A 70,090-nucleotide genomic window follows, 5' to 3' on the forward strand; every position below is an offset into this window, starting at 1 on the left:
CGTGTGCTCCAAATGTTTCCGTCACTCTGGGGCTTTAACCAGGCACTTCCGTATCCACACCGGAGAGAAGCCTTACATCTGCGGACAGTGTGGGAAGTCTTTCAGAAACTGTGGGGGACTCAAATTCCACCAGCGTTCACATAGCAAGTTGCTCCAGTAGAGTAGGACACAACAGTGTTGAGGTCTTCAGGACCGACATTTTTCAACACAAAATGTAAATGGCTGATTTTATGCAATGCTCAGTGTGTTTTAATTTGATGTTTTTTAATGTGAACTAGACATTTTTACAGGATTTTACAGGTTTAAAGCCGTTGAAAGAAACTGATGTCTGACAAATCCATTATGTACACCTGATAGACTGACAAGTATTGTGCATGTCAGTGATATAAATAGAAAAAAAACAGTAGCATTGTAATGTCTTTTGAATTATAGTTGCAGACATCTGAATTACAGTAAAGTATGGTACAAACAACAGTCTCCCCTTTTTCTGATTAGCACAGTGAAGTACTATCAACATTTCAGGGGTAGATCCTACTCACAGGCTATATATTAATCTAACCGTATATGGTGGCTCAGTATTAATTATTTATATGAAATATGTGCAACCTTTCAGTGTTCTAAGTGCCATTTTGTCTTGTTTTATGATGAGATTAGTAAAGAAAGTCATTGAGCCAGTTTATGTTTGTCATTCATGGCAATCTAAATACAAAGCAGTATAATTTTGGGCCAGCTGACTTTATAAAATATATTTCTTAGGTTTTTTAATTTAATTGTGGTTATTTATCCAAACATGCAGTTTTGGTGTGATATGTCAGGGAGTTATTGGAAAATATAGAAAACCATAGAAATTGCTCAGAACCCCATCATTTCACATGATGTCTGTTTTTAATATTTAGTTTGGTCAAAGGTGGAAAGTAACATTTACTCCAGCACTGTAACTAATACCAGAAGATGCTACCAAGTCCAGGTCCAGAGCAGCCAGGCCTCTGCAGAGTCCCAGTCCATCTCAAGAAGACTGTAGTTTCATGTCAACTGTAATCTAAGAGATGTCATCTTCTGAGACTGTTGAGGTAGGGTGAATGGAAGACAGATTGATGGTCTGACAAGCACTTGCAGAGGTAGCTTCCATCCTTGGCTAACTGATAAACACCTGAAACAAGAAACAAGAGAGTACTTTCCTAGAGAGCATTGGCTCTAACCTCCAATAGTCGACTACCAACACAAATACTTGTATTGTGCTAGAGGCACTTTGTGCTGGCTGCCATTAGAGGGCATCAGAGGTCACATGAAGTGAAAACGAAATGTCAGTTCTGGCTGATCATTAGAGTTCATCACATCAGACCAGATAAATGATTAGGTATTTATGTTTTTTTATGTGGGTGGTATCATTTTTTTATTTAAAATGTGATGTTGTGTAAGTGGATGTCTGGATTTCATTGTTCAGTTTTATTTGAATGTCTTGTGCTTGTTTATGTTTCTTTTGAAATAAGTCTATAACATGTTAAAGTGAAAACACATGGATGGATTTTGTGTGTGTGTGTGTGTGTGTGTGTGTGTGTGTATGTGTATGTATATGTGTTTGTGTTTAATCCATAAATAAACCATATCATATACATGTATTACTGTATTCCCAAGAAGTCATATTAAACATCAACCACAATCTTGACTTAAAAAAGAAAGAAATTAGGCTCTTAGAGAGGGTAATGTGAGCGTAATGTTATTTAAATATAGTTGGAGGGACTTGGTGCTCAAACAGTGAATTCAAACACAAAACATGTTCAATACCAAACTAGAAATATTCTGGTGTGAAATTATACCTCCCAGCATGTCACAGGCAACCCTAACCCTAACCTTAACCCTAACCCATATTGACTGAGTTGTGATCCAGCTGTAGTTACATGATATTACTGTTGGTCATAAAGTTGCACAATCAGTAGTTGTAGTTGACTTATTTTTTCTGCTACTACCAGCCCTTCTCCACGTAGTGTAATTTCTGTATGTTTCATTCCTAACCATAAGCCAGCTCTCATTCGCACAATAACCACTAAAATATTCTGTATAGACTCAAGGGAGCAAAACAGATAAGTTACTTTTAGCCATATGAGCAGTAGATTTACTATAGTTTGTTTCACAGGTAATTGTCCATTCCCTCCATCTTCACTCCTTCTTGCGCTCTTTCTTATTGGCATCTCGTCTTCTCATATATCCTCATGGAGCTTGATGCTGCTGCTGCTGTGTAGTGGAGTTATACATGATTTGGTACTTATGAACTTGCTGCAGCTGCTAAACTGTTTCATTAAGGATTAATTGAATCATTCCAGTGTCCCAGGAGATAGTCACATCCCATCACACCCTGCCCGTCTGTTGACTCAGTAGTTTGACTGTACGCGTTAATAAAGAAACAGAAGGGTGGTTTATATGTGTGTGTGTGTGTGTGTGTGTGTGTGTGTGTGTGTGTGTGTGTGTGTGTGTGTGTGTGTGTGTGTGTGTGTGTGTGTTTATATGGCTGAATTTCCCACTGAAGTGAATGTGTGTTTCAGGACCAGTGAACTTCCCAGTGCAACACAGAACACTAAAGGTTGTTGCATTGGTGTGAATATGTGTGTATCTCAGTTTATGTAACTAACGGATAATTTCTATATGTCAGTTCTTGATAACGTCCTTGTACATTAAAATTCAATTGGTTTGGAGAAATAACTGCATTGACACAGAGATCAGATGAATAGCTTAGTTTGTTTTGCTACCCTAGTGCTTCCGATTGCTCTCCTCATCCTTCATCTTCATCTTTTTTTTTCTTTATTCCCTGTATTTGTACCTTTGTATCAGCTGTTGCCTCTGTCCCCTCTGTCGTTTTGACTCCACGCCCACAGCATCGATAGATAACAAAGCCCCTAATTGCAGTTGCTTATATAAATGTCATTAAATGTGAACACAAAATAAGACTAAATTAACCTCCTCTATTAGTTTGAAAACAGGACTGTTTGTGAAACAACCATCAAGAATGAACACATGAAATGTTGCTGTGTGGGAAATATGTGGCTCCACCTAAATCACACCCCTCCCAAAAATCATCATCCTACTCTGCGATCGACTATATCGGGCAGTGCACCCCTTTTCTGCTATCAATTATCTGACCTGGCACAAACGAGGAAGTGCTAACACAGCTAGCAGGGACCGAGCAGCCGTCCACAGTCAAAATTGCTGATTTTATCTGGCGGATTTCACAGCAGACAGCCTGACAGTTTGGTAAAATTGCTTTGTTTGGACTCGTTAAAGCTCACACAGGAGGCTGGGCTGCTGTCATGTTGACCGGGCTGTTAAATCTAGAGACTCTTCCTTCCTGCGGGCGGATGATGTCGGCTAGCTTCGCCTGAGCGTCTCTCTCTCCGCCACCGCTGCTGTCTCACTGTGGACTGTTGTTGGACACGTAGCTCGGGGTAAGTTGTCTGCTGCACTCATAGTATTAGCAGAGCTGAAGCTGTTTTTATAATATATCTACAGTGTCCTTCTGTCAGCAAGCCGAGGTAACTTTCCTGTTTGACATCCACTCTCAGGCCAAAAATACTGTGGCGCTGATTTAAGGATGTTGCTTATTGTGGCTAATCAGGTGCTCCTCGGGCCAAACAAATAGTTTAAATTCACGTTATAAAAAAAGAGAAGAGTTGTATGTTGCTAAATTATAGATTAAGATTATTTGTAAAGTAAGACAGTAGTTTACAGTAAGTAATCAGTTAGTAGTGTCACTTTGTGGCTCCTTGTTTTGACAACAACATTTCATATAAATTATCTCCTAAAAATGTTCACTTTTAAGTTGTATTAGTAGGTATAGTTTACTATTCCTACAATTCCTATTCCTACTATTCCTGTAATTTTAATTCCCAGGGAACTCACTCAAATAATCTGACCTGAACTGATGCCAAAGTGTGTGAAGGAGCGATATCGCAGGTTATTGTTCTTTATTCTTTTGTTATTGCTGCTCTTATATTCTATTTTGCTGTCCACTTCTGCTGTAACAATGCAAATTTCCCCATTGTGGGACTAATAAAGAAATATCTTATCTTATCTTATGCCTCTATGTGCCACATCAACAAATCCCCCCCTGTATCACCAGCTTCATAAATAATACAGACTTAGCACATTAATAAGACACACGTAATAAACATACATTTCTCTCAGTTTGTCCTGCCTGAATCCAGATGAAAAATGTGTCACACAGTGTCTGCTGAGACATAAACATTGGAAAAATTGGAAATTAAAGTTTACCGCAGCATCTCCACCACCTGCTGCTGTTTGATTATCAGCTGATCATCATACTTGCAGCCTTGTTTGCTGCTTGCACTCCATGTAAGCAGGTTTTACAGGCAGGGTTCAGTTTATCTTTATTTAGGGGCTGTGACATTAAGACAGGAATCTTTTTTCCTTTTCACTGTCTGTTTTCCTTACACCACAGAATTGATGATGCACAGTGCAGCAACGTCCCAGGACCCTTCGCAGGGCGCAGGGGAACGGGGGGAGCTGGTACACTCACTATCCAAAGAGACTCCAGGGTCCCCAGATGCCTCTGAGTTAGGGAGCCCACGGTCTACCCCGCACTTTGACCTCCTCAACATGGTTGTGTCCTATAAGAGAATGGCATTGTACCTAGAACCAGTTGCGGATGCTGTGGAGCTGGTCCGCTTCCTGCTCGGGTGTGTATGTGTGTTTGTTTGTGGCCTGCCTGAGAAGCGGCTGATGTAAATGCTTTTGTCCGTGATATCAGGAAACCATATTTATATTGCAGTTTTCAATGCCATGTTGATTTGTATCCCCCAGATGGAAGATGCCCCTGTGCTCTCTGCTTGTCTATATATTCCTCAATGTCTTCTTCTGCACTGTTAATGAAGGTAAGATGAGGCATTAGGCATCAATATTGATCCATCTTTAGTGTGGTGTTTAAAAAAACACTTGAATAATTTATCAACTTGCTGTTCTGTGTGCCTCTCTGGTTTCAGTGGGTTGGTTCTCAGTGGGTGTGGTGGCATTGACAGTGCCTGCTGCCCTGGGTTACCTGCAGGACAGGTGCGCGGGCAGATCTTCCGAAGCAGAGATCCAGAAGAGGCGCTATCATGCTGTGCATCGCAAAGACCTGCAGATGGTGCATCTTACCAAACAGGAAGCCATGTTGGAAGTCAAAGACCTGTAAGACAGACACTGTGGGGGAACGGGTTACGAGATGTACTGATGTGATATTTGGCAGTGAAAGGATGTGAATGCATGTGTGCAGCTGTCCTTGAGTGTTCAAATCAGATCTGGATCTAATTATTTTTTTATTTTTTTATTGTTGAGTTGATGCTGCAGTCACTTTTGTAAAGATTTGTTTAGGGCTGCAACTAATGATTATTTTCATTATCACTTAATTTGAAAATCAATTGATAATAATTGTCTGTAAAATTCAGAAAGGTGCAAAATGCCTGTTATAATTTCTTAGAGCCCAAGGTCCAGTTAAGTTTTCTCTGATCAAAAGTTCAAAATCCAAAGATTTTCAGTTTACTATCATGCATGATATACAAGTTCAAATCCTCACATTTGAGAAGCTGTCAGTCGACTAGTCGTTGCAGCTCTAAATTTATTCGTCATAGCTACACAAATGCTTAAAGATACAAAGTTTTTATATATTATATACTCTCGAAGCCTTACAAACTTGTTCAGTTCATTTGTACTTCATAAAAAATGTATTCTTTTGGACTACATTGTATATATTTGCTTTTAGTCTTACTTTTATTGCGGCATTGATACCTTGTATAGCACGTACAAACTTAATCATCGACCCCTAGTCAATCATCTAAACAAACAAGTACAGCTCTGCTAATGGTCACAACCTCCTTTCCTTTGTTTTATTTGTTTTATACCTTTATTACTATTGTATGTGAGTGCAAATAAATGACAATAAGAGAGGTTTTATCTTATAATGGTGATTTATAAATAAAAGATATAATAGAAAAAGTAATTCAGAGACTGATCATCAAAATATCCATTAGTTTCCATCTTTAGAAGAAGTTTACAGACTATGGATCGTACTCATGTGTTCTACATACACGTGATATTTAAACAGGACATTTGTAATTGTATGGGTCAAAGTGTGTCTTGGTTCTTGTAGTGTTTGTGTTTGTGGATGGGCTCATGTAATCTGTGTTCACCAGGCTGAAGCACCTGGATGACATGCTGTCCTCTGCCTGTCAGTCAGCCGAAAGCCTGTACAAGGTTCTGTACTGGGACAATCACACTAAGTCATCAAGGTCCGCAAGTCAATACACACAGACACACGCATGCACACACACAAAAACACACAGGAGACGGCTCTCTGTAGTTGAACAGTCTTTACTCAAGAGCTGAATCATTGATCATTTTCTTCTGTCTTTCACAGTAGATCGATTATTCTTTGTCTCTGTGCTGATGTTGTCATTAGCCATATTTACATGGACTTACTCCAGTAGTACTAACGTGTGATTACTCTAAACCAAACAATGTCAAATTCAGTATAAGCCTAAACAAGTAAAGCAAAGAGTGTTCTAGTTTCCCTGAGGAGAAACTCTGACTTTGTGATGTAGTTTGCAGGATGATTCTTGATTCATTGGGTTGTGTCTGTATGTTAACAGGAAGAGCAGCAGAATATTTCTATTAGTAAACCCATTTAAACAGTTCATTTGTAATTCTGTCTTATTCACACCAGTCACTGTAAGAATATACTGGCTGATCAGTCACTTGTGTAGTGGTGTCACCTGACATTTGTTATATCCCCTTCCAGGTTCTATGGAGGTGTTTTAATAGTGTTGAGTCTGCTCTACGTCGCTCCTGTGGGCTGGGTCCTCGCCGCACTCAACAGCGCCATTTTCCTGTGGAACAGAGAATTCCACAGAGGTGAGTTCATCCTGTCAGATATCAGCATGGACGGACACTAACAGGTTAATTTAAAGGGATGGTTTGCATTTTTTTGAAGTGGGGTTGTACTTCATACACACACAGATGATCTGTGTACACTTAACTGATATTGATTTATTGTAATCTACTGCACATAATACACTGACTATGGATAAGTGCTTCATAAAACCAGACTTTAAAAAATGTGAACTATCCCTTTTAAAGAAGTAAAGACAAATGTTGTTGGGGTTTTTTTTTGTTCCAGTTTTGTTGGACCTTAGGAAGCTGTTTCATGTGGGTCAGGCGCAGGCCTCAGAGGCAAATGAAGAACAGGAACAGAGCAACATATTGGACAGAACCCCCACACCAACTAGTCTGGAGGTAGGACGATGGAGCATAATGTGGAGAAAAGTGCATGTGGGTTTAAAACACTGAAGGATTTAGTGGTTGTGATTTACATTAAAAACAACCATGGCTGTAAGCTCCTTATCCAGTTGATCCCATGCTCTCAATGTATTCACCCAGTACGTTAATGCACATCCCTGCATGGATTTTCCCCATCAATGGAGACACTTTTTTATGTTGTGACTTTATTCTCAGCAAAGGCATTAAAGAGCACAGATTCATGTTACTTTATGCTTCTGGAGGCCTCTGGGTCACAACAAGGCAACAGTGAGCGGACAAATTCACCCATCAAAAACAATATTTATGTTCATCTGTGATCAAATTTTAAAAATCTGTTGATCATCCTGCTGTTTATTACATCCTCCAGCTGCATTTATTTATTAATGTGTGTGTGTTTTATTGCAGGATCTGTCTCCTGGCAGTGTGGAGGAAGCTGAGGAGGCAGAGCCTGATGATGAATTTAAGGATGCAATTGAGGTAAAGATTATCCTAAAACATATGCACTTTTCATATGTATATTTTTTTAATGTCACAGTTTTTCCACAAATCTTTGATCCTGTGCTTTAATTCTCAGAAATGTTGTTCTTTTCTGGCCACCTTTAATTACAGACATCCAAGCGTCAGATATTTCTTGTTAGACACATGATAAAAGACATGTCAGGATAAAAAGAAACATTACAGTTGTGGTACATACCAAAGGAATAGTACAACATACTCAGTAATATGCTTATTCGCTTAGATAAGAAGATAGATATTTCTCTCATATCTGTGCGTTAAATATGAAAAACCCCTTTCATGCTGATGACATATTTCCTGTTACTTCCTGTTTCCTCTCTGCTGTCCTCTGCAATCAGGAAAATACAATTTCCCTGCAGGTGAGTGTATCACCCCACCTCTGTTGAGAAGAGGCTATTGACGCTCTGTAATCATGCTGTTTACACATGAAATCTCTATCATACAACTGGTTCATGTGTTGGAAGCTTGTGTGAGGTTACCTTGCAGTGCAACTCCTCCTTTGCCATTTGAAGCCTTGTTTTGGGGTTTGTTCATATGCAGTCACACTGAATATCACTTGTGGGTAACATTTGTTCTCATGTGTTGTTTTGCTTCTCGATAAGGAAACGCCTTTGGTCTTAGTGGTGAGTAGATTTCCCTGTAACCCCTCATCAGTTCATCCATCTGTACGTTCACGTTTTTGTTGCCTGGGCATGAGTACGAAATAGTGATGGGCAACACTGTATAATCTGCAGGCCCATAATTGTTGGCTCCAGTCAAACCACTGCATCTAGTCAGTGTTCATGATCATAGACGTCATATTGTGTTAGCAACATCAGCTTTTCCCTCCTCAAACCATTTTAGTTAGATGGACCCAATAATCTTATGTTGTGCGTGGGAGTTTGATAGAAACCATATTTTTAACTTTTATGTATTTAATCACAGCATATGAAACACAGGCTTGACTTGGTGCATAATAACATATACATCCTGCTTTAAGTGGAGACATTTTCTTTCGTTAATTGGTGTTTCTTGCACACCAAGGAGAAACAAGTTGTCCTGTTCTCTGAAAGCCTTGTGTTGAGAGTGTTTTTCTGTTTAAAAAAAAAAATCATAATCCTTCTATTTTGCTAAGAGTGGTTCCTTTTTCTTTGTTTCCATCTTACTCTCTGGTCCTCTTAATCAACAGTTTAGATACCCCGAAATTCTCAAAATCAAATCGTAGGGTTGTCTCACGTGCCTAAATATTTTCCATTTATCGACACAGTAACATTTAATTTTATATAACACGATAACAATATATGGCAGTCAAAGCATTTATGTCATTTAGGCGCAGTTTGCTCCGCCTCTCCATATTTAAAACGTTCAATAAAAATGTGAACGTGAACAAAAAAATGGAAACTGTCTTTATATCACAGACAAACGAATAAATAGACCAATAAGGAAACGCAACTTCACTTGTTCTCGTTTGGCTGCTGGGTCTAGTGGCAGTTCTGTTCAGCACCAGGACCCCCAATTGTCGCAGTGTATTTCGCACACCGGTTATACATAACATCAGTACCCAGCCTTCCCACAAAGTGGGAACAAACTTTGAACAAGTCTTATTTGTGGAACATTTAGGTATGTATAAACATATATTGTGCTCTCAGCTCTGTGAGGGGTTTGGTGTCCGTATGTTTGGCAAATAGATCCTTTATAAGCATGCATCCATTTTTACACGTACAGGCATGTTTGTTCCATCTTGGTGTATCTTCCTAGTAGTCCTAGTACTTTCCATCATCATGCTTGATTTAATTGCCAAACATCTGTCAGTTAAACTGGCTGAAACAGTCATAATAAATGTCATCCAGTTTAGCTGTGTTGCTGAGTTAAGCTCCGTTTTCTGGCCAGGTTTTCATCCTGCGAATGACTAACAGCACTCACTGTAGCTTACAGTATATGCAAGTGTCTCATTCAGTCTGCCATTTTCTTTGTCTCTCCCTCATCCTCCCTCTTCTTCAGGAGGATGATGATGGGCCGCTTTTAGCTCCTGAGTATGACACCATCTCTGAAAATGGTCTCCTGAGTCGCAACGAACCGATACGCAGCAAGGTGTCCAAGCTGACAGAGAAACTGCGTAAACGCTACCCCACCACCAGCACAGGTCAGCCTGCTCTGACATATCCACTGTTTTTTTCCCTCACTCTTGTTCTCATTATACCTCAGTGATAAAAGAAGAGCTTTTGAATATGAATCTCATATTGATACATTTCTTTTGTCTTACAAAGGCAACTGTTCTAGCTGCAGTGCCGTCTTCTCAGTGCTGAAAAAAAGGGTGAGACTGAGAACTTGTTAAAGAAGTGGAGATATATTTAGACATTGCGTCATCATCATATTTAATTTTGTCTTACTTTTCCATTGGCACAAGCTTCAACATGATGTCTCTTCCTATTGCAGAGGAGCTGCAGTAACTGTGGCAACAGTTTCTGTTCCCGATGCTGCTCTTTCAAAGTGCTGAGATCTTGCATGGGAGCAACAGGTGAGAGGGGAAAGAGTTCAAATATTTCATGTTGACAGGTGTCTGATTGTTAAAATTGCATGACAGTTGCATTACGTTAAAGCACACTATCCTGTCTCTGTTCCTCTTTCTTATCTGCTCTTTGACGTACGATCACATTGTTTTATTTCTGTTTCTTTTTCAGCGCCAGAGGCCCAGAGAGAGACTGTGTTTGTTTGTGCTGCCTGTAATTCCTCTCTCAACAAATGACAATGAGATGGCATGTCAGTTTTCTCTCTCTCGGGATTTCATCCACCATTTGCACCTGAGCCCTTCAACAAGTTACTGAAACCCTGCCTAATGCCTTGATTTTCTACTTAGGGCACTTATATTTGTTAAGATACCTCCCATATTGAACACCAAACCCTTTCTGCCTTTTCCGGTTGCATCCCTCCTTTGCTATTTGTGTTGCTTCTGGGACTTCCACTGTAGTACGTTTAAGATATTTCACATTTCAACTCTCAATGAAGAACTGGACCTTATGGATCAAGACTTACAGAGCACAATGGCTCTGAATTGAATGGACCCTTTTTTGCCCTTTGCTGAGCAGAAGAAAGTGCAGCTGTTGGGTGTAACAAAAAAGCTAACAGGATGTCAGTGGTTTACGTGCTTCAGCTCACCACAAAGTTGATTGGACTTGAATGTTGAAATTTTAAAATGCAGCCCTGTGTAGCTGTGCAACTGTTAAGACTTTTTTGTTCGATCAAAAACTGTATAAATGTGGCATATTTTTAAATTGGTGATCAATTTTTTTGAGCCAAGGATGGCAGTGTACTCCAAACCACTCTGAATTTTGTGTGTTCGGATGAACAAATTAATTGGCGTACAACCAGAAGCTTTGAATTTGGTTTTGATTGCCATAGTGTGTGTAGGCTGGCAAGCCAAACGTTTTTCACACAGACTCGATCCCCCAATACACTTGTAGCTGGTCACCATGTGATTAGTTCTGGGTTTGTCCAAATCTTGGAGGCCAATGTTTCTGTTTTACTTCTTGTGTTATTAGTTGTTCTGCTTCCACTGCAGCCTACATGCTCCTTCTGTTGGCATGCACATTATTTGACAGACCTCAAGGCTGTAAGTATACTGGTATTTGTCCACAGAGCCATGCAGAATACTCACTGTGACCCATGAGTGAGGTTTACTAATCTTTAATGGTGTTCCCACTAGCAAGAGGAGCTTAGGTGGTACAAGGGGAGCAGACATTATAAGCTATTAGACTATCATAACTCCATGACAGTAAACTGAAATTGCATTGCCTGCAATGAATCACATTATTTCTAACAAGTTGCCAGTACAATTTTTGACAAAGCTTGCTCTTTTTGTAATGATCAAATTGGTGCTTCATTTTGGTTGCCATTTTTCCTTTAATGGACATGTAAAATTTGGGGGTTTTTTTGGAGTATAGCAGCAGCCTAAAAGTCTTCTCGAACTGTAGGACCCTGGAGTCGCTGTTTTACCTTTAACTGGAACAAAGTCGACCCAACTGGAGTGAAGTCATTTGAATGGACTGCACAACCAACTCTAACTGTCAGCAGAGCCTCACACTCTTGCAAGCGGGACTTAAAAGAATTAGTGTGAAGGCATTGATTCCCAAGAAGTGGATCCTGGATGCAACGTTTTAATCATGATTTAGACACAGATGATTGTAATTGTATCCTTTGCTTTTATTGTAATCATATATAAACTGCTACTGTAAATTGTTCTACTATATCTAATATATTTAATTTAAAACTCCAGAAAGTCCAAGTAATTATTTGACCTTATAATTCATTCTGTATATAATGCCCCTTATTTTATGGTTGGAATATGCCAATATTGAAATAAACTGATGATTTGATTAAAAGTCACAAATGGTAAGTAGTTCTTTTTTGAGTTGGAGATTTCTCAAAGACGGCTTAGGTTGTTGTCTCAGTTGTATGGAAGCCAAGAAAGGCCATAATAATTTAAATGTTATAATCATCTGAATCTTTTTGAACCCCTTATGTTCAAGTTTGAATCTCTCGTGTGATATTCTGACGTTTGACCTTCACCATTCCAACTTAAGCATCTTGAGTTGTTGACTTGAATGGAGTTTATTGATCCAAAAAGGACTAATTTAATAAGAGCAACTTGAGTGTAATTTCTGAGCATGAGATACTTCTGCTTTAAGTTTTTGAAGTTGCACAACTTGAAAAAATCAAGGCTACTGAGATCCAAACAAATTTGAGTAGATAATTTTCAGCAAGAACAAGAATCAACGCTGCAAACGTTTATCACTTTTAAGTTTTTACAAGTGATTACCTTTCTCAATTACAGTATGTATTAAGTGCTTATAAGAATATCTTTAAAGCTGCTTTTCTCAATATTTCTATACAAACAATGGACCAAATTAGACTGTGTTGTGAGTATGAGTGTGTGGTCCATGGAGCATTTTAGTGTTTCTCAACTTATTGTTAATTTATAATTGATGGTTCACTCTCGCTCTCATGCACCTTACTTTTTGGCTGCAGTTTAAAAGAAAAAAACTCTTATTAAGCCTTTGTACCCAGAAATAAGTAGACCGCACCCTGTTCAAACCTGGCATTAAAATGTGTCTTGAGTGATCCAAGCATAAGTGGACAGCTTTTAAGTACAAGTGTGAATGCTTTCAAGACTCATTGAGGATGCACTGAAATCAGATGCTCGGACAACATTCAGAGGTAGTCTGGGTGGCATGTGGCCACATTCTTCTTGCAGTGTGTATGCAAATGTGACTGTGTAGGTGGAAGTATGTACTCATTTGCAATCATATTAAAGTGCATAATAATAAGAAACCACAACAGGCCAAATGGATTATGTGGCAATATTTTTTAATATCCAGCAGACTAGGAACAGGAAGTGCATTGCTACCTCCTGCCAGTTAAAAACAGCAAAGTGTTTGTTCTTCGTAAAGGCAAACAATGCTCGTTTTATTTTGGATATAGAGTGGTGAGATGAGATCATAAGTGGTCAGTTGAGATGCAAGAGATAATTTTGAACTTGCATTTTTCAGGTGGTGAGAAGCACGACTCCAGAGGAACACTGGGCTATATGTTGGATGGGGAACTGTTGGATATTCATTTTATAGGTGAAATGTATTTACAGCTGTTTCCATTGTTATTCAATGTGACCAAACACAATGCAGACTTTAATACAGTAGGTCAAGATTTAATTGTATGTTGGTTTAATTAAGAGTCCAAACTCACATTGGTATGACCTAAACAGTGCACTCGTATAAGCTCCGCCCCATTGACCCCGCCCCCCCGTCTCACCCTCAGCTGTCGTCCTCCCCGCCCCTCCCCCCTGCACTCTTCCAATCCGTCCCTGTGTCCCACTAAAGCGATTTCAGCGCATGCAGGGACTCGTCCCTACGGCCACGGATGGCAACATGGCGACAGAGGTAAGACTGACACATTATGTGAGCTTTCGATTACCAGCATGAACCATTTTAATGATCGTCTGAGTGAAACAAGCGCGGGCGCAGTTCACATGGTCAATTTGTGGCATTGAAAAGGATCAAGCTTACACTGTGGCACACTAAATCAGGACAGGCGACTGTGTCCTACATTATCTCGCTAGGTTCATCCTCCTGTGAGCATTTTTAAAGATAAAAACCTCATTAACGGGAATTCAGAAAGTCAGCTGACCTTAGTGGAGACAGAAATGGGGCAGAATCGGCAGACCCTCACCGCGATGATGTTAAACTGTTTTTGTGAAAGCAGATTTGTTTTTGTCTGTTGAGACGCCCCGTTAATCCGGTGACAGGCCACTGTGTTGACCAGTGACCAAACACACACACACACACACACACACACACACACACACACACACACACACACACACACACACACACACACACACACACACACACACACACACACACACACATACGACCACGTTCAGCACCATGGACAGAAGCCACGCCGCTCTGAACCGTCATCGCTGCTTTCCCATTCTTTCCAGTCGTCCGTTCGATACAATGCGAAAAAATATGATTAATTAAGGGAAAAAACCTCACAAAGAGTAATCCTTATTCACATCACAAATACTTGAGATCTAAATAATAGTAAGATTTTAATCTTTATCAGTCTGCTTCATCTTGTTCCGCCTGATCGATCTGTTGTGAGCGGTAGTGAAATGTTGCCCCATCTCCTGCAAGGTTTTACCTCCCTGTAACACCAGAGACAGAGTGAGAGAGACAATGAAAGTGTGTGTGTGTGTGTGTGTGTGTGTGTGTGTGTGTGTGTGTGTGTGTGTGTGTGTGTGTGTGTGTGTGTGTAAAAGATAGTATGTCCAAATGCTGGGCTTTGCTCCAACAGCCAACAGAGCAGAAATGAGTGCAGACATGGAGCCACAAAGTGATGGATGAAAGTCTCCTCCATCATCCTGTACTTCCAAATACCAAAATATCAGCTGCTGTTTGCACACATCACAACTGAGCAGATTTAACTCTGGGGACTCATTAAAGCGACACTGTATCAAACCTGCTTCTGTTTGCCTCCTCCTCCTCCTCCTCCTCCTCAGTTCCACAACCTGCAGGAGTTGAGGCACAGTGCGTCTCTGGCCAACAAAGTCTTCATCCAGAGAGACTACAGTGAGGGAACCACCTGCAAGTTCCAGACCAAGTTCCCCTCCGAGCTAGAGAGCAGGGTGAGGAGTCAGAATGCAGTGCTACCTGTTTTGTGTTGGTGTTACCTGTTGTGTTGCCCTGTTATCCATGACAAGTTCAGACTCAACCATAGTGCATTTCGATGTATATTTGTCATACCAGGTAGTACTACTAGTCATTTTTGTAATCAGAAAACTATTTTAATGCTTTAAAATTCATGATATGATTGCCACCAGTGTGTTGATTGGGCACACCTGAATTGAGATCTCTGCCAATTGAAACATTAATATTAGATATGTCACTTAGAAAAGGTCTTTATGTTGGAAAGAATTACACATGATAAATTCAAAACACTGGTTGCTATGTGCTCACATTGATGTGTTAACCCTTCTTTTTCATAGTGTATATGTCCTACCAATGTACAGGAGAGCTATGTTTTCTTTAGACAGTGATAAACAGTGGTTCCAACATGGGCAATTTTGAAGGAGAGATGACTGAACAGTGTTGTTTAATTAATTACATCATTAACAGAAATTAAGTGATGTAGTAATGTTGTTTACAGCTGAATTTTGGGAACTAAACCTGTAAACAAAGCAATGTTGCAATATGGTTCTACTCACCAGGTTACCATGTAACTTTAAAGCTCCCCTCCAACATGTCTTAAAACGTATAACAATAATCTAACCTTATGAGGCAGCTAGATTCGCAAGATCATGAGATCACAAGATCACAAGATCACGTGATAATCCATCTTGTCAGGCTTCAGTTTATGTGTCTGATCCACTGGTGGCTTGGAAAAATCAGCAGCCTATGAAGACTCTTGTGTGATCTCTTGCCAATCATGCTGCCTTGCAAGGTAAGACAATAAAAGACAGATGGTTCATCCAATCACCTGCCACATATTTTTTGAAAGTGTCTGCCCTTGTCCAAACAGTTTCCAAGGACGACCTCTCAGATGGTTCTGTGTAACAAACCATCTGGTGCATCAGGTACACAATACTCTGCTTGCAGCATTGGGTCCAAAATAGTCGTGACAAATCGTGCTGGTAGGCTCATCCCTAAAAAAAAAGATTTTAAATGAGCAAAGAGAAACTTTCTTATTTCAGCAGATGAATGTGAAAACAAACTCATCCTTCTGCACAGTGAAGCTCAAACATTCAACTGTAGGAACAAGAAGAGAAACATATTTTGGAGTGGAGGGGGACTTTAAAGATGGAGATGAAGTTAGTTTAAATTTTGAATTTCTTGAAAGCTTTCTGTTACTACCCATGATTCTGTCCTGTGTGTGTCTCCAGATTGAGCGGACACTGTTTGAGGACACTGTGAAGACGCTCAATAACTACTACGCAGAGGCAGAAAAGATTGGAGGCCAGTCCTATTTGGAGGGCTGTCTGGCCTGTGCTACAGCATATCTTATCTTCCTCTGCATGGAGACACGCTATGAAAAGGTCAGACTGGGTCTCTACGACCTTGCACATTTTATTGATAAAGGGTTGGGATAGGTTCAAAAATGTCTCTTCTAAAATAACAGGTGCTTAAATGAACTTTGACACATTTTTCTTGCTGTAAGTATTCCTCCTATTCATACTGAAAATTAAGAGATCATAATGCTCTTTCAGTGTAAGTGATGACAAAATCCACAGCTCTCCTTCTGTGCAATATAATTATTTAAGTTTATTTGAAGCCAATATGAGGCATGAGCTGTCCAAATGAGTCAAATCAATATTTTTTTTAAGTGTCCTTTTTGTGCCAAAATACCTCTTTTTGTTCTTCCACTGCAGCTAAACTGGAAAACACTTGCTGTTGAGACACAGAATTTTTCTAATTAGACTGTAACTGCTGCCAGTTCTACTTAAATCTTGTAAGCACATTTTACAAGATCTTGTAAGAGCCAATATGAACAGGAATGATAATAGGGAGCAAAATCTGTTTCATTAATTATATGGGCACCTGACCGTTGATTTAAGACTGACTTGAAAATTTCCCGTCTCCCGTCCTTTCACATGCCTTTGTTCCATACCATTTTTCTTGATTTTTTTGTCTCTGTCTGCATGTCAGGTATTGAAGAAGATAGCCAAGTACATTCAGGAGCAGAATGAAAAGATCTATGCTCCCAGAGGCCTGCTCATCACAGATCCCATAGAAAGGGGAATGCGTGTCGTATCCTTACTCAGTGTTTGCAGTTGCAATTACACAAAAAACATTTCCATTTATCTTTTTCTGTTTTAATTTAAACTTTTTCTCCATGGATAAATCCTGGTCCTTAACTACTTTCACCAGATAGAGATTTCCATCTATGAAGACCGGGGCTCCAGTGGCTCCAGCTCAGGGAGCAGCTCTGTGTCCGGCAGTACCGCTCGATGACTGGATACTTCCTTAAAACCATGTCCCCCTGATCACTCACAACTCCAGAGTTGAACTTAGGACAGTGACACCACTCCTGTCCCAACACTTAGACCCATACATCCTGAAGCTACGCTCACACAAAGGATTCACTATCTTTATCTGAGAGAGGCATGTTGCTCCTGACCTGCCATCACATGCTTAAGTTCTTCAAGCTTTTTCTTCACAGTGACACTTAAAACTTGCACTTTAGTAGTTAGTGTGCATGTACTGATACAGTAACGTTGGGTGGAAAGTCTAAGTGAAAAGAAAGAAAAAACATGTCGCTAGTAATACTTTGTGTGATCGTGCCATTACTTCCCTTCCGTCCCCCTCTTTGAAGTTGAAGACCACAAGCCTCATACCTCAGCCACCACAGTTGCATCATGTGGTCCAGACCAGCCACAGCTGCGAACCAACCATGAAACTGGACTAAACGCATCACCACCATCCATCGACTGGCTTTTAAAAACATATATCTGTAGCTCTGGTTTTCCAGATTTTAGGAAATGTAAAAAGGTTGGCCAGTTATTTGAGCAGGGCATTACAAAGTTTCACCCACCCAGAGCGCAGATATATTGTACAAAAAACCCTTCTTCTTCCTCCACCTCTGCTGTAAATCATGCTGTCTGGTAGAAGCTGAATGTCATTTAGCCATGTACATAATGTAGCAGATCTTCCATATTTCTCACATGAAGCCTGCATTTCATTTGATAAACACAAACAGACACATGCACAAATCTAAGTACTAACCTCTTGGTTTCACTGAGCGAGACCAACTCTTCCTAAATTTTGATTATGCAAAGGCATATGGTGCATTGAATGCATCAGTAAGTAGACAAAGGATGGGTTAAACAAAGTCTTCCTGAATCATACTTGTCGTGTTTTGAGATACATCAACCCTTCCTTGATTTCTGAACGAACTTCCAAAGAACAACAACTGCCAGAAAACTGGCTCACAAATGTGAATGTGTCTTTTCCTTTAGTGACATTTTGTGCAAAAACAAACTTTCGTACTACTTGTTGTTTGATACACATGGCAACAAGGTGTTTATGACTGTTGTCAAATAAATACTGTTTCATCACAGCTGCACAGAATTGATCTTTCTTTGTTGTATTGTACATCTACAGAAAGGATGTTTCTTATGGCAGATCATTTGACCTGTCACTGCAGGAAAAGCACAGGTGCTAATGTTATTACATTAATATTGGTCACTTACCACTCTTCCACCTAAAGTCTGGTAAACCCACTGTATGCTGCCTGCTCTGCACCAAGCAGCTGACAAACAGCCAGATATTTCCCTCAGGAGTTGATCTAAAGCACATTGAATACTTACATTCAACAGGCATCCAGAAAAAACAACTCAAAAACAATGTTACTGTTGCTCTGTATGCTGTTTTAATGGTAATATAGAAGTGTTTGCTGACCTGTTGGCACATTAGCTTTATATATATATATTGAGAAGTATTGAGTAAACTTAATTGACATTTTATATAATTCTGTATCACCAGTTTCATAATCTTTGCTGAACAGTAGAATATTCGTATTAGATTATATCAGAAGATTTTAAAGAGAGAGGAGGGCCTCCCCTGGGGGGCTCCAAACAGTTTCAGGGGAGGCTCAGTGTGTGGATGTGAAAAAATGTTACATTAGTTATCAGATTAAGTATCAAAAGATCACGTAGAATAGCCTAAATGCGTGATATTGTATTTGGTGTAGTGTGAAGTTATGTCAAACAGTAATATCAGGCTATCTTGGCTTAAGTGTTGAGTGTCTTATCATGATCCCATGAGCATCCATGAATTGAGCGAAACTAAGCAAGTAAACTAAGAGAGGGTATTTTCCTTAAAAATCATGGTTTATGTAAAATAGAACATTCTTTGATTTTATTAAACCACTGACTTCATCAATATATTCTCAATTCAGCATGGTAATTTTACCACAAATTAATTACAGGAAAATGTAAAAAAGATTTTTTTGCATAATAGTAATTGAAAATAGTTTCATGCAGTAAAAACATAGGATCAGGCACCTGGATGAAAAAGCTTTGCTAATTTGATGCATGAAAAGCTTTGGTCAGGCAAATTCCCTCATGTCTGTATGCATGCTTAACTGGTTACATGACACTGACAACATGGGAAGACTACAGCATGCATCTAGTTCACCAGTGCAAACAGGAAATGTCCAGACTGTATGACGTCCAGATACTAGGAAATGATTAAGTAATGCATCCAGATAAAACAGATAGACATGCTATTCCTGCATATCAAAGGAAGTCCTTTTAGCAGATGCTTGATCCAGACAAACACTGCTAGATACATTCTGTCTGTTCTTATTGTATTACTGTTGCCCTGCATGCTACCGTCCTCTTAGATCTGTCAGTAAAGAGAGAACCAAGACAAACTGTTGTAAAACTGTCTTAAAACAGGAGGCTTCAAACGTGGAGGCAGAGGTGGAGCGGATGCCATCATAAAATGGAGCCAACGCTGCATGGGATGGAGGGAGAGAAAATAATAAATGGGTGGGGGGAAACAAAAAAGGACATGAGAGGTTAAGACAACACCGTACAATAACGGAAGACACATGGAAAAACATCTTTTATTTGAACAAACAATGGTTCAAGACACTGAAACCACTGATATCATTTTTTTAATTATGGAATGATAATCTGACACACCCAGCATATTGATTTGAAGCAGTTTATTTAGGGAGTTTGCCATGGTACATGAAATATCAACCAGACCACAGCTGCAGTAAATAGGTGACCAATGAAAGTGAAACGTTTAAAACAAAAATAGTAAAACAAAATTAAAACTACTCATAGAGTAAAGAAACCAATGCCCCTGTCCTAAAGCACAGAATAAAGAAAAATAAAATGTCTTTTCCACACAGGTTTTTACTGCATTACATGTGATTGTCCTCAAATACCTGTAGAAAAATAAACATAAAAGAAAATTAAAAAGAATACAAAATAATATTTGATTTCAAATTGCTTTTGATAAATAAAAATATAAAAAAGACAAATTGCTATTTATCTTTTGACACCTTCACAAGCCCTTTAAAAAACGTTGCCTACCTGCGCAGCGGCCGTTCTTGACAGTGAAGCCTTTACCACACTGAAAAAGAGAAGAAAGGAATTTATTGGTACCAAACCAAATATGTTAATTCATATGGGTTTTATCGAAAGATTTGAAAAATATCACTGAACAACTTGATACAGTGAAAGAAAGCGAGAAAGGTTGTTTGTTTTTTTTTGAAAAATTGCTGCAAATTGACTTGAAATTGGCAGTAAGAGAGAAAAATAAAGACTGTAGTTTATTGCATCAGCTCAAAAGGCCAGTAACACAGACTGACTGGAACATTACCCGTGTTCATAATTAATGCCGTGGATCCACAGTGCATACCTGTGTGTCATTGGCAAGCGAAGACATTTCCCTCTCTGTGGGATAGGCTACTACCACCACGGAGTTCATTTCAGCAGGCTGAAGGACGCGAGTGATGGAGCTGCCATCAGGCCAGGAGACCTCCAGTACTGTCACCACATCGTTTCCTAGGAGTCATGACCAGAAAAGTCACTGAGCATCACGAGGAAGACGAAAATAAATCTTTCAAAAAGTCACATAATTTTCAGTATGTGCGACGACAACACAATATCACATATTAATGTAAGAGTTCAGGATTTTGGGAAACAAGCTAATTTGATTTCTTGCTGAGAACTAGATGAAAGAAACTCTCATGTCTGTGTAGTATGTGTAATAAGTAGGAAGTTAGAGCCACACAGGAAATTAGTGAGCTTAGCATAAACACTGAAAGCGGGGGGAAACAGTTAGACTGGTCCTGTCCAGACTTCTTGCCAGAAAATAACATATATTTAATTTCTTTAATCCATATACAAACAGAAATGCAAAACTGACAATTGGGGATTTTACTGGGAGTTTCTTGGTGAACAACAGCTGGAAGCAGTGACTTCTTGTGTTGCCGTGTGTTACACCACGCAAGTCTCTCAAAAACCGCCAAGAGTTGTTTCTGTTTGTGTATGGATTAAAAAAATTACATACATGTTAATTAATGAGCTTTAGATGTGCTGTTAGGCTTTTAAAAAAATATTTTGGACAGAGCAACGCTAGCTGTTTCCCCCTGATTCCAGTCTTTGTGCTAGGCTAGGCTAATTGCCTCCCTGCTTTAGCTTCATGTGAATGATAGATATGAGAGTGGTATCATATCAATCTTCTCATTCAACACTTACTAATAAAACTAATAAATGTGTACTTACCAGAATGCTGAACTATTCCTTAAAATAAGCCTGTACTTATAAGATCAATGTGTATACTGAGTTTAATACACATCATCTTAAATAATGGCAACATACACTCTCTTTTACTTGAGAAATGTGGCCCATTTTCATCCAGTGTCTATAAAGTGTGTAGGCGTAACTTACCTAAACCAAAGTGGGCAACAGGCTCCATCTCACACAGGTACCCTGAGCCTCCGTCTATGATGCGTGTTTGGGCTCCACTCTGATTGGTAAAGGCTGTTACCTTGGCACCTCGAGCAAAAGAGCCAAATTTGGTGCGAGGGATGATCCGCAGCCAGTTATTGGACGAGCCCTGAAAACAAGGGTGACAGGTTACGTTGTGGATAGTCAGAAGTTGTTTATTATCAACAAACACACACGTATGTAAGCACATGCGCACACCTGTGTGACCTTGAAGACAGAGATTGGCTGCTGGGCGCTCTCTCCATGAGCCAACAGCAGGTCCAGCTGTCCGTCCCCATCCAAGTCTGTCACAGTGCCACCTGTTCAAAACAGGCAGAGAGCTTCACTGCACTGACCTACATAAGAGCTGTGTCACTGTAAATCTCATCCAAACACAGAGGCAGCTCAACATCAGAATATTTTGTTAAGATTACAACATTTTGACAATGAAATTGATGAAAATATGTACTCCAAAGTCCTCAGGTCTGAGATATCTGACCTGTTCCTCTTCCTTGTGGCTCTGCAGCATCTCCCACATTAAGCTCCTGGATCACAGGGTCTGCATCAGCTCTCCTCGACACCCTGCATCAAACACATACGATTCTTTAAAAAAAAGGTGATAATGTACTCAATAATCCAGGATTTGTACTTCTCACAGTTATTTCTTATATGTAGGATGTCTCTCATTTGAGTTTGGGTTCACATAATAATTGAAATCTCACCTGAACAGCCTGTTGGGGGCGTTGCCTCTGTAGGCAATATTGTTGAAAAACACCTCCAGCTCCTTGTCATTATCAAAGTCTGCAGCGATGACCGTGCGAATAGAGGAGGGGGTGGCAAATCCTCCAGTAGCAATATTCTGCACATGATAACATAGTGTCAGGCTTGATGAAATCTCGTCATTTTCAGACATTTACTTGTTTTCTTTACTTACCCGGAATTTAGAGTCGCTGCCCTGCAGGAAAAGTCTGTGTGGACCATTCCAGTTGCCATAGACGATGTCCGTCTTTCCATCGCCATTGAAGTCAGCTAGTGCTATTCCTCTGCCATGCTGGTATCGGTCCTCCACACCTTTACAGGTTAACACAGTATTAAAGTAATAACGCTGCTGGAGCTGGAATATAATATACTGTTTTCAGATATGATGTCTTTTCAAGTACAATTATTTCGAACAAATATAAGAATATAAATAGATAGATTTTTATATCTAAACGACATTCTGGATGTTCTGCATAATACAAAACAGCTGTACTTATGCACAGTATATATGGGCATTCAGTACAGTGGACTTTTCAAAAATCCTTTGTTTAAAGAAATGTTAGCTGTATTTCTGTACTTAAACAAAACAAAAAATAGAATTTTTGCTATAAAATATATGAGATAAAAAGGACACACTTTGACAGGCATACAGTTATCTTGTATAACAACTGCACTGAAATGCTACTGTTATTTTAAAAAACTATAACTGCTTTCAGCTTCTTTCCTTTCTAATTCTCACCTGCTTTTCTGGCCATATCAACAAAAGTCCCATCTCCATTGTTCTTAAACAAGAAGTTGGGTCCATTCTCATTGTCACAGAACACATCCGACCTTGCCTGGCTTAGGATTGGTCCAACCACCACGCCACGGCCGCCTGTGCAACAACCAAAGTCTGAATGCAGGTGCCAATTTGGCCAACTCCAAAACATCACAAGCTTTATTTTTCTCTAACTGACCAGTGTACTTGTTGACTCCAGCTTCAGCAGCTACGTCAGACAGAGCAATGATGCCCTTGGTCAAATCACTGGCAGTCTCATCCATTTCTAAGAGGGCGTGGGGACCGATGTTGCCACTGGCATAGTTGGCCACGTAGATGGAGTAGCGGCCAGTTCCCTGCAGAGAAACAACAGGCAAAAGAGTCACAGACGGAATTGACAGAATTATCAATCACGTAAGAGAAAAGGAGAAAGGGAAAATAAAGAGGATGAGATGTGAAGAACCAAGCCATCAGACAAAGTGGGTATACTGACCTTTCTGTCGACACATGCCACAGAGCGCCCTGCCATGCGATTAGCAACGCCACGACGCACATTGAGCTCGTCACTGAGCAGATCCTCAAAGCGGCCATTACGAAACTTGAAGAGCTTGTCTGAGTAAGTTGCCTGTCCTGCAAAAAAAAAAGAAAGAAGAAAAAAAAAGTCAAAAATGAGGGTGCAAAATCATTCATCTACCTGAAATTACCTGCTGGGGTCATGCAATTTGTATTTTTTCTGAGGACAGATCATAATTTACCAGAGTAGGCATTGTTTGTGTTGAGGAAGTAGATCTCCTCACGCCCGTCTCCATCCACATCACAGGCAGTAACTCCAATGGCGTTCCCTGCTCGGTCCCTCAGTGCATAGTATGGAGAGTTACTGTCATCAGTAGCAATGTTTACCAGCCTGTTCTGGGTGCGGTCATACTTCAACACCAGGTTGGGGCCGCTGTACCTGATGGAGGATAACAAACAGGTTTATTTTGCTAACACATTTTCATATAACAGCTCCTGCAAAGTGTAATGAACATGGAGATGTTACATTGATATATTTATACACTCACCCTGCCACCACCACTTCTAGGTCGCCGTCACCATCCACGTCAGTTACCGCCATCCCATAATTGAGCTGTGTTGGATTGTGTAGGCCATCAGGAGGAAGCATAGTCTGTGTTACATCCTGAAGCATGGGGTCGGAGTTCTGAGCATGGGACTGATGCCACAGTCCGACCAGCAGGAGCAACAGACCTGAACCCCACATTGCTCTAACCTGGTGGCACACAGGGCATTAAGCATTTAACTTCACAGTTCATGAGAATTTTCTTATATAGACATGACCTGTTAGAGAGCATGCAAGCAAATTACTTGAGCATTTTATCTCACAGTGCTGACTCAGCCTACACCATGAGTAATATGTAAAAGGAAGCTCCACCAATTTACTTGTCTCTCTTATGAGTCCCACAACTTAATAGAAGTGCAACATTATAGGTCAGTACATCAATACTTATGCAGAACCTTCGAAATTGACAATGATAATGGTGTTCACATATGATAAACATAAAATATATAAGAAATCATAACACTAAGCAGAAATATAGAGATAGAAGTTGAGAAAAGTCCAAAAAACAACGACAATCTGTGGAGAGTTAAGATTTTAAGTTTGATATTATATGGAAAAATAGAGAAAAGAGATGATATTTGAATACCTACCTGAAAATGTATATTTTTGCATCTACAGTACAGTATGAGCGCATAAAAAGCAGGGTATTTTCTGTATTACCGATTCCTTCTGGTTTCATTGTTAAAATGATGCATGATATAATCATTTGCTTCACGAAGTGATTCATGTACAATATAATGAATACTCTTTTACCCCTGCATAAAGCCTATTTCTCATCTCTGCCTGCTCCTAAACAGAATCGGTCAAATGCAAGGGATTTAATACCGTCTTACCTGACAGCTGTGTCAGTGTGCAGGATGCAAAGGACCTGACTTGGTTGCAGTGATGTGTGTGCCATCTGCACTCTTATTATATCATTTAAGACCTTACACAACGTTTTAAATTTTACGAAACAGCTTGTGTAACGTGAAGGCCATTTGGCCAATCAGCGACGAGCAACTTGAGTGTTTCGTTGTGTTGGCCAATGGCTGATCTGTGTTTCTGTGCACGTGTATGTAAGTCGCGGAAGTGGGTTCTGTTTTGTAGGCGCAGCTAGGTAAACACAGCACAGCAATAACACATAAATAATATTCTCAAGCGACGGCACATTAATTATTTATATCGAAATAGAAATCCTGACCCATTATGACGATGTATATTCTGCTAAAAAACAAATTGGACGTGAAAACTAACCTACACTAGTTTTGCCGCAGAGCCACTTAAGAACACCAATTCCCAGAGTGCTTTGCGTTTTTACGACTCCTGCGTCAGTAGTGCGACGAAAATCTGCTGCTAAACAAACCAAATACGGGTAAGCTGAAAGAGTAACATTTATTCTATATACGTGTGGTTAAAAACTAGTCTCAGTGAAAATAAATTAACAGAATTACATTTTAATGCAAGCTGGTGTCAACTTTATGTTTGTGTCCTCAATAAATAATGTTTACGGCTTCAGCGAGAGGAAGCTAACTGTGGTTTAGCTAACCGCTTTATATTAAATGCTTCTCCCAGAGTAATTGTCTAGTTCAAGACGTTGGAATAAAAAATGCAACGATAATGTCATTAAAATTATTCACGACTTGTTTGGAAATGTATTAATGTTTGAGAAATATTTAATACTTTATTTCAGAATCACTATCATCTTTATAGGCCAAGTATGTTTTATGTTTTTAGTGGCCCTCAACGTGCTTTCACTAAGTAACAACACAGCAGTCTTCAGAAATATACACAAATAGTACGAAATTGTGGTGTACTTATTTTTATTGCTTTGCCTTTTCTCCTGTTTCCTTTCCTTGTTGATCCAGGTGTTTTAATTACATCTCTTAATAATGGAGTCGGAACAGCCAAAGGAAGACTGCACCACTGCGCAGCCTTCATCCACACCCGCTTCTCAGTCGAAGAAACCAAGTCAGGCTATGTATGTGCCCAAACAACGACTTCCTGCCTCCAAAGACAAAGCTCAGACTCAGGGAGAAGTTAAACCAAGACCTAGGCCTCGCTACACAGACAAGGCACGAAAGAATGCCAAAAACAAGAAAGACAAGGCTGGAGCCGGGGGAAAGACAGCACCTATTGAAGGAGAAGATGGGAGTGAGGTACAGAACGGTGAGAGCAATCCTGAAGTGAAGGAAGAGTGGCTACAGGATACAGAGCTGGAGAGCAATGGGCAGCCTGACTCAACCAGTGGGGAGGCGGCGTCCTCTCCTGAGGAAAAGGCGGAAGAGGAGAGTTGGGACACCTTGTTCAATGATGATGGGGATTGTCTTGATCCACACCTGCTTGAGGAGGTGAGAAATCAGACTAGGTTTGGATGAAAGGAACAAAGAAACATAATGTAATGTAAAGTAACAGTATAGACAGCTGAGCTGAAACTGTGCTAAGCCACCAATGGTTCTTCATTGGTGGCTTATTCAACTACTGCTTGGCTACCAGCTGACCTGAGATATTTAATCATACTGTAAACTGACACAGGTGTGCAGGGCAGCCTGTAACACCTCACAGGCCTCATTATAACTCTGATATACTAATGCCTATGTTGTTTACTGCTCCACCACCCCGACCAACTCCTACGCTTTTGGTATTGTTGACTTAACTTAGATCTTATGTGTGTGTGTCAGGATGCAAGTCTTCAATATGGGGGTTGTCTCCGACTGAGCTTTGACACCTAAAAGCAGAGATATAAATCACACTCTCTTTTTCCTTTTAGTTTAAATTCTTTATTTACTCATCTGCTCACACTCCCTCCTCACTCCTCCAGCTGGCTCTGAAAGAAGGAGGAAAAAAGAAGTCCATCCAGGCAGCCAGATCTGATAACTACAACATGGACCAAGATGACGATGAGGACATCGACCTCACAGATGACGAACTCTCTCACATCGTAGAGATCTATGATTTTCCTACTGAGTTTAAGACTGAGGATCTTCTCAAACTGTTTCAGTGCTACCAGTATGTGAAATTCAAAGTACTACTTACTACTTGAACTGATGTTAAATGGCCTTTGACATATCAAAAACAGGAGTCCTGGAAATTTCCTTTAATTTGACATCTCAGTGTGGGATCCCTGGTACCAATATCTCAGATGACTTTAAGTATAAGTTTTATTTACCTTCATGCTTTCAGTAACCTTTCCTTCTTTTATATTTTCAGACAGAGAGGGTTTGACATTCAGTGGATTGATGACAAACATGCCCTGGGTCTCTTCTCAAGCCCCATACCAGGTTAGTGAAATGCTGCTCCATATAAAAGGCTGTTGAGGGGGGGCTTATAATATATTATCCTCTTTGACTCTTTCCCTCGTCATAATGTGAAGAAACCTGTTTTAGTAAGGACGATCAGAGGGCCTTTAGTTGTCTGTAACCTCTGACTGAGAATCTAAACATTATAAATCTGCACTGACTGCTGAGGTATTATATGATGTAAGTTGTTTCTTTTACTTTGTCTGAGGGAACACATTCTTCCACATAATCTTCCACAATTGCTTTTTTCATTGTATAAAAAATATCAAACAACCTGTTATTTCTTTTCCCTTTTCAGCCCGTGAGGCTCTGAGATCCAAACATTTGCTCATGAAGTTGCGACCACTATCCAAATCCTCCCCTGCCATAAAGGCCAAAGCCCGTAGCTGCTCAGGTACAAATACAGTTGGCTGTCTTTCTGGTTCTCTATTTGTTTGTCTTCTTTATTTCACACATATTTGAGGACTAATATTATCTTAATCCACCTTCCATCCCAAGACTACCTCCTGCCTGCTAAGGAGAGACCTCAGACGAGTGCAGCACTGGCTCGCCAGCTTGTGATCGGTGCCCTTGGTGTAAAGAGCAATGTGACAAAGGAGCAGCGGGAGGCAGAGAGGAAGAAGCTCCAGGAAGCAAGAGGTAGAGATGAGCTGTGGTCAATAGAACATTTTAGCCCTCATTTGACAGTCTCTTTGCCTCAGTGCTTGCGTCATAAGCTTTTCACCACAAGAGGTAGCTGTGTTCATACTTTACAAGGAAACTGCAGTTGATAGTGTAGTTGCAAGTTGATGCCAAGAGAAGTTGCTCTCCGTCCATTCCTGTGTAGATAATAACAGGTCTATAATCAGTACAGCAGCCATTTCCCCTCACAGATGGAACATAAGTATATAAGCACAGAAAACCACAAATGGCCGTCCACTGAATAGCCAGTCAGGAAGTCAGAGCCTTGAGTATAGTGAGCTAAAAAAAGCTTCTTTTGTTCTTAGCATGATGCACTGCTGTGATCGTCATTTAAGATCACAACACCAGAGTAAATGTCAGTGCAGACGTGCATCTTGTGCTGAACATTGTGTCCTTGGACTCGATGCCACGTTTGGTCATATCCACAGTCTGCCTCAGCTCCTCAGAATCCTGCATGTGGCAGACAGTGATATAAATTTAGAGCAACAAATCATAAAATGTTGTTTAGTTAAGGGCTTTTGCTGATTGATATATGATGAACTGTCTGTCTCTGTAATTTATCTTTCAGAAAATAAGCGCCTGGCAGTCAAACAGAAGGAGGATGCTTGGGAGGGGAAGTGACTGGACAGAATACTACACCCCCCCTACTGTTGTTTGGTTTTATTTTTTTTGGATTCCTTGATTCAGCAGAGGCTAAAACCTTCTATTACCTCTTCACACTCGATAAATACTGTCCTTCTCCTGCTCTGTTTTTCTTAAGCAGACACTCCTTCCTACCACCATCCAGAAATGGATTCCCACCATTTTTTTTCTTCTTTCGGACACAACAGTCCTTCACCAACTGCTACAGAACATCCAATCCTTCTCTGTCTGTTAGCCTGTAGTGTTACATCACATGAGAGCGCCCACCTCTGTTACCTAACCTTTATCTTCATATTTAATTTGTGCAGGGTGTGAAACACAATAGACTCACTTACTGTGATATCTCTAATATTGTAACGACGGCTGAGCCTAATCATGTCTAAAGGATAACTAATTCATTTATGTTATTCATTTTTGTCTTTAAATGGACATTTTATGTTTGTAAAGATGATCCAAATAAATCCACCTGTAAATGTGAGGGGTTAAATTCAGTCTTCTGAAATAGTGCATTGTTAAGAGTATGTTGGCAGTTGTATTAAAAGTTGTCATTTTAAAAAAACGCAGTGTTGCTTGCAGGCAGTTTGAGACTCGCTTCAGTAAATGGATTCCAACTGGGCGCGTCTTATTAAACTTCTTCTAAAAACCTTCGAGTCAGTTCAGTTTCCAGCTCACACCCATTGAAAGGCCTCTACTCAGCAGGTTGATTTAATTTAATGTTTGTATTTTGTGCTGATGATATGTCATCTGTTCTGAAGGACAAATCTCAAACAGAAGAGCTTTTAGTGGATAGACACAAGTTTGTCTTCATCTTTTGAGCCAGTTAAAATTTAAGCATTTCTTGGTTTAAATGTTTCGCAGAGAAAAAATGTGAACATTTGTGAGACAAAGCAAATCAGTTATGTGTCTTATATTCGGTTCATGTTCAGATTCATCTGTGGGACTACCTCCTGACTCTTTAAACCCATTTTTAAAAATCTGACATTTAAGTTTTTTATTTAAAAAACATTATGAAGAGCATTATTATTATACAGAACTAGTATGATTGGAGAATAAATCCCCAAAAACTAGCAGTATGGTGTTTTAATGTTGCCTGCACAGCCAGCAGAGATGCCTGGCTGGTAGATTGAATAAGCAGATATTGTATTTCAGTTGCATACATTATAATCTGTCACACTGGATACTGTACAAGTATTATAGCAAAATACGTTTTTCAGGCACTATTTCAACTCTAGGTTTGGTAACATGTTTCCATTCCAGTTAAAGTATATCTGTGTTGATTGAGAAAAATCAAAACAATAGTGTTCATAAAGTCTTTTCAAACTGCTGGATTTTAAAGGTTTAACTTCCACCTCAGTTTCACAGTTAAGAGCACGTTTTCATAATTAGGATGAGCTCCTTCAGACACACTCATCGAGGCTCAAGAGACTTTTTTTGACAGCTTGAGTCAGCTGCCTCTGAGACTTCACCCAAACAACCACAGGCCATATGGCACTACGTTTCATTCACCTTAAGAGCTGCAAATTGTTACTTGTTTTCAGTCAGTGAGCTTTGTGTTCAATCTGTAATGTGCTGTTAACATTTGGCTTCATTGGCTGCTATATGTTGGAGAAAATGTTGAAAAGTCAGATGATAAATTGCAGTACACTTAAATGTTTGAAAAAAGGATCAGTCATATTAAAACATGTTGCCTTTAGACACCGTCAATCATACATTATGTGCCTAATATTCAACACTATAGCTACTTAATATCTTAAATCTCTACAATCCAGTGCTGCTGGAGCAAAGAGTTTATATCTACATCATTGGCTGAGGGCAACAGAGACGCTGTGCCACGTGGCTCATCGTGGGCTAATTAAAGTGTTTCAGCTTCAAAGGAGGCACCATTGCACGCTCAGTTTCTGTGTTCACATCTTTTTAAATTAACAGCCATTTTATGCGATCCAAATACAATCTCTGCACGAACAAATCCCATTTCATAGGCCCCTCATCTCTAAAGATGATCTCTATTTACATACACCGGGATCAGTGGATTAGGAATCACAAATGAGCCCAGCACATTTAAGTTTATGAAAATGTATCTGACAGCATTTGTGTTTTTATGGACAAAACGGGAAAACTGAACAAAAATGATAAAAAAAAGATAGATAAAAAGATTTTATTTATGCCTGCTGGTACATCATAATTCATTTAAAATTGACCAGGAGTCATAAGTGATGATATTTAAAGGTATAGGCAAAGAGCGTTGTGAGTTTTAGTGTCTTAGTTCTCACTTTGACTATACTTTGATCAATTTAAACTTGTATACCCGCTGAGGGTAAGAAAAAAAGGTGGATAAAGTCTATGACAAAAAATATGATATTGTTCAGGGTTGGTAAACTGTCTTTAGTTTAGCTTTTCCTTTTACCCTCACATACGGTTCATCATCAGTCTCTACACCAATTCACATTCATTATTTCCCCCATCAGTCAGTAATGAAGAGTGTAGCAACATGTTTGAATTGTGATTTTCATACACAAAAATGTGTATCAGCTGCACAAAAATTAGATGCATTTTATCTCCATTTTTTTAATATTAACTAACCACATTAGGAAAAGTCCACCTAGACAAAATAAGTATTGGATGTTTACAGCTCTTAAATGTAAAAATTGGTCAGATTTGACCCTGAACAGTATGTAAGGGTTAATATCACGTAAATCTCTTTAAGGCTCAAAAATAAACAAAATATAACTTTTACCACAATTTTATGAGACTTTTTGTAGTGTGTGTCGAGTGACGAGATCATGCCTTAATTTGTAACTAATTAAATTATTTTCTTGTTATTGACGATTACGTTTTTTAAAACTGTTGCAGGGAGGCATTTGCTGGTCTCAATGCACACATGATCCTTCTCTTACATAATTTATCTTCCAAAAATGACTGCCAGTGTGGAATAAAAGCAAATGTTTACACATATTCAGAACAGCAGTGGACCTCCCTCTGCGCTGTTGTTCTTCCAGCTGAACTACACTCTGCCTGCAGCTGCTCATCTTTACCATCATCTTGTGAGATCCGAGCCCTGGCCATAATCTCATGCTTTACTGTGGCTTCATGAGGAGGAGATGCACCGCAGAGCAGCCCCGTGGGTGTCTCACACACAATCATTAGGTTAACTACACAAACACAAACCACTACTGAGCCACCAGTGGTCCCAAGGAGCAGAGAAACACTGTTATGTCATGGAGCAAATGAAATGTGGGGCTTGGTCCAAATTAAGGAGCAATTTAATGTCCAACCACAACAAAGCACTCTGGTGTTGTCGGGTGGCACTTTTCTTAGCACCAAACACTGTCAGCAAAGATGCCTTACATCACCCTCCTCCCCTCCACAAATTCAACGCTTTGCTACTAATGACACAGTCAGTTTGATTGCCACCTGAGAGTCTGGGCATTAGCACAACAGCATGTTTTTTTAAGATGACAGTGTGCACTTAAAATGAGATTATTAAAGTTTTGAGAGAAGAAATGACAGTGTTCCTTTTTCAAATAAAAAATTTAATTCATATGCAAAACTGCACTGTTCCTAGTCAATACACCTGCTGATACACTCACTTAACAAGTAACAGTAACAATGTGCTGCCACTGTCCCTAATAAAATATTTTATTTATAGTATATCTCTCAGTAGTAACTTTCTTTATGTAACTCACTTGATATTTATTGTCTTTTTTACTGAATGTGAAAGTGATATTCTTTTCCAAATCATAAGTCCCATACTTAAAGTATAGCCTATGTAATGTGACAGTGGGAAGCTGTGAGACTTACCACTGTGTGGTGTGTGTGGGTGTGTGTGTGTGTGTGTGTGTGTGTGTGTGTGTGTGTGTGTGTGTGTGTGTGTGTGTGTGTGTGTGTGTGTGTGTGTGTGTGTGTGTGTGTATGTGTGTGTGTACGTGTTCATCAGTGGGAATGAGGTTGGAAACAACCATAAAGCACCGGTTAGGTCAGGCTCCTTGGGAGAGGATGGGAAACCCAGTCGCTCTTTTTATAAACCTTTATAGAATCTGCTAAACAGGGCAATGGAGTCTAAGTGGTACTGTGATCAGAGTATCACATTTGCACAAAGCACTGTATAAACAGCATGAACAGCTGTGATTTTATTTATCTTCACTATATAGTCATTTTAAAAAGAGGAATATTAGTGAATTAACATTCTGTAAACTTTAACGTTAATCTTATTTCTTTTTTTATTTTCTGTTTTACATTACCAACTCTGCAGTAAAATAACCATGCCTCAAATAACCATAAAGTTTGTCAATCTGATGTTTATTCTTTCACTATCATTAAGTACTGTTGAAGGTGCAATACTGTGATACAAGCAGATCTCATCTGATATTACCGATGTTAAACAGATAAAGAACAAACACGTTAAAATATTTCTCATAATAAAATTAACAAATACAAAAAACAGCCACACAGGGACAAGGTTCAACTTAAAAGTACATTAAAATTCTGCATAAATTAGAGACCTAAAGAACAATATTTCAGAGAGGTAATATAAAACTGTACATGACAATACATTTGCAATACATTACAATATTTATTCAAATACGGCAAAATAGCACCATGAAATAAAAAAAAATTTAAAAAAGCAATTCTCATCCAAAACCAAGAACCACATTGTTGGAACAGTAAATGCATTTGTAATGTGAACAGAGAAAGCACAGGAAACATACAGGGTCTGTTACCTGTGTCGACATTACCTGGACAACAGTTTACTAAAGTATTGTGAAAGTACTCATGTGCGTTCATGCCCTTACTTTCTTAACTGTGGTTATGATTTGATTAAGGGAATTAAATTTAGTAAAAAATTCAACATACGTTTTTAAAATTGTGAACTGCATTTATTATGGTGAAATGAAGCTTGTGGTCTACTTTGGTCTTTTTCCTACTTTTCTGTCTTTTTTTTCTTTCTGCATATCCCCTCTTATTGCCTTGACTTTCTTATAGGAACAGTCACTCCGATGATGATCAGTCATGGGATGCTAAATAGTCATTTTTGCATAAATTCCCACCCTCCCAAACCATCCCAAACCCCCCACCCTCCTCCCTCTGACCCTCATGTCTCTGTTTACTGGCATGTTTTTTTTTTTAAATTCAACCTCCTTCCCCTGATATGTTGAGGTGCGGTGAGGAGTTGTACAGTTTTTCTGTCCTTATATCTGCGTGTTCCTTTATTCACAGGAAGTTGTTGGAGATCTGACGTTGGTGGTCGAACAAGTCCTCGACCTCAGCACTGTAAGCGTCACCTGATTGAAACAAACAAAGAAGAGAAGTGAAATACGCAGCAGGAAATAGGAGGAGCATTGAGCTGTAGGATTAAGGTGGGATTTATGTGCACCTAAAAAAACTTTCACACTCTACCTGCGTGGCATCCAAACATGTAAACCCGTGCTCCATCATACTTGCACCGACAGCGCATTATGTTGTTCTGGAAATCAGCCTCAGCCATGTCCAAGGAAGGATTGACCTCCACCTGTAAAAAAAGAAAAAGAAAGAAAAAGACCAATATTACAATGCTGGAAGATTTAGGTCAGTCATACTCCTCACGGTAATGCATCAGACAGGATTTATTTACATATTAATCCCATTTCCATTGCGAGTCTTGTGCAGACAGACCCCCAGTCTCCACAGCCCCTCACCCTGGCAATTGGACCACTAGTGCAAGCAGTTTGAGCATCTCGGTTGTCTTCATACCATTGTGATAAGAGTAACTGCCTTATGTGCAGATGACATTTTACACTCATGCCCTTCAATACTGCAGTCAAAAGTATCCCCTGTCTAGTGGAATTGACCCATCAATAATTCCTGTACCTATTTGGGAATACAGATTCACCCTGAAAACCATTAAAGACAATCCTGAATATATCATCTTTATTATCAACAGGTGTCTTTGCAAGGTGCATAAAGATGAATCTTCAGTTCAGTTCTCTAGTTTTCTAACAGAATTAATTTAGATTGGGAAATTATACTGCACAACAGATTAAGTACAAGGTTGTTAACATTTTACAACATATAGATGCATGTTTTAGGAGTGTATTTTGGGAAAGTTGTGATGTCCACTATGAAGGATTTAATACAATTTGATTGTGTTACATTTGAAGCTACAGTCAGCAGCCAGTTAGCTTAGCCTTGCATACATGAAAGAGGGGGAAACAGCTGACCAAAAGTCTAAAAAATCTGCTTACCAATACCTCTAAAGCTCACTGAATATGTTATATGTAACAATATGTTTGTTAAAGCTGCACAAAATACACAAAAAGTCTAAACAACAGTCTAGGTTCAGGACTATTTTTTGTCCAGGAGCAGTGACTTCCTGGGGTTCCCACTGGTTTCTTGACAAAGTACCTTTCCGTAGTCTAGATTAAGGAAAGGAGTGTCTTTTTATAAAGTAAGGGAATAATTGAGAAAGTAACACTTTACTTCAGAAAGTGACTGAAACAACTGTCTTTCCACGGGGCGACTGAGAAGCCTGAGCCTTTTTCTTTATGGCTCATGATGTATAAATTGGAGGTTCAGACATTGCATGACATCACTTTCCACTGTTATCTGTATCTGTCTAGAGGGTAAAAAAAGGCCCTGAGATGCAGATGACAGTTTTGGTTTTGGATTTAAGTTGCAGCCTATCATTAGGCTGTAGCCATGGTTAGTTGCTATGGTTTGTTGTTTTCCACCCTGTCTGTCTGCCTGCCATATATATAAGAAAAGCGCACAAATGAATTTTCCTGATGCACACATCAAACAGATAACCTGACCACACATTCAATAAAGTAACCCAGTTTCATTTTTTTTTTTTTACGTACAGTATTATTTTTGTGGTTCCAATTATATTTATACAGAGCATGATTTAAGATGTAAACCTATCATAATTATGATTCTTTTTCATTACATTCTCAGCCGAATTTATATTTTTAATATTGCATGTTGAGAGAAGCCAATGATTTCAGCATATATTTTATAGTCACGGTGTAAAACATTATATTAACTTGGTGGCAGTTGATGCCCTTTTAAAAGCTCTTGTAATAATGTGAAACAAAAAGCCCACAGCCTGTTTTACAGAACAATGAAGGTCGTCACTGTCATGTAAAAGACTGTGAGGTTGAGCAGCTGATTTTTAAATGACAGAGCAATCAGGAGTAATCAAGCTGATGTGGATGTGACTCACCGGCTTTAATGTATGGTCCTAAAAATGGCTGCCACCCTGTCATTCTTGGTAAAGACTTAAAGAAACACCCAGCAGCATGAAAGATCTGCCCTTAATCTCTCACTTCTTACACAAATTTATGAGCAGCGCAACTACTGTTGAACCACAATCACAGCCACAAAGTGCTGCTGGGTCACGTAGTCGTGGCAACAGTGGATATCTGCTTTATGACATGTATGTGGTTTGATCTCTCGAGACATGGCTCATCACATATGTACAGGATCATATAGTTCAGAAGGACCACTCCTGCATGTAGTTTACAGTCCACACACACACACACATGCAGGCCAGACTTAAACATCTTTATTTTACGTAAACACTCTGAAAATAATTAGAAACTATAAACATAATCACTTTACTGAAACTGAGCTATCAAGGAAAAAATAGAACAAATGACAGAGAGGGATGACAGATGAATAGGTCACCACAGCAGAGTGCATGTCAAGATGCAGGAGAGACACGTGCAGTCAAACCAACAAGCGCAGCTTTCAAACATAAAACTTGCTCTGTATGTAAAGTGCTGACAAAGCCTTTCCACCACCAATAAGCCCATACTTTCTAAGGACCACAACTAACTACAGTGTCGAGTTTCCAGGTTCTAAATGTGAAGAGTTTGCTGGCTTCACTAGGGAGAAAATGAACAACATTAAATATGGTATCTGCCAGCAAGGCACATTTGCTTATATCCTGTACCGACTGATGTCAAGGGGCCAGCCCTATAACCATGAAAGTCTGTCACTGACTGAGTGATGAAGTTACATCATTGGTTGGCTGAAGCAAAATATCCCAGAATGAAGCTCTGTAATGTTTCATACACAGTCCAGCCATATACGAGGTGTCGATTTAGTCTTGTTAAAACTATTTTTAATTCTGTAGCTTCCTTGCCATAATAAACCATTCCATACAGCTGGATATTTTTACACCTAGCAATTTTAGAACAATTTCAAATCTTCCACTTTTAAGCAAACTTTTAGAGAAACTAGTTTTTAATCAGCTAAGTACCTTTTTAAACTCAAACACTACACTGGAAATGTTTTAATCAGGTTTTAGGACACATCACAGCACAGAGTCAGACCTGATAAAAATATTGAACAATGTCAGAACAAAACTTGACAGAAACAAGTCTTCAGTTCTTTTGCCACTTGACCTGAGTGCTACCTTTGGACCACTAGGTTTCTGTTGAATAGACTGAGTGAGCATATTGGCCTGTCTGGAGATGTGTTTAACTGGTTTACCTCATATCTCTGCTAAATAATTTTAAATATATATATCTGTAGATGACCACTCCTCCAAACATAATGAGATTATCTGTGAGGTACCACAAGGATCAGTTTTAGGACCATTACTTTTCATTCTGTACATGCTACCTTTGGGTAAGGTCATGAGTCATCTCTTTCCACTATATTATGCTGATCACACTCAGCTTTATGTATCTGAATCTCCAGATGACAGCTGCGATTGAATTATTTACGGCTCAATTTACAACAGAAGTATTGATCCCTGGTTAAGAGGCACAGAGAGAAAAACTAGCCTCCAAACTAAACACAATGGAACTCAACCCAAGACAAGAAGCAAGACATCTAGTGTGTCTAGAGTGATTTTTGATTCAGATTTTAATTTCAAGGGTCGTGTGCAGGGTTTCACATCATTTTATCATTTGGCCTTGCACCAGAAAAGCTTTTGGTGTATAAAGCAGGAAGGCTTTTGGTGATGCTGCCGAAAGTTACGCTGTTATGCTCCGAGTTGCTGGAACAGCCGTCAGACAATCTGAGAGGAGCTTAAAATATTCATATTTTTAAACATACACCCGTCAATTAAGACTTTTATGTAGTGTTTTATAATTTTATGGTTTTATTATTTAAACTTATTTTATTATATTCTGCATTATCACCATTTTACTGTTGATGATTATGACTTATTTTATTCTGCTTTATATCATTAACATTTTATTGTTTTACTATAATTTATTTATATTTTATTCCATTAACTTTTTTGTCCTTTTTAGTTGGTTTGGTGTGCATTTGTTTCTAAATCCATTTTTAACATCCTATGTTTTCTCAATAGCTTGCAAAGCACTTTAAATTGCATTTGATTTGTTTGAAAGGTGCTGTGTAAATAACGTTTGATTTACTGATAATAGTATGTCTACTTTCTATATAAATACAGACTAAATTCATTTTCTTAAAATACGCACACACCCTAAAACTACATACATTTGTACACCTGAATGGCTGTAAACACAGCCAAGAGCTATTTAGCTGAAATTATAGTCTTTTATCACAGCTTTCATCTTATGTGTGCCTTTAGATGTTGAAACCCTTGTGCTTGCTCTGTTTTTTTCTTTTTCTTCACTTTTGTTTGTGATTATCTAAGCTGCAGAGATCATTGATGCAATTTCACCATGAAGATTGAGGTGTCTCTACAGACAGCTAAACATGCTGTATAAAAAATTAGGTGAGATTTCACTTTGGGAAGCTTCCTTACCTGGAAGATGTATTCACCAGGTCGTATGTCTGTGATGTCGATCCACTGGCAGTCAATGTCATGGCGGTAGGTGTCCCAGCAACCAACTGAGATACCCTGCTCTCCCATGTTATAGCAGGCATACCGCTTGTGGATGCCTGGGAGACCAAACAGAATGAGGGGAGTTAAAGAGAGAAACGTATGATTTGTACATATTCTTTGCTGTCAGTCACTGTGGATTTGAATTTGGCTCTTGTACTAAAGTCTGAAAAAACAAAATGATTTAAATAACATATTTTTCCGTGACTTTAAAAAAGAACAGAGAGGATTTAAGCTGCACAAAGCTTTGTGAAGCCAAGATCAATTTAGGCCTGGCCTCTGATCTTAAAGCCAGTCTTTCAAGGCTTATTATAGGATTTCAATTTTGCACTTTTATGATCCGTTTTCAGATTCCCCCAAAAGGGCAAGTTTGTGTGTCATTAATCTGCAATCCATCTCACCATCAGGGCAGTAGGTGTCCTCCAGACAGAAGCTGGCTTTGTGACCTTCAGCTACCTTGGTCCCGTTGAGGGTCAGTAGATCGTAGTGGGTGAACACCTCAATGCTGTGGTAGTGCCTGAGAGGTATATTGGGATAGCATGATTAATTCATGAAGAAAGTGAAGAAAAAAGGACAAAAAGTAATAGAAAGAAACCTGAGATATCTGCTTTGAATTTGCTGCTGTTTTTTTGTTGTTACTGCTGGAAAAAAAACATGACATTTATTTGAAATATAGAAATTATAAATCCTGTTACTTTGTTGAGAATACGTGAAAAAATACAAGTGGGCAGATGGATATTGCTCTTTCTCTCATTAGAGAACCATTCCCAGAACAGGTTCTACAATAACTGAGAGTCAAACCTTATTTTTCCTGGTTGGGGAAGTAGTGATTGGCTTGCGGCTGGGAAAGACACTGAGCTGTGCCTCTCGTTTTGGGACACACAAACCGCAACCGCTGAGATAAGAAGCCAGCCTACTGCAAGCCTCGTCATGGCTCTGACTGTCAACAACTGGTTGACCAATGAGGAGGATGTTTATTGTAAACATCATTTTGCAGAATAAAGAATTGTGTTTATTGCGCTAAATAACAGACTTTTATAAGTTGTGTGTTATTTATAGTCCAGATCACTGCATTGTGCTGCACCCACTGATCCCGTTTCACTCGCCAAGTCTTTAATTCCCATTCATCTTTTGCTGCAGATGTTTAATTCTTTGACCTCTGGTAGCGACTGTGTTTTTTTTTCTAAAAGGCTGGTTCTTCTTTTACTTGTCCCATAATGATTCCCAGTCCTCTGCCATGGAGAAGGTTATGCAAGTTTTCTTTCCAACCAAGCCATGCAGCAGCTAAAAATCACTATATTCGGTTGAAGGCGTAAAATGAGCAGTTGTTGGTTCAAATGAAAACTTGAAAGCTCCTCTGACACAGTTGCTCATAGTTCACATTGCAAGTTATGCAGCCTCTAACGTCTCCTATTCCCTCATTTAATCCTCCCTAGTGTCTTACCTGTGACACTGGTGCCATGTCCAACTTTCTCTGGTGGCCCGGGGTCGGAAATCAGCACGGCCCAAGTTCATGATGCGTGTGGAGAAGCGCAGCAGGCGGCGGTGTCCGTAGGGCCAGTTCATCCTGGCAGCGGAGGAGGACAGGCAGTTTTCCTCATTGGCACAGGTCAGCAGGTGGAGGGGTCTGTCCTCCAGGTAGGCTGTCTCTTGTACGAGCTGGGCATCCACTGCAAGGTCAGGAGCGGCTGTTGAAGTAAATATGCAGAGTTTACTTCACAGTCATTGCCCAGCAAACACAAACAAGTGTGTGTGTTTCAGTTTTTTGGCTCACTCTCTACACAGGTAACTCCTGCGGCCCTTCCATCTCCTCCTCTTGGACAGTACACGTTTGTGTTTCTGCGACACTGCTGGATAGACATCTCAGTGCCGATGCAGTGAGTTCCACTGAGAATCACATCACCAGCATCTGAAGAACTAGGCCAGTACCAAGTCTCCTGCATAGAGACACAGTGAGAGAATGTGCACATACAAAAAGCTAGAAGTTAGAGCTCATTTTTGTGCCGTAATGTTAAATACTTCTGGAAACACGTGAGCTCTGTCAGACCTGAAGGCAAACTGCAGCCTGTGAAATAAACATTATAACCCCACCCCACCCCCTGACTTTTTTATAGAAACTATCAGTACACATTATCACATTTTCCACTCTTTTTCACAATTTTAAAACTGCCTGTTAAATGTTCCCAGCGCCCCCCCCCCCCCCCCCCAAACACACTCACACTGCCCTTTCCATGCACAGTTCTATTTTCAGTTTGTTTGCTCTGTGAATTTCTCCCGAACTTTTTTCGCCTCACTTTCCCACTTTTATTTTCAGCGTGCTGGAAGTGGACGTTTGAGAAGCCTGTAATTAGCCTACCTCAGGCCTCGGTAATAACACAGCAGCACAGACACACAAACAGCAGGACAGAGAGAACGACAGAAAGAGAAATATAGGAGCACAACCTTTTAGCCAGAAAAGAGAGAAAAACAGCAAAGATTGAACATTTGTATTCTTTTTTTTTCACTCACCTGGTGAGCTCTAGAGGCAAAGCCCAAACCCAGCTGTCGACAGACCACCATGGCCTCGTTGATGCCCCAGTTCTCACTGCAGACAGAGCCCCAGCGCTTCACTCCTCCGACCTCCATCAGCACCTCTACACGGCCTTCGGCTGGCTCTCTGCCTCCTGACAGACGCACCTGGAATTGGATGGAGGGCAAGACTGTTTGCTTGTGTATCCTGGAACGCTGCCATATATTAGTGTGTATGCCTGTATGTGAACATGTAGATTTGTTTTTGTGTGTTTGTGTGTGTGTGTTTCTCACCGTGGCCTTCAAGCCAGTGTTGGGGACATTGCAGCGAACTGCTACATCACTGCTGTGTTTGCAGGTGTAAAGCGGCACCGGTCTGTGGTGACACTCTGTAATGGACTTCTCCCTGCCTGTGCACTGCACACTGTTCATGTGGATGGGGCCAGTACCTACAGAAGAAGGCACGGAGTAGCAGTTGATTGAATCACGTCTTCCCAACCAAATGCCACATGCAAAGAGACACACTCACACAAAAGCACACGCACACAGTTAAACATTAACATTAAAGTCTCTAAAACCTGATGGCTCTGCAGCCACAGATGTCCACAGAGAGGGATTAAAAGCCCAGACATGATCGGGAACTCTGATGTGGCTCTGAAACTGAGCTTAGCCAGAGAGCTTTCTGTCCAAATTACTGTACACTCCACCAGGGCCATGCTTTATAACCCAAAATAGATACCAAAATGCCAAAATGGAGGAAAATCTTGAACACATCTATGTTTGCGTAGGTGTGTGAGGCCTAGGCTATAAAAGCCTATAATTTGGCCTTAAATAGCTAAAGATGTCATCAAGTCTAGATTCAAGTTGCTCTTCTCTGACTGTGCTACCACGAGCTTTAACATGGATTCTGCAATGAAAAGATCCGTCTCTTATATATTTTCACAAAACTGGTAAACTGGCCTGAGATTTTACATCATCAATGTTCCATATTGACTTTTAATCCTGTTCATTATTTAGACATAACACCACCATAGCACCTACTTTAATAGAGCCCTAAAAGTAAGACTCAGCTGTTTTTTCCATGAATTACTTCATTAAGTCAAGCAGAGAGGAGGAAATGCACCCATCATTATAGGACATGCTATGTGCTCATTTGGGCAGAAAGATAATGGCAGGAAATGAACGTGATTACAGAGCTACTGCAGAGGTATGGCAACAATAAGTAGCAAGTGTGTGAAAGCAGGGTCTATTTCCGAGGAAAATGTTTAAATTTGTTTTTGTTAGACACTTTCGTGGCCATATTTCCGTGCCCACAACAATCGCAGCGCCAAAATAATCACAGTCGTTCTGAATGTTTGGTCCTGCTCAATGCTGATTGCTTGACATCCTGATTTCAAAGCTTTGCTAGCTGTTCACATATAACAGATTTATTTTGACAACAACACACTGCATTGTTTTTGCTGCTGGAACTTCGTAGTGTAGTTTACACTTGTATAATTGGTCATGGGTAGAACTCCTCAACAATCAGCTTCTCGGATAGAAGTAGACATTTTTGCAGGGTTTATTTATCTGCTTGGGTCCAAGCTTCTTGGAGTGTTGCATCGCTCCGTTAAGAAACACACATTTTCACTGAGAAGTGTTTAGTCTAAAGGATTGCTGAGTTAAACTGATCATGCTCAGGGGTGCATGTTGAACTCAGGCACTGATTCAAAGGCAGTCAGGTCATAACTGGTTATCACATCAGTAGCCAGGGGTCTTTGTGATTCTCTTTATGATTTTATGAATGAGGTCACCTGATCATGCCGGACAAGAGGGCAGATAAAGACCCAGTTAGAATTGTGTTCAAATATACAAACATCTCTCACCATAACCTCCTTAGTGACGGTGAGTAATGCATCACTGGAAAGCAACAGAAAGTGTGACCTAATGTGCACTATGTGTGTGGCTTTGTTTATGTGTTCTGTGTTACCTTGTCCCAGCCCAGCCTTGTTGAGGGCTTCTTTGGCCGTTCCAAAGCCCAGCTCCCTGCAGACCACGCTGGCTGCAGAGATGTCCCACAAGTGGTCACACACGGTCCCCCACTTCCCCTCACTCAGCACCTCGACACGGCCCTCTCCGAGGCGAGGCCCCGCCTTCAGACGCACTACGGGCTGGAAAGAAAAATCGAGGTGAAGCCGGATGCTACATTTACTGTTAAGCGGCCTAAACAACAACATTTCAGAATAATGCTTTAATTGATCTCGTTCACAATTGTTTTATCATAATCTTTTTAATCTGAATTTTTTTCATGTATCTGTTCTGGCACCTCCACCTGAATACATTTGCATTGGGGATTTTATCTGAACCAGAAACTAAGATCTTTATGGAAAGCTCTTTTCTTTCAGCTAAACTGAAGACAAAATAATTTTTTCTTGACATGCTGGAACAGCCTGAGAAAATTAAAATAGCAAAATTACTAAAATTACTTAAATTACCTCTTGGGACAGACCATGGATGTATTATAGGAGGAAATAGTGCCTGACGCATAAGCCAAAGAAAAGTTTCTGGCTTGCAGGTTTTCTTCTGCATTGTGTGGGCTCACTCAATATGGGCAGAATTGTTTCTCCAACTCAGCCCTTAGACTTTGCTTTGTGATAATATCACAAACTTTTAAATTACTTTTCTGGTCTCCAGGAAAGTTTTACAAATACAACACCTTAATGGATTAAAATTCATAATACAAAGAGTAATAATTTACCTTATTTGTAGTTTGAGGTGACCGGTCAACATTTTTATAGAAGTCTCTTTTATAATGGTAGTCTACGGGGAGAATACTTTTGGGCCACAGGGAATTTTTTTTGTTGCAGTACTGCAAGTGGCCACTAGGACAAATTGACAGCAAGGCTGAGTGGCGGCGCCATATTCAGCTCCCTGAATACATCCATGGGACAGACCGTTTATCTGATGCTGCTGTTTTTTTTGCATATATTGTCAGCTACTTCAAAGAGATAATTTGACTTTTTGGGTAAGAATCTTATTCGCGTTCTAATTTATGCACTATATATCAAGCTAGAGCCAACAGGCAACCACAACTTGTCTAATTAACCTTTTTGTTTCTGTCCAGATTAAAAAACACAGTGGGTTATTTGTGAACTTCAGAGGTGCAGATATATTTAACCTTTGGACAGAGCTAGTCTAGCTGTTTCTCCCTGTTACCAGTTTTTATGCTTCGCTAAACTAGCCTGCAGGGTCTTGCTTCTGCTATTTAACTGACATACAGTTAAAAAATATCAACTTATTCCTTTAATTCTAACTCTTCAATCTATATTTTTTGGCTTCTATATCCATACTGACCGACACAGGGGGTGGTGCGGGTGCTCTGCCATTGCGTGTGAACTGGGATCCGGGGACACAGCGAACCACAGCGTGCACGCCCCCCCTGCATGGAACATCATTCCTGGGGAGGGACAACTGGGCCTGGCACTGTGACAAAGAGGGCTCCACTCCCTGACACTGCACCTTCTCCACCCAATAGGCCTTTTTACTGATCTGTGTCCTCAGCCTGGAAGGGGAATGGAGTGGTGAGGCAATAAAAAAACATGAGAGAGGATAGGTTTGTGATTTTCCACATTAATTATTATTGATACAAGAGTGCTGCCAAGAGCAGATGCTGATTTTACCTGGAGGATGGATCTGCTAACTTAGAGTCCCACAGTTTCCTGAAAGACAAAAAACAAGATAATTAGATTTTTGTAGACATGCCAGCAACATAACTCTATGGATGGCAATGATGGTCCATCAGTCGGTCCAACATTTTTGAATTACTGAATGGATTTCTTGTGATATTTTGAACAAAGATTCATGGTTCCCAGAGGATGGCTCCGATTGTCCATGCTGACTTTTACTATAGCACCACCATGAGGTTGACATTCATAGTTAGGGTGAAATGTCTTGACAACTATTGGCTTTTATTGCCAAGAAATTTGCTACACACATCCATGTTTCCCTAATAATGAATTGTATTAAAGTTGGTGATCCCCCAACTTCTCTTCTAGTAGCAACATCAAGCCAATATTCCATTTTGTCTTTATTTGTTTAGGTATACTTTGTGCTTACTGCTATGTTAGCATGATAACAGGGTAAACTAAGATGGTGAACATGGTAAACATTAGGCCTAAACATGCCTCTAGACTCCTGATAAGTGTTCAGCTTTACATCCAGTAGACAAAACAAGCAGCTGTGCCACTGTCTGCTCTGGTGCTCCTCCCTCCTGCCCACTCTCCTCTTTTCTACACAATCATCCTCGTCTCTCCCCCTTGACATCTCCTCTATCCTATCCATCAAATCTTATATAGACAAACTGGAAACTGTAAATATGAAGGAGACAAAACATGCTGGAAAGGGCGTGTGTTCTTTTGGATAAACATAGCTCTCACGCGCGAGACAGGGAGTGAAAAATTTACAATAATGGATCACATAATTCCCTCTGTCTTTCTTTCTGTTCTCTGAAACCACCACCTTCTTGTTGTGTCTTTTTTTTAGATCTCCGACTTCTACATTCATCGGTATTTCAGATTCAGTGTTTGTCTATATGTCTACAGTGGATGTCTGGTTTTGGGCATCGGGGTGGAAAAAATACTAAAAATTTGAATGAGCCACTATACATTCATCCCTGCAAGAAGCCTTATTGAGGTCTGCCAACTCCAACAAGGTTTTCAAAACTGTGTCTAGTTTCATGGGTATTACCTTAAACTAGAGTCAAATCCCCAAGGGAAACAGAGTGTAACCTATACACATAATGAGGCCCTATTCGCCTGGGCACACACACACACACAGACACACAGACACACACGCACCATGCTACTGAAGAATAAAAGGGGGAACTCAATAAAAAGAATGATTCACAAACCAGGCAAAGTCTGGGAAGTGTCTTTCTGTGACACACACACACACACACACACAAACACACAAATTACAACTAACCATTTGCATCAACCAGTGAAACCACAGACAGGTGCAGCGTGACTGACGCCCTCAAACGTGCCTGAATTAAATGTGTTCTGACTCATTTAATTGAGTAAGTATAGACAGGAGGAGATTACCGTACATCCAGATTCATGATGCAATTAAATATTTTGCAGACTAAAAAGGGAGATGTTTCCCCTCCAGGAGAACCCCAGTATCCTTGTAATTCACAAGTTGTTATGCACGCTCTCAACATTAAATGAGAAATGTGTGTGGAGCCGAAAGAAACCCACAATAGGCAAACAACTGCATGGAACATGTGCACCACATCCAATCCAACAACAGGCTGTATGATTTCTTTCACAGTAAAAGTTTCCAACCTCAGATAAACTGTTACATAGTGTTATTTTGTGATGTTTGCTGCAGTCAAAGAATGAAGAACAATGGAGACAACCAGTCTCATCACAGCTGGCCTCCTCTTGTGGATATATATGTGTTTATCCTCTACTGCAATGAACCCATTCAAAGTGGTATAACCTGCCTTTGACTCTCCCTCACATCTTGAAATCACAGCACATCAAATTGTGTTTGAGATACGGAAGTACTCACATGCTTTTGGCCTATCTAGCTTTTTAGCTGCTATGTGCTCCACTATTTTCACCAGTGTTTAGTGTTATGCAGGTAGTTTGTAGTGGGTTTATCTGATCATTTCACTGAAAAATACTGCCCGCTGCATCTGGAAATGAACTTAATCAGAATAATGATGAGACTGAAAAAACTAAATATACTAAAAACTGTCCGTTCACATTACACACAGTGATTTAAGTCATTATTAATCTAAGAATATTGATTAGTGTAGCTTAAAGTATAATTTTAAGCATGAAATACTTCTTATTTAGTGAACCTTTATACATTCTACATTCATTCTACATTTTAGAGAAAAAATATTTTTCCTTCCTTCTGTTTTTTCCTCTTCTCCTTTGTTTAATTTCTTCTCTTACTTTTCTCCTACCCTCCGATTTCATTTTTACACCCTTTCTTTTCCTCCTTTACTCTCATTCTTTTTCTCCTCCTTCTTCACTTTTTTCATTTCTATTCCCTACTTTGCTCCTTTTCTTTTCTGTCTCCTTCTTTTCTTAATTATTTTGCCCATCTTTCCTGTCTTCTTTTCCCTTTTATAGCTTGTCTGAAAGCATGAAAATCCCTAAAAGGTGATAAGTAAATAAGGTGGATATAGACTGAACAATAAAGGCAATCTTGAAATACAGATCTCTCTTTATGTTGATGGAGAGTGACTTTTTTTGTAAATGGGTTCTGTATGTATGTTGGTGTGTGTTTGCATTTGTCTATTTGGTTGTGTGTGTGTGTGTGTGTGTGTGTGTGTGTGTGTGTGTGTGTGTGTGTGTGTGTGTGTGTGTGTGTGTGTGTGTGTGTGTGTGTGTGTGTGTCTGTCTGTCTGTCTGTCTGTCTGCACAGTTTAAAATGTTTCATAACTTGGTGGTAATTCAAAAAGCGAGAGACAGACTGTAAGGGGGTGGTGTTAGTTCATGGGGTGGAGGAGGGTGAAGTTGGGGAGGGTGAATGTTACCCGTATAATTGCCTGCTCTGCTTGGCAGTGTCTGCTGTGCGGTCGAGCAGTAGCATGTCGGTTCACACACACCAGACATGGTAATATGCACATACATATCAACTTTCCTTGCCTTGCCTCTGTAAAAACAAAGCCCTTTAAAACCCCATGTGTCGTTTACACAGTGTTAGGGTCAGCATGCTGGGAAACAAGGAGCGAGTGATGTAAGACTGAAATCTCTGTTGACTGGGCAGCATTTTTAAGCATTGCCTGACTTCACAGCAAGAGAAAAAGCAGGTTTGGGTTTCCATAGCCATTTCAGCTTTCTTATTGAGAGCTAAAAGCACTGCCAATGATGTTCCTCATCACGTTGGAACAAAGCTGAAGCTCAGTCACTCATACATTTAAAGGAAGTGAACCGCAGCATCAAGCCTTAGGCTCAACAAACATGTTCTGATAAATCCATTTTACCAGGAGAAGACTCTCTTACTTCTCAGGATCTTCAGCTGGATGCTAGTTGTTTTTTTAATGCAACCCAGACTGCACAATACCATAAGCCACACTGAAAAGAGGAGCTGACTGTCAGGCAAGGAGACATAACCTGTCATTACACTGCATGAGTGCAAAGCTGCCTGACTGGAACAATCAGCTCACTCAAGAGACAGCAGGTTGCCACACTGACTCCACAACAGCCCTTAGACAGCCCCATCAACCTCCATGGAACGAAAACTCAAAGGGGTCATAATGATGTACTTTCCATGAAATGTGGCTTTTAGCATAATTGCCACAAAGGCATAAAAAAAGTCTTTTAAAAAAGCCGTAATTGAGGAGGGGAGCAACAAGGAGCAGGGGGTAAGAATGAGTACATTAGTGGAACTGAAGAAGTTACTGTCAGCCTCAAAGAGAGCGTAAATGTGATGAAACAAGGGAGCTGGAAAATGGCTTTAACACTTGCCTTTTGTTAGCACAGCTAAATGGGGGAGTGTTTAAAACATCTGTAAAAATTCGCTGAGCAACTTAACAGGCAGAGACAAAGGCAGTCACACCAAAAAAATAACCACATGGCCACAGAGAGAAGTGCTGACACAGCGAAGGGTGTGCAGCAGGTTCAGTTGGAAGAATATTCTAGATTAGAGGATCTCTCGGACCATAATTACAGCTGTTCAAGTGGACACAAACCCCAGAGAAGAGCAGGCACGGACCACTGCCAGGACAGTTGGCAACACCAGGAGGATATGATGTGACTGTTATCATAGAGATAAACAGAAACAGAGAGGCTGGCCGCTCTGTGAATCACCATGTCGGTTTTATCCTTTGGAGACCATAAACATCTGTACAACATTTTATGACAATCCTTGTAGAGATATTTCAGTCTGGACCAAAGTGGTGGACCATCCCACCGACAGACAATACCCCGGTTAAAAATATTTATTGTAACTAAACAATCACAGTTTCAAGCTGAAATAAATATCTTCCTTGGAATACATGAACAGACGTGGCACCAGATGCCAATGATCCACCTTGTGTGGTTTGTTAAAAAAAAAAAAACTTTCATTCCCCCCCTCAGCTGTTTACTGTTGGACAGAAATGGCTGCTCCATTCATCTCCCACGTAGCTGGGTGGAGGTTAACAAAGAACAAATACTCTGTCCCAGTCCAGTCTTTAAACAAGCTGCTGGTTGGGTTATTGCCATAGAAATATGATACCTCTCCAGTCAACTAAAGGTGTTTTTCAGCGTTGTTGTCTACAGTAGTGATATATTTACAAAGTTAGCATGCAGTCAGTCTGGCTTTTGATAATGTGTTTGTTCCATTTGTTACTTGAATGAAGCATCCACTGAAGTAATGTGAGGACAGGTTGGTAAAAGTTGAGTTTAGTGTTTTACATGTAACTGAACCACACAGCATTGAAGAAGCCCTGAGTAATAAGAAACTTTAAGCAAAAGTTGAGGAGAGATGAGGAGAAACAGTCTGTATCCTAATGCCAAGCAGAGTGCAGGACACAAGGCGTAATTTTTGGCGACATGGAGAGACAGATGGTGCAGGGCAGGCCAGTGGTCAGTACAGTCGTCCTGTTAGCCAAGCCATAAAAAGACCTCTGTGGGTAGACAGACGGACACACAGAGGGCTGTGTTTGCATGTGCAAAGGCATGTGTTTGCGTGTTTATTTGTGTGTGCACGTGGATTTTGGACATAGTTGATGTAAGGCCTTGTAGGGATATATTAGCATGTATGTGTGTAAATGAGGAATTGGGGTTTTGATGGTATGTGTGTAAGGGCTTTGAAGGTTCATGTAGGTGCCTCTGGGGATATTTATGGCTGAAGGATAAGTAAGATTCATAGACATAAAAATCAGCATGACAGCCTTGACATTATTAGTTTAGCAAATTATTTGTCTTATTTCTGAGGTTTTCAGTTTGTATGCTCTACTAAATGTGTATCTAAGACTTGACTACCTAGAAAATGTCAGCACATTGTAAGTTTAAGAGAAGAAGGAACAAAACAATTTAGATTGAATTTAGATCTGACAATGTAACTGCTTAATAATAAGATAATGCTGTGAATGTAAATTGTGATTTGACTCCTCAGTGATTTTAATAATACATATATTGAAATCAAATTGTTTCGATGGTGAATTAAAGTACTACTGATTAATTATATGAGTTTAGAAAACCATGTTGGAGAGGTTTCATGTGAAGACACACACCATGATAATGATGATGATAATCTTGTAGTCTTATAGTGTAGGACTGACATTAATAATATGCTCTCTATGACTATTTTAAAGATCTATGTTGAGGCCCACTCAGCCAATGGGGCAGACAGACCTGGCAGGCAGCCGGGCTCGGCTAATGCGACAGTGGACATGCCAACTGTGGTTGTACTAACGAAAGCAGTTGTGGTTAACCTCTACTACAGGGGGGATGGAACAGCAATCCAGGCATGGGGCCGCCTAATCCGCAAAGGGATGTGTCCACCACACTTTTCCATCCCTTTCATAACCATACACACACACACACACACACACACACACACACACACACACACACACACACAAACACACACACACACACACACACACACACACACACACACACACACACACACACACACACACACACACACACACTACTCTTTTTCTGTCTCCTTCCTCCGTCCACTCTCACATACTCACCTGTAGGCATTTTGGTCAAACGCTTCTGCAGCAGGGAATCCTAACATGCCACAGACGACACGGCTGCTGCTGAGGTCCCAGCCCTTGCTACATACATGACGCCATCTCCCAGCATGCTTCACTTCCAGCACTCCCTCTGTCACCAGACCGCCATGGTTGCTGGACAGCACAGGCCGAAGACGAGCTTCCTCTAAGTGAACCCTTGAAGATCCCTGTCCACCAGAAAACAAGCAATTTGTTAAAAGAAGATTCATAATTGAGCATGGCAGTGCTTTATCCTAGAAAAAGTTTTATGCCAGAGGATAGAAATGGATCTTTTTGTCTTGCTTTAAAGGCTGTGCACTAACCTCAACCCACATCGACTAAGCTTTTGTCATGCACATTAAAACAGGATTAATCTGAGTTAATAGACATGACTTCATCTTTGCTCAAACAGCAGTTGTTTCACTTAATTAACTGCAAACGGCACGCAACTTAGAGAAGAATAATATGATAAGATGCTATTCTATGTCTTCATCATACCCTTTAATCATCCACAATACATAAGCAGCAGGAAGGAAACTACCAGGAAGGAAACTACCATAGAACAGAGACTTTGTTTAATGTGTAGGGATACATGGTGAAGACAGTGTGAACTCTGGCAAGTTGAAATGAAATCCAAACAAAAGCGATAAATGTATTGTTGTTTCCTTGCAAAGAGTTGGAGCTGTCCAGCTATTGGTTGTTGGCTCCTGAACTTCAGGCACTGCTGGTGCTTAAGAACTGGATCTGGAAAAGGTCTGGTTATAGGTTAGTCTCTAATTACATATGTCCACTGGCCTGTGGCTCCACAAATGACATTTATGTATGGCTGAATAAAGTTTGAGTGGGCTACTTTGGTGTGTACTAAAAGTTGTGTGTGGGTCTGTGTGTGTGTGTTTTTACCTGTGTGTAGTGTGTATCTGTCTCCAGTCCCATGTCTGGATAAACAGGCTCGGGTTCAACATGGTTCCCACTGAGCTGCTGCTGCCGCTCAGACTGGAGGTGGGATTGTGGCTGCCTGTTCCCCTGCCCCGCTGCCCGTCTCGTTGTTTGTGGATCACTCCTTGATGTGTCCTGTCTCTGCCTGTAGGTGACGCCACTTGCCAGATGTGTAGGTAGGTTGTGTCCTTGAGGCGAAGCTGAGCTGACCTGCTGGTCTCTGGCACGATTCCGCCGCAAAATCTGGATCTCATGGCCATTCTCCTGTGGTGAGATGCTGCTGCGACGTGAAGATGGGTTACGATGGAGGGCGATCTCATGGCCTCTTGAACTCGAAGAGGAGGTTTGGGCTCGGGCTGCAGGTGGTGCTGGGGGTGACACAGATTGTGATGGTCTTCTGTGTCTTGCTTGGCTTGGCTGCTGCCTGGAGGATGAATGGGTCTCCTCCAAATGGGGGGAGTCAGGTCTCCTTTCTGGGCTGCAAATGACCCCCAGGTCTTCAGCGTGGGTGCAGTCATTGACTCCCCAACCATTGGAGCGACAGTCTGCAATAGAGAGCTCTGAGCCTGTGCAGCGCACATTGTCCAACCAGATCAGACCTAACAGCAAAAAAGGGCAGTAAGTCATTGGATCAAATGAATAGTAAGCAGTTTAGGCGTTTAAAATAAAATGTTCTTGGCAGGACATACCTTGCCCCTGGCCAAACTTGGCACTGTGCGCCCATGTCAAGCTGCGTTGAAAGCCCAACTGTCGGCACACCACATTGGCCAGATTCAGATCCACCTCGTCATCACACACTGTGCCCCAAGCGCCATTGTAGAACACCTCCACACGTCCCTCATTTGCACCACGCCGCCCTACACCTGCGAGACGTACAAGCAACCCCTGGGCAGCCAGTGGAGGGGGGTAGAGAAGAAGGAGGAGGAGGAGTGTGGACAGGGAGCTGAGGCAGAGCATCCTGGAGGGGGGGAAAAGGACATTGAAAAAAGCTGGTGGGAATGAAACAGAAGTTGTGTGACATCAGGTGAAGATGAGGGGAGTGATAAAGAAACCAGAGAATGTGAATATAAAGTAGGAACCCCTACATAATAATGCACACAGTACCACAAAAATCCCCCAAAATCACGCAAAGCCATGTAACTCACATTCCTTTCTTTGACAAAACATATAATTAGAAACTCTTCTAACTCTTCTGGGACATTCCACCGTAAAACGAAAGATTGATAGATGTTTTTATCCTTCACAATAATCAGAATCATTTAAAGGACAGGCAGACAACTGAGAAGTGCAGCCCTCAGTCTGAACCAGTCAGGGCAAGGGGGTAATAACCAAAGCTAAAAGTAGCCTCTCCATCCAGCCAACGGAAACTTTGGCTTTCCGCAAACCCTCAAGCTTAGCTGCATGCATTTAGCCAACAGATACAAAAGCAAATAAACACTGTCATAAAAATGTTCTCACAAATAAATAAAGCATCGGGTCTGCGCCTGTCAGAGACATTTTGGTTAACGAGCAATGATTAATTCACACTCAGCCCACCTTTAAAACTTTTTTCTCCTAATAGAGAGGAAGAAACTGGAGAAAAGGAGCAATCTGAGGAAGAGGGGAGGATGAGAGAGGCACCTTAAAGTAGGGTCAGAGGTCAGTCCAATTTTGCTCTACATATGAATAACATGCCAACATCCATAAATACATCAAACAGTACAAATAAATATCCTTAAATAAAAGTGGCAACTCAGACTAATGAAGGCTGAATTAAAGTTGAGGTGAGTGTGGATTAGTTCAGACAGTTGCAGGGATGAATCTTATATCATGGATAGATGTAAAAAGAAAAAAAAAATGGGGGAAAAACTGACACAAAAGGTGAAGTGAGGAGAAAAGAGAAAAGTCCTGAAGTTGAACTCACCTGTCTGTTGATCTCAGCCTGGAGTCACTGGGAGAAAGAAGGGAGAGAGCACTGGAGGAAAAGAAGGCAGTGAGTTTGGTCCTGATGTCTCTCTATTCTCCTCTTTTCCCTCCCTCTTTATTTTTTCTGTCACTCCCTCCAATCTGCTGCTTCATCCATCCCTCCCATTTCCTTAATTTATGCAACTTTTCTCTACTTTTCATCTGGTCACGTTTATCCTTTACATCACCTATCACCCATGAAGGGAAAACTGACCACAGAAATCAAATAAACAATCCAAAACATAGTAAATAAGTTTTTTTTTTGGTATTTCAGCTGTCATATCTGAATTTTAATATTTAGCTGATTGTGTCATAATTAGTGAACCCAAAAACAGACTTGTTAACACTTGCTTTAAGTGCATATATGCTGCCAGCCTGCATCACGTAGTTCAACCCAAACCAACTACTCTGCCCCAGGCTGGTCACGTGGTTTTGACATACGGGCCACGTGAGTTCAACTTACAAAACACTGTGATTTTATAAGCATCTCTTGCCTTCTTCCTCTCTCCTTATTTCGCAATGTGCTCAAATGCATAGACTTAAATATTTGTTTTAATTATTTGTGTTTGAGAGTCTCCCCCAACCCTGACTTTTAGTCTCATTATAATGCTTAACGTAAAAAATAGAGTAAAAAGTCACTTTCCCATCTGATGTCTATCCCGCACAATGGTAAAATCATATGCGCGCACACACACACACACACACACACACACACACACACACACACACACACACACACACACACACACACACAGACACACACACATACACACACACACACACATACACACACACACACACACACACACACACACACACACACACACACACACACACACACACACACACAAACACACACACACAGTACTTGGCAGTTTCCCTTGCCCACAGTTCGTGGTGTCATGAAATAAATACTATGTGTGCTACAGCAGTAAGAATGGAGCTGCCTGTCTGAATGTTTTTTCTCTTTGCATGAAGTTAAGTTTCATAACATCCTCAGTCGTGGCACCTTCTCACTTGAAGGAAGCTCTCTCTAAGAATAGAGATGGATGGTGGCTCACATTTACGTAAATGCACAGATATTCCCAAAGATGAGCTATGAGATGACCCAAAAGTAATCAAACATGAAACAGAAACATATTAAATGTACAGTGATGCATGTAATGTTTAGAAAAATACCTTTAAAAAGTTATGAATCCCTTTTGTTGGATATTTACATACTTACTTTACATATAAAGCTTTTTTTAAAACTTCACTAAAGTGATAGTTTTTAGTCTTTGTAACTGATTTAATCAATATCTAAAACATAATGTTTGGATATTTTTATATAAAGATGGTGAAATAGTCCTACAGTAAGTTTTTTAGGCTGCTTGTGTGTTAGAGGAATAATGATGAGATGTGACAGGACAGGAGATAGTGAGGCCAAGAGCTCACTCTAGTGGAGTAAATCATTACTAGTATAGTGGAACACCAGTCTCAAATGTGACAATACTGGGTCATTCCTCTTATCTATTACTTCCTCTGCTTCTTTATTACGTCTACATACTGTAAGGCAGCATAATCCATGCAGGAAATAAGCAGCATTTTTGTTGTCGTCATTGTCATTGTGTTGTGTTAAGCGTCTTTGTGGGGAGACAAATACAAAAGTTGATCCTGATGTGTTTGAAATGTTTTGGTTGTATAGTCCATTTTGGATGAGAGAGTAACTGTTGTAGCTGCATGTAAAGAGAACTGTGTTAATAGTTTTGAATGAGTGATGTGAGCTCAGTGTAGAGAAATGCTTGTTACATCCTGTTTTATTGTAGTGTTTCCTGTGTGGGTTGATCATCTGACTTCTGGGCTGAACCCTGCAGCTCTCTCTCTCCCCCTTGCTGTGGTGCCAGGTATATACTTTTCATTTATTCCAATAAACTTTCATCCAGTAAACTATCCGGGTAGTGTGTTCATTCAGTTTGGTGTTCGAACCAGCCGCTACATAATTATGGGGGCTCCACCGGGATCTAAACCTATTGCTTTAACTTTTAAGTAATTTATGTGTTGCCACATGAGAAAGTTTGTCGAAGTCGCTGAGATGAGTAAGCTGGCAGGTGTTGGACAGACCAGCATCACTTTGTTGTGTTTGTGTTTTGTGTGGTAGCTTCGAGGTGGCCGTTGGTGTGTTCAGATGCACCACTGAAACTAAGTATGTAAAGTACGGTGGTAACTCCTTCAGGTAGGAGGAGAACTGGATTAGTACCACATAAGGGGATTAAGCATCTAAAAAGAAAAACCTGTTTTAAGAGTAGAACGTGGTAACACATGTAGTGGAAAAGCGCCATATGTGAGGCCTGCTTTGCGTGTGAATACATTGTATTTTGGGTGGGCTAATACAAACATGGGTGGGCCATTTTTCCCCAGAAAAATTGACTTATGAAAAGTTAGAAGAAAAAAAAAAGAACAAATATAGACAAACTAAAAAAAGAGCGACCCATTGACTTTGCAACGTTCTGCATCAATAAAGCAAAACATTACCTTAACATGCTCCACTAACAGAGCACCAGTCTATAAAGGCTGTTTATAACAGCATAGATAAAAAGTGTATTTTATAGCATGTCCAGTGTAAAATACAGTATATTTGTTTATAGAGAATGATACTGTTAATAAACTATTTTATTGCACAACATAGCAACTAAACATAAAGCCAGAGAGAGTGTTCACTTAGACAGAATTTATAGCTGGAGCTGTCTTGGAAAAATAATAGACACAACCCCAATATAGTCTGTTTCATTTGCGCATTATTTTAAATTATTTGCTGTATCGCTTTTTAAAATTTTTTTTTTTACCATGAACATTGAAATCTTAATGAAAAAAAAGGGAAAGATTTGGGCAAAGATGTACAATTACTTCACTGCAGCAGACCATATCTTCTCTAATTAATATGTCATCAAATACAACACAACTCAAACAAATTAAACAGCATCACTGATCATTTTTTTCATTTATACAAATGATCCTGTTAATGTATAACACACTGAAATACAACTATGGTCCAACATCCCTATTGTCTGTTCAAATGTTTGTTCTCTGGTTTCCACATTTGTACAATTTATGAATTGCTTACGCAGCAGTGTTTGGTTAACAACTGATATAATAGTTTTAAGCACCTGCAGTCTTTATAGGAAGCTCTGGATGACTCTTGTTTTAAGAACCTTTAGCAAAAGTGATAAATAATAAATCAGTAACAGTGTATACACAGAACCATACGTGAATCAGTTTTTATATATTTGATGAACTGAAATACAACTAAATATGTTTTTGACTCCGTTTTCAGGCTTATTGATTGAAACAACACAGCAAACTCCACACAAAAACTGAGAGTTGTAATTTTTAGTATCCTGACAGTGTGGAGATTGTTGGGTAGCGTTTACGGTGAGTCATGCATTTGTCTCTCTCGATGAACAGCGAGTTGGTTTTACACGTTATGTCCTTCTCTAGGGCCATGCGGGACTCCTCCATGTAGGACAGGGAACTTCTGGCTTCGCTCAGCTGCTGGTGCAGAGATGCCAGGGTGGCATCAATCTGCCTCACCTCCCCTTCCAAACTATAGACACGGGTGGCAAATGAGGATATGGAGAGAGAAAGAAGATAAAGAGATCAATAGAATAAGCTGGAACACTTATATATAAATATTTGTGTGTGTACGTGTGTGTGTGTCTACCTGAGCTGGGGTTCATCTCTGCAGAGCTCCATGTTGGGTCTGAGGGAGCGAAGGTACAGTCTGGACTGAGCTACTCGAAGTGGAGCCTCCTTGTTGTGGATGGCCTGCTGCAGAACTACAATGTTCCTCTCCTGGGCCCCAATCTGCTCCAAGGTCTACACACATATACAGCATCAATCAAAGTCGATCAGTCAATCTCGTTGTCTGCCTGTCTGTCTGTCTGTCTACCTGTGTGAGCCTCATCTCTAGCTGGGTCTTGGCCTCTGTCAGCTCCACGCAGCGCTGGCTGAAGGCTCGGTCCACATTGGAGCACTGGACTCTCAGATCATCAGTGGTGTCCAGCAGCACTTGCTCCATCAGCACTCTGACACGCACAAACAGAAGCCCAGTTTTTTACTGAAAATGTTAAAACAATGTACCACAGTGTCACTTTCAGCTCCTTTCACACTGAGGCTAATCTGTCTTCGCTCTGACCTGAGACTGTTAGTGGCTTGTTCCTCCTGCAAGGCCTTAAACAGGTTGTCCTGTGTGAACTTTGTCCATGACGCACGGTTACACATCCTGCAGCAGACCAGAAGTTAGATTGTACATTATTAATTACACATTTCCTCATTTTTATTCACCAGTCCTAATCCCTTAAATGAGAAAGTGTGCCCAAACTTTTGACTGGGACTGCATGTCATGTATTAATACACAGACTCACTGGTCCTGCATAGCAGCTGAGCTGGGCTGATGCTGTGTATCTGGACTCATGTTAGTGTATCTCCCACTGTGCTCATCAAAGTTGTAGGCCTGGAACTTATCAGACCAGTCCAACTCGAGCATCTGCTTAGCCTCTCGATTCATTCTGACACACACACACACACACCCACACACACACACACACACACACACACACACACACACACACACACACACACACACACACACACACACACACACACACACACAAGATGACCAGCGATGACATTTTATAAGTTCTCATGTCAGTCGGCTTAACTTCCAGTAGACTGGGTTTGACACTCACTTGATCTGACTGACAACCTGAGCTGTGGTTCTCTTCAGAAGAGCCTGGATGCTCCTGATCAAGTCCACTTCCTACAAAACAGGCAGTCACAGTCATGGTTCATGTGTCATATGAAGCCCTCTGCTGGAGCTGTTTCACTGTTACACTGAATCCAGGAGATATTTGGCCTTAAGCCTGTTACTGTAAGATAAGGCTGCAACTAATAATTATTTTGATTATCAATTTATCAGGTGATTATTTTGTCAATTGACTGATGTTGATGTTGTTTGGTCTATAAAATGTCAAGAAAATATTGAAAAATATCAATCACTGTTTCCTAAAACTCACAGTACAGTCTGCCATGCAAAGATAATCAGTTTATTATCATAGAAGACAAAGCAAATCAGAAAATATTCACTTTTAAGAAGCTGGAATCAGAGAATTATAGTATGTGTCACTTAAAACTACTAATTATCAAAACAGTTGCCAATTAATTCTGTATATCAATTAATCGATTAATTGTTGCAGCTCCAAACAACCATGAATGGATAATTTGTTAGAGCAAGAACAATGATACAAACACTGATTAATCAACTGATGGAAATAATTGATTGAAAATGCCAAGTTAGTTCAAGCTTCTCAGTTGTCACTTTTCTTTATCTCAAGTGACAGTAAACTGTGTATGTTCAGACTGTGGACTGCTGGCTGAATCAGTATTCATTTTGCCATTTTTGTTTATTCAGTGGATATATTGTATCTTTATCACTTTTAGTTATCCTTGATCTAAAATTGATTAATATATTGTTAGCTCCAAATTCATATTTTGCATATTTTCATAATGTCTTTCTTTTTTTCCAGTGACAGTGATCATTATGATCTTCAGTGATGTTTCAGTTTGACGCACATCTCCAGTTCACATTGACCTCCATGTTCACCTTTAACAGTTCCTCCTCCACTGTGTCTTTGACCAGGTCTGCTCCCAGTCTTCTTGTCCTGCAATTCAGGTTATCGGTGGCGATGGCGTACGGAGTCTCGGTGGCGTCCAGCGCCCTCTCCAGCCGCGTCTTCAGCGCCAGCAGTGACTCAGTATCGGCCTGCAGCTGGTCGATGTGCCGCTGCAGCTCAGACTTCCAGTGGTGGATCTCTTGGAGTCTCTCCCCCAGATGACTTGTTCCCTCAGCCTGTGTCCTCAAAGTGGCAGCTTCAGTTTCCTGGTTCAGAGTTTTGGACCCCCGCTGGATTCTCCGGGCTTCGTGTTGGTCGGACTCTGCCTGCTGGAGGATACTGTAGTATTTGGAGAACCACTCAGCCGGGGTGTATTTAGCGGAGCGGTAACCCGCAGTGGCTGAGCCCAAGGACGGCTGCGGGACCTCCAGTTCTACAGGAGCCTCCTTCTCCAGGACTCCCTGGGCCACAGCTCTGCTGTCAAAGTGTGGCCGTGACACTAAAACCTCCGAGCTCATCTTCTTATAGTTATAGGATACTTAATAGGATATAGAAAAACAATCAAACTGAAACAAACCAGAAGTTAATTTGGCATCAGTGGTGAGCAGTTTTCACAGTCCTGAGGCCTTGTATGTTTGTTTGGTGTTGCCTGGTTACAGGTGCTGGCAGGAGCAGCTTTGGCTCAGGTGAATAATTATCAAATGAGCTGATGGGGACAGAAGCAGAATATCACAGTATACTGAAATAATCACTAAAAAAAAATAGAATTTTAGTTCATACTCTAACCCCTCAAACTATTCTTTAGAGTCTAAAGAATGTCCAGCTGCATAAAATAGTTGAAATATTTCCATTTTGAACATATAACACACAGCTGTTTGTGTGAAACTATCAGCTCCTTTATTCTCACAGTGCATGCAGTTAAATCAGCTGTATTTTCTACATTTCCTTTAAAACCTGCTGTTTGAATATAAAAGAAAATACCCTCCAGGGAAAACTGACGGACAGTGAATTAAATTTTGAAGCATTGAAGTCATTGTCAAAGAAAGATTCCTCCTGTATGGTCTTTTGAGTTATAGTAAAAAAGTTATTAAAATAAAATAAATACATTATATACATTTTACAACATTGCCATATTCTGCTTTGACTCTGACATGCCTGATGGCATACAGTGTAACCTCTGCCTGCTCTGATCTGTTTCAAATCTTTTTAATAGCCATGACTCCACTGCATTGCTTTCTCTTTCTTTGAATATCTCTGGAATATATTGTCTAGTTGTAATATAATAACAATAATCACTTAATTGTTTCAGTTCATCAAATCTTTGGAACTGGCAATCGATGGCATGGTGAGTTGTTTCAATGATGACTGCTCTGTGATGACAGGTTTCTCAAGGTTTTGTTTATTTATTCACAATTTTAAAGGTACATATACATTTATAAAGGTAACGTACATTTGGGGTACTTCCCTGAAATGGTTATCCACAGCTTCTTATAAGGAGTGCAGGTGTGTTAAACTGTTTCTCATTTTAAAACTAAGCAATCATGATGAGTACAAAAGTAAAGACTACAGCATAAATTAATCAATCAATTGGTAATGGCAACTTGGTGCAAATGCAGAAATCGACCAAAGTCATATTAGTATATTGTATAGTATACTGTTCATCTGTTATTGGTTTTAATATAAATTTGATTACAGTAGATGAGAATTTTTCATGAAGTCTTGGTACAAAGCATCTTATTGACCTTCAACTGCATCCTCATCACGTCGTTGCAAGGTGCTGTGCTGTTTAGAAGTCCCCGGCTTTGATCTCACCATTACTTCCTGATATTCATAATCCTAAAAACAATCAACAAAAATAAACATATAAGAGGGAAAAAGTATGATGAGAATTCATGTTGTAGATGTAACAGTTATTATACACATATTTTGAAATCTATTATTTCTGTACTTATATGTATGATAAACTATGTTAGTTTTACAGCTCTAGCAGTAGAGCTTAAGAATGGTGATGTTAGTCAGTTGGTAAATTTGTCATTTAACTCTTTGTTCAAGAGCAAAACATCTTAGAAATTCAGTGAAACTTTCTGTTTCTCAAAAAAAGATCATTCCTAATAGTTTTGTTGATCTTTGTGACATTTGAGTCAGCACCAACATCTGAGAAAAGTTTTCATGCTTGCCAAAGAACTTTTATGGTTTTTGTGACTCTCTAACCTTTATTCTTTTAGAGCAATTAAATCATATCTCATAACAATTGAACAGATAGTTTGCCATGAAATTATCTACAGTACATCAATGCTCCATAAGAGTATGAAACTCAATCAGTTATAGTTCCTGATGTTACCACTAACACTAACTAACTTACACAAGATATCTAATAGTCTATCAGGCAGACTGTAATGAAATTTGCTCAGCATATTCATGATTTGAAGGGTATAAGCCCCTATAATTTTGATGATCTCCTTTCCAATAGTTCCAAACTGAACACAAACAACTTGAAATAATCAGTATGCTGCGTCTGTCCCATATCTGTATGATGCTGACTATAATGAACACTGCAGTCTTTTGTGAACACTAGCAAGGCTTTAGACTGTAAGTTTCATTTTCTCACATTGTCCTCACTCTTCACTTCCTCTGCTTCTGCTGTCTCAGCGGTTCTGTTAATGTAGATTCCTGAAAACACACAGAACAATAATTAGTTGCACAGTTTGTTTGTATGCATATATGTGTATTTGATGTTTGACTTTGTGCACATGGTCCAGTGTAGTTTTGTGTAAATCATACCTAGCACTTTGTAACATTTATCTTTAAAAAGTACGACCAGGGCAAATGCCAGAAAGAGTAGCACAACCACAGTTCGAATGAGCACTGTGTCTGGAAAAAAAAAGAAAGAAAAAATTAGAGAATGAAGATATACATTTCCTGAACACACATGTCATCATTTAGCATAATCTCAAATACAAAACAGCAGAGGGACACTAAATTTCAGAACTGTGCAATCACTACATTCGTGTTTGCTTTGTGTGACAATAGAATATATTGGTTTACCTTGTATGGACTATAATGTGATCATAATGTAACTGTGTGACCAAATATTTGTCTCCACAAAGTGATAAAAAGAAGTTCACTTACCTTTGATAGGTCCACCAGAGATTTGTGTGACTTGTGATCCGACTGGTTCCACAGTGCTGGTCTGCTGTGGAAAGTCTGTTAGAGAAAAAGATTATGTGGAAAATCAATGAATCAGCTTATTCTGAATAGTAAATTAACTTAAATCATTTGAAAAAACACAAAAAAATTCACTTTCAACTAACTGTCTCTCTGAGCTGTGAGGAGGACGACAGCTCTGCTGGATGGAAGCTGAGGAGGAACACAACCAGAGGAACCAGGAAAGAGTGTGGAGATGGCTGGGGAAGATCAGCTGGTTCCTCCTGTAAAATCAGCTACATGTTACCCTCACACAGTGGAGTTTACTGGTGTGAGTCCAGAGAGGGAGCAACCAGTAACAGCATCAACATCACTGTCACTGGTAAGATCAGAATGTGGAGTTAGTATTGATGAAGCTGGGTGTAAATGATGAAGTGCTGTAGTTTGTCTCTGTGTTGAGGTGGATCAGTGATCCTGCAGAGTCCTGTCCTTCCTGTGATGGAGGGAGATGATGTCACTCTGCACTGTAAAAATAAGACCTCCAACCTCCCAGCTGATTTCTATAAAGATGGCTCCCTCATCAGGACTGAGCCTGCAGGTCACATGACCATCCATCATGTTTCCAAGTCTAATGAAGGCCTCTACAAGTGTCACATCAGCAGTCATGGAGAGTCTCCATCCAGCTGGATCTCTGTCACAGGTGAGGAAGTTAAAGCTTCAGCAGTGATTCATAGTGAGAGAACATTTCTAACTCTACTAACACTGACTAATGAAACTGTGACATTTACCAGCTGTAGTGTAAAATTTTGGGTGTTAAATACTAACAATGAGCAATGTTGTATCTGCTTAAAGGGTACTTGATTATTGATTGTTATTTGCTAAAGATAATCAAAACTGAGGGCATTATGATAAAAGAGGTGTATGTGATTCTGCACTTACTGAGTGAATAAGTACATTTGATGATCTGATAAACATACCCTGAATTATATGTGATTAAATGTATTACACTTTTATTATTATCCTTTAAAATGAGAATGCAGCAACAAAAGTTACGAAACAGTATTATAATTGAGATAGTATCTCTTGTATAGAAGAAACTGAACTGAAGTAACCCCTGTATGACACTCTGAAGATTCAAGGCCACACTCTGAAAAAACTCCATGCACCTGCGACTGGAGTTTTGACGAAAAGACCATTATGTGATCAATGCCAAGGAAAAAGTTGTTTTGGAAGGAATCTGATTGGTTGGAATTTACTAGGGCAAAGGGGATTTCCCATAATGGTCAGCAAAATTATCTGTATAAAAGAAACATTTGATCCGAAAATAACTTGGGTATCATTTTCTGTGCTGCTTGTGCTGTATCTTGATCCCGTGGATTATTTGTCGACAAATAAAACTCTAACTGCATTCAGCTGGACGACTCTTGGTGATTTTTCTGTTTGGACCTTTGAAACTTTAACTTTTAATATAACGAATTATTGGACTCAACAATTGCACTCAACTTTGCTTCAACAAAAGCATAGTTTAATTTAAAATAGATATTGAGAAAAAAATGGTGTCTGAAAGCTTTGAGTTTTCTCCACCTAACTGGTCTAAATAGATTTAACATTCGAATGTGGGGCACACCTCATCAATTTCTAATCTGACCTGATTGCAGGCTGCAGTGTTATTCAGTTCTTAAATCATTTTGTTAAAACCTGCTTTTCTTTGACAGAGTGTTGTTGTGTGAAATCCTACAATCTGAGTGGCACTGTGGGACTCCCAGTAACCATGGAGTGTTCCTATCCACCACAGCACAGGACAAACATGAAGTTCCTCTGTAAGGGAGACCACTGTAAAGACTGTACAGACATGGTGACTAGTCAAAGCAGCTCCAACCAGACTGACCACAGGTTCACACTGCAAGGTGATGCTGCTTCCAGCTCGTTCCTGGTCACCATTAAAGAGCTGAAAGCAAGTGATGCTGGGACATACTGGTGTGGTTCAGACAGACAGTGGAGTGCTGGTAACTATGCCAAGATTCAACTGTCTGTAGGTAAGATCATGAAATAAGCAACAGACAATACAGTTCGATATATGAGTATAACTGTAGGTTACGTCTAGGTTTAATCCCCAGTGTATAAAGCTGGTTGTCTCTGTGTTTAGGAAGCTCAGATCTGCATGATATCAACACGACATCCTGGTTTTCTTCTGTTGTCCTTCCTTCTATTCTCCTCGCATTATTGACCACAAAATTTAAAAAAAAAAAAACCTCATCAGTTATTAGTGCTTGTTTACGTTTTAGTTGAAAGTGATTTTTTTGTGTTTTTTCAAATGATTTAAGTTAATTTACTATTCAGAATAAGCTGATTCATTGATTTTCCATATAATCTTTTCTTCGTACAGTCTTTCCACAGCAGACCAGCACTGTGGAACCAGTCGGATCACAAGTCACATAAATCTCTGGTGGACCTATCAAAGGTATGTGAACTTCTTTTAATACAGATATGGGACAGATGCAGCATACTGATTATTTCAAGTTGTTTGTGTTTAGTTTGGAACTATTGGAAAGGAGATCATCAAAATTATAGGGGCTTATACCCTTTAAATCATGAATATGCTGAGCAAATTTCATTACAGTCTGCCTGATAGACTATTAGGTATCTTGTCTAAGTTAGTTAGTGTTAGTGGTAACATCAGGAACTATAACTGATTGAGTTTCATCCTCTTATGGAGCATTGATGTACTGTAGATAATTTCATGGCAAACTATCTGTTCAATTTTTATGAGATATGATTTAATTGCTCCAAAAAACTAAACTGGAACACCAGTCAATATAATGCACCTCAGTACACCATGACATAGTACGACCTCAGTAATAAACATAATTATCACTTTTTTTCACAATATGAACAAAAACTGAAAATGTGTAAACTTCATAAATGTAGAATTTAAAGCAGAGCTGTTGTATTAGATTACACAGTATATAATGAAGTGGCCTGTGAGTGTAGGCTACATGTGTATTATATGGAATACAAACATAGTACATATTTACTGGATTGCGGCATTTATTTTATAAGACTGTTATGTAGTTATATTGTCTGCAGTTAAACTGCATTACAAACTCTGAATCGCTTCTCCATCTTTGCTCCAGTAGGGTATTGAACAGGCGACCTTCTGCTCTGCACTAGATAGACACAGTTTAACATCGGAATACATCTCCACCTGTGAGTCTGTCTATGGGCTCAGCCAATCAGGTTGCTGTATTTGTCCCATAGGCCTGTGGAAGTTGGGGGGTGTGTCTCGCCGACTTTCGCCGACTTCACATAATGCCGGATTGGTGCTTGCCGACTAGGGATGAAAACTCTGCTGCTGTGATTGGCTGCCAGTCGGCGGAGCCCTGTCCGTCAACAACGGCGGGCTGTTATTGGTCAGTGCCGACCAGGGTGTGCTGCCGTGACTGGCTTCGCCGATAAGCAAGTCCCGCCTCCTCTGCGCCCCATTGGCCCAAAGTCCCGTCAGTCAGCGCTTTAAACAATACACGGTGGAGCGCGGCCATCCTTTCTGTCTTCGCTAGCCGGGAGAGAAAGTCCGCTTTTGCCTTGCCATAAAGCCAACTCTTTGCACTTATCTCGAGGTAAGGCATGCTCAGCATATTACTTTGTCTTCATTTTAACTTCTTCGTTCATTGAGTTTAAGTAAAGCTATGAAGTGTCTGTGTGTAATGTAAATCGCAGCAGCCCAAATAGCCTATTAAAACTGTCATAAGTGTTAATTTTCTTTTAAAAATCCTGCCGAATGTAAAAACGAAGGTAGAGGATGTGTTAAAAGTGTGTAATATATTTTAAAGTTCGTGCTCTGAAGAGATATATTACATTTAAAGTAAAATTGAAAAAAGGGACTTCAGCAGTAAAAATGGGCGCGAGTCTCCGCAAGTCCTCCAGTTTAATTAATAACTTTATTAATAACTGCAATATTACTGTACTCTGTGGAAATGTGCGCGTTAACTTTATATTTTCGTGTATGAGTCGGCATAGGTAATACATTTTCATTATCCATAAAAGCTAATGGCATTGTAATAACTTATTCTGTACAAAATAATCCATAAAAATTAAACAGCATTACATTAACACTGTAGAAATAACTTATTCTGTACGAAATGATCCATAAAAGTTCAACAGCATTGTAATGACTTATTCTGTATGAAACTATTCATTAGTCCACAGCATTGCATGAAAGATAATATAGTAATATATGTGAAGTGAGTAAATGCCATCAAAGGTGTTAAATACAGTAATAATGAATAATATTGTGTTTTTTACAGAGTACAAGCCTGCGTTTAGGTTCCTGCCTGGGTCCCCCATCCAGCTAAAGCTTCAGGCCTCTGCTGAAGCTGTGCAGGTGGCCAGGCAGAACCGGCAGGTTGCCAGCCAGCCCCTTCCTCTGATGTCAATGCAGAGGTCCAAGTCTGACGCGTGGGCGCGGGTCACAGCCCAGGGAGGGAACCCCACTGACCGGCGCCACATCCTCAGCAGGATGGAGGTGCAGTTCGGTCACTACCGGGGTCAGACCTTCCACTGGCTGCTGACTCAGGACGTCGGCTATTCGGCAGGGCTGCTGGCAAGCCACAAGATGGAGCAGGGGGGGGGGCAACAAGGACGTGTTGCTGGAGTACGCCTGCCTCTTCCCTTCTATGGCTGCTGCCATAGAAGACAAGCTGAGAGCAGGCACCGACGCAGAGGGCGACTGCACGGTGGGGTTCGGTGCATACAGCTCCATGACGTTCAGGGAGTAATCTAACCCAAACTCTTGTCTCTCAGCTACAGGAGCTGGGTCCGGATCGGGGCGGTCAACCATCCTGGGTCCCGCCTGGCCAAGCTGAAACTGTATGTGGCGAGGAGGGACAGGAGCGTGGGTGTTAAAGTGTTAAAGGGGTTAAAGCAATTAATCACTCAAATGTGGGAAAGAACAGTAGAATGTTGGGAAATGTTTTTGGTCAATGATGCAAATCTCTAGCTGCATTACCTTAATTAATTCTAAAGTAGCCTCACAATCTTCGAACTCTGCATAGCCCATGTCCTGCAAGGTGCGGAGCGCCACTGCCACAGAGTTACTCAAAGTCTGAGCAGCCAGGGAGACCTTGATTGAGTGTATAAGGAGAAATGAAGAGCACATTAGTGTTACAAGATACAAACAAGTATAAAAACACAATAAAGCCCTAGAGCCCATTTCTATTGCGGCCCTCTATACATAAATCATCATGCAAACATACCTTCATCTTTTGATTAGCAAAGTTCACATGCTTGTCTGTGACTCGGTTTGCAACATGTAGTCCTTTTCTTTTGGACATTGTTCAGCTGAACTATGTACATCAGATTGATACTGCCAGTAATGCTTCTAATTGGGCTGTATGCCTGCAGAATCAGATTTTTTTTTTCACTGCACACGTCAACTGTAAAGCACCATATTCTGCAGAATTATGTAAATACAATCAAAATGTATAAAAATCAGAACAGTCAGCTAAGATGTACCTGCAACATATTGCGTGTCAGCTTCAGCATGTGGCAAGCGTCCATCATAACAAAAACATTGTCATGGATTACTGGATGTGGGAAATGGGTCTTCAAGGGCTCACAGGGGTCTGCTTTTAAATCGCACCCAAGTTGGGTGCACATACTGATGTTTGATGCATGACCATCCATTGTCATGCACACCACCCTTATCTGACGATGATGAAGCTCTTCTAATGCATGTTCTACCAACACTTTCTGTGATTCTGGTGTGAGCGACTTGGTCAAATAATATGCTATTGGAGCTTTCCAATAACCTTGAAGCCCAACCACCATAAACACAAGAACCTCAGAAGCTATGTCAGTCTCATTCAATTGATCCCCCATGTCCACATATCCAAACATTGTATGTGTCTGAGGATCATGTTGGACGTGTTTTTTTATGGACATGGCATCCAGCATCAGAGTGACACATCCGTAATTGACCTCATCTTCCTGACGCCGTCTTTCCAGCATGTCCAACATCATTTTGTTGAGACCAGGTCTGGCATCAAGAGAGCTCAGCCACCTTGTATAATTAAAAAGTAGACATTTAACCACGTAGCCATTTAACCACTAACCCAAGCATCCCTATCGTGGACACTGGACATACTAAATAATATTGTCTGTAGTGCTTAATGTAATTGAGTGTAAAATTAGACATCATGAAGAAGACCTTTGCAATGAACTGGGATGTGGCAGGTGAATATAAAGAGTATCTCTCAGGTAGTGATATGCCTTCGGACCATGCAGATGGAGCGTAAGGGCAAAATCTCTCTGGGCCTTGGTGTACTCTACGCCCTGCCTCGACAGGAGATGAACCGGAAGATCTGAAATTCAATTAGAAAAAGTGATTCAGTAGGTCTCCTTTTAATAGTAACTAGGAAGTCAACAAAGAACATTAAATACACAAAATATTCAATGTGATATTTTTAAGTTTGGACTTTATAGCCTTAGGACAAGCAGGCAATGCATACAAGTGGTCAGTGGCCTGCCGCTTGCGGCCCAATCTCCTCTCTCCAGTGGCTCCCTGTTGTTTTGGCAAAATATACAAATATATAAATAATAGTAATACGGAAATTAATAACTTACTTTTTCAACAATTCAATCTTCACTTTTGAATTCTGTGAGCCTGAATACATTTTTAGGTTCTACAATTCTCCAACAGAAAACACAACAGCATACTTTTAAGAAATGGTATAGGCTTCTCCACTTATAAGGCATTTTGTAGCTCTGGACAAAAATGTAAAGGTTGCCTACCCCTGGGTGTAGTTTCAATGTTCACACATGTTTATTCATTCCAGTGTATGAGTGACAGAGAAAGTGAGATAGCCAGTGGTTTTCAAACTTTTTACACAGTACCACCTCAAATAATATTGGGCTCTTAGACTACTAACACCATCATAGACCTGGGTACCATCAAGATAAAGGATTTAATATAACAAGCCATATTATGTTCTCATTAGTTTGTGACATTCCACATGCAAATACTCACAACATCAGACATCAAGTCCATTGGCAGGTTATCTTCCGCTCTTCTAGAAGTGGTTGTGCTTCTTGTTGCTATCGACTAAAATAAACATAAGAAGTTTTGAGTGTCTAAAATGTGCTGTAATAAACAACACATTATATAACTTGCAGAAACAATAACTAAAGTGTGACATTTAATCACATATTTATATTGATATATAAATCTTATACACCTTAAATTATTGTTGGTCAATGATACACATACCCTTTGAAGATGAGCTGGAAAGCTGAAAATGGTTGGCACAACACCATCTTTAAGCAGGACAGTCTGCCCCGTTCTGTCGAAGTCCTCACTCCTGAAGTGGTCACTGCAGAG

General features: G+C 40.1%; 7 protein-coding genes and 2 long non-coding RNA genes across 9 annotated transcripts in view; 4 read left to right on the forward strand and 5 right to left on the reverse strand.

Annotated features, from left to right (window-relative positions):
• The window catches only part of si:ch211-284e13.5 (uncharacterized protein LOC793850 homolog), a 3,001-nt gene extending 2,541 nt beyond the window's left edge, over positions 1-460 (forward strand). The window contains exon 3 of the mRNA XM_062436437.1: positions 1-460. This exon is cut by the window's left edge and continues 418 nt beyond it. Coding sequence (XP_062292421.1) covers positions 1-160 — 160 coding nt within the window. The 3' untranslated portion in view covers positions 161-460.
• Positions 461-3,148: 2,688 nt separating this feature from the next.
• zfyve27 (zinc finger, FYVE domain containing 27) lies at positions 3,149-11,642 on the forward strand. The gene is made up of 12 exons (XM_062432009.1): positions 3,149-3,437; positions 4,451-4,688; positions 4,813-4,883; positions 4,992-5,178; positions 6,180-6,275; positions 6,785-6,897; positions 7,163-7,278; positions 7,708-7,779; positions 9,799-9,940; positions 10,065-10,111; positions 10,234-10,315; positions 10,479-11,642. The coding sequence occupies exons 2-12, from the start codon at positions 4,456-4,458 to the stop codon at positions 10,541-10,543; spliced, it is 1,224 nt and encodes a 407-aa protein (XP_062287993.1). The 5' UTR covers positions 3,149-3,437; positions 4,451-4,455; the 3' UTR covers positions 10,544-11,642.
• Positions 11,643-13,665: 2,023 nt separating this feature from the next.
• golga7ba (golgin A7 family, member Ba) lies at positions 13,666-17,303 on the forward strand. Its single transcript, XM_062433002.1, has 5 exons — positions 13,666-13,730; positions 14,855-14,980; positions 16,235-16,387; positions 16,998-17,099; positions 17,220-17,303. The coding sequence occupies exons 1-5, from the start codon at positions 13,683-13,685 to the stop codon at positions 17,301-17,303; spliced, it is 513 nt and encodes a 170-aa protein (XP_062288986.1). The 5' UTR covers positions 13,666-13,682.
• Positions 17,304-20,007: 2,704 nt separating this feature from the next.
• crtac1a (cartilage acidic protein 1a) lies at positions 20,008-25,375 on the reverse strand. Its single transcript, XM_062432989.1, has 14 exons — positions 25,266-25,375; positions 24,377-24,582; positions 24,071-24,267; positions 23,809-23,945; positions 23,515-23,671; positions 23,298-23,432; positions 22,734-22,870; positions 22,522-22,658; positions 22,299-22,381; positions 22,019-22,119; positions 21,761-21,929; positions 20,727-20,872; positions 20,399-20,438; positions 20,008-20,250 (listed from the first exon to the last, which is right to left on the reverse strand). Exons 2-14 carry the CDS (start codon positions 24,571-24,573, stop codon positions 20,243-20,245), a joined length of 1,644 nt encoding a protein of 547 aa, XP_062288973.1. The 5' UTR covers positions 24,574-24,582; positions 25,266-25,375; the 3' UTR covers positions 20,008-20,242.
• Positions 25,376-25,539: 164 nt separating this feature from the next.
• r3hcc1l (R3H domain and coiled-coil containing 1-like) lies at positions 25,540-29,694 on the forward strand. Its single transcript, XM_062433015.1, has 7 exons — positions 25,540-25,783; positions 26,277-26,759; positions 27,230-27,417; positions 27,619-27,689; positions 28,006-28,101; positions 28,206-28,346; positions 28,957-29,694. The coding sequence occupies exons 2-7, from the start codon at positions 26,301-26,303 to the stop codon at positions 29,007-29,009; spliced, it is 1,008 nt and encodes a 335-aa protein (XP_062288999.1). The 5' UTR covers positions 25,540-25,783; positions 26,277-26,300; the 3' UTR covers positions 29,010-29,694.
• Positions 29,695-34,238: 4,544 nt separating this feature from the next.
• Positions 34,239-52,936, reverse strand: LOC133991881 (lysyl oxidase homolog 4-like). The gene is made up of 14 exons (XM_062430480.1): positions 52,669-52,936; positions 51,944-52,578; positions 51,020-51,231; positions 44,994-45,032; positions 44,668-44,875; positions 43,304-43,484; positions 41,629-41,783; positions 41,335-41,502; positions 40,601-40,763; positions 40,271-40,514; positions 39,228-39,343; positions 38,749-38,885; positions 34,425-34,536; positions 34,239-34,309 (listed from the first exon to the last, which is right to left on the reverse strand). Exons 1-14 carry the CDS (start codon positions 52,934-52,936, stop codon positions 34,239-34,241), a joined length of 2,709 nt encoding a protein of 902 aa, XP_062286464.1.
• Positions 52,937-57,289: 4,353 nt separating this feature from the next.
• Positions 57,290-60,089, reverse strand: tekt4 (tektin 4). Its single transcript, XM_062440198.1, has 7 exons — positions 59,562-60,089; positions 58,648-58,718; positions 58,324-58,467; positions 58,095-58,181; positions 57,849-57,984; positions 57,621-57,775; positions 57,290-57,503 (listed from the first exon to the last, which is right to left on the reverse strand). Exons 1-7 carry the CDS (start codon positions 60,087-60,089, stop codon positions 57,290-57,292), a joined length of 1,335 nt encoding a protein of 444 aa, XP_062296182.1.
• Positions 60,090-69,184: 9,095 nt separating this feature from the next.
• On the reverse strand, positions 69,185-70,031 carry LOC134000970 (uncharacterized). Its single transcript, XR_009927452.1, has 3 exons — positions 69,980-70,031; positions 69,740-69,814; positions 69,185-69,274 (listed from the first exon to the last, which is right to left on the reverse strand). It is a non-coding gene; the product is annotated as an uncharacterized LOC134000970 (long non-coding RNA).
• A 20-nt stretch (positions 70,032-70,051) lies between these two features.
• Positions 70,052-70,090, reverse strand: part of LOC134000963 (uncharacterized) — a 692-nt gene continuing 653 nt past the window's right edge. The window contains exon 3 of the long non-coding RNA XR_009927451.1: positions 70,052-70,090. This exon is cut by the window's right edge and continues 82 nt beyond it. This is a non-coding gene — a long non-coding RNA (uncharacterized LOC134000963).

This window comes from Scomber scombrus, chromosome 2 (assembly GCF_963691925.1).
Source record: "Scomber scombrus chromosome 2, fScoSco1.1, whole genome shotgun sequence".
NCBI lineage: Eukaryota > Metazoa > Chordata > Actinopteri > Scombriformes > Scombridae > Scomber > Scomber scombrus.

Bases quoted from the DNA above. Each gene is read 5' to 3' on its own strand.
- tekt4 (XM_062440198.1), bottom strand. From the start codon at position 60,089: ATGAGCTCGGAGGTTTTAGTGTCACGGCCACACTTTGACAGCAGAGCT. The intron at 58,719-59,561 runs GTGAACATGGAG...CCTGTTTTGTAG, and splicing joins TGGAGGAGGAACTGTTAAAG to GAAGTGGACTTGATCAGGAG. The intron at 57,504-57,620 runs GTAGACACACAC...CCGTGTCTATAG, and splicing joins AGAGATGAACCCCAGCTCAG to TTTGGAAGGGGAGGTGAGGC.
- zfyve27 (XM_062432009.1), top strand. From the start codon at position 4,456: ATGATGCACAGTGCAGCAACGTCCCAGGACCCTTCGCAGGGCGCAGGG. The intron at 5,179-6,179 runs GTAAGACAGACA...TGTGTTCACCAG, and splicing joins ATGTTGGAAGTCAAAGACCT to GCTGAAGCACCTGGATGACA. The intron at 7,279-7,707 runs GTAGGACGATGG...GTTTTATTGCAG, and splicing joins CCACACCAACTAGTCTGGAG to GATCTGTCTCCTGGCAGTGT.
- LOC133991881 (XM_062430480.1), bottom strand. From the start codon at position 52,936: ATGCTCTGCCTCAGCTCCCTGTCCACACTCCTCCTCCTCCTTCTTCTC. The intron at 45,033-51,019 runs GTGAGTATGTGA...TTTGTCTTTCAG, and splicing joins TTTGACCAAAATGCCTACAG to GAAACTGTGGGACTCTAAGT. The intron at 41,503-41,628 runs GTGAGAAACACA...ATCCAATTCCAG, and splicing joins ACACTGGCTTGAAGGCCACG to GTGCGTCTGTCAGGAGGCAG.
- r3hcc1l (XM_062433015.1), top strand. From the start codon at position 26,301: ATGGAGTCGGAACAGCCAAAGGAAGACTGCACCACTGCGCAGCCTTCA. The intron at 26,760-27,229 runs GTGAGAAATCAG...TCACTCCTCCAG, and splicing joins ATCCACACCTGCTTGAGGAG to CTGGCTCTGAAAGAAGGAGG. The intron at 27,418-27,618 runs GTATGTGAAATT...TTATATTTTCAG, and splicing joins AAACTGTTTCAGTGCTACCA to ACAGAGAGGGTTTGACATTC.
- crtac1a (XM_062432989.1), bottom strand. From the start codon at position 24,573: ATGTGGGGTTCAGGTCTGTTGCTCCTGCTGGTCGGACTGTGGCATCAG. The intron at 23,433-23,514 runs GTCAGTTAGAGA...GTTGTTGCACAG, and splicing joins TGGAGTCAACAAGTACACTG to GCGGCCGTGGCGTGGTGGTT. The intron at 22,659-22,733 runs GTAAGTAAAGAA...TATCATGTGCAG, and splicing joins GCAGCGACTCTAAATTCCGG to AATATTGCTACTGGAGGATT.
- golga7ba (XM_062433002.1), top strand. From the start codon at position 13,683: ATGCAGGGACTCGTCCCTACGGCCACGGATGGCAACATGGCGACAGAG. The intron at 14,981-16,234 runs GTGAGGAGTCAG...GTGTGTCTCCAG, and splicing joins CCTCCGAGCTAGAGAGCAGG to ATTGAGCGGACACTGTTTGA. The intron at 17,100-17,219 runs GTATCCTTACTC...TACTTTCACCAG, and splicing joins TAGAAAGGGGAATGCGTGTC to ATAGAGATTTCCATCTATGA.